A 72,089-nucleotide genomic window follows, 5' to 3' on the forward strand; every position below is an offset into this window, starting at 1 on the left:
CTACATGTTTATATATGTCTTTTTGCTTTTGAGTGTTTTATGACTATTAAATGACTGATGAACAGCATTTCATTCATTTATTTTAAAAACACCTCAAAATATTTGTCCTCCTGACAGACATGGTGAATTGGGATGCTTTGGCATATGAATCACAAATTGCTTCTATTAAACGACTGCAGTTTATAACCCTGCTCTTTCAGGGAACTTTATTTATTTATTTTTTTCCTGATGGAATCAGCAGGAAAACAAAACAAAACAAAACAAAAAGAGTAGGTATTTATATCCAAACTAACACTGAGAAGTCAGGTAGTTCTGCTATCTTCCACTATATTTCTGTTGCTACATAAGCCAGCTATCTTATTGTGCTGCTCTGCATGTTTCTTTATATTTCATTGTATATCCAATTGTCATTAAGCGATAACAATTGAATGTGAAAGATTGCAACTACAGTAAAAAGTGCCATGATCTACTTTCTAACAGCACTGTTTCCACAAAGTTCACTGCAGATTGAAACATTAAAAAATAGTTATTAAAAACAAAGAAAGAAGCAGTATTAATGTGGAGTTTCTGGATTCTATAGAAAGGGAGCTCTAAAGCAAACGTATGGAAATGTGTAAATAAAATTCCTTTTTTTGTTCAAAGGTTGAATCACAAAATGTCATGAGAAAAATTCTACCCTTAACATCTTCATTTTTAGAAATTAAAAAAGGGGTAGATTCAAAATATTAAAAAAAAAAAAAGCAAATGCTTGGTTCTCTCAGAAAAAAGTGAAGAAAATGAAGAAATGCAAAGTATTATATATAGCACAAAACCAAATAAAATTAAGTATTTTCTAAATTCAGCAATGTTAGCCTTACTCTCCAGAGGTTACAGCATTCAATTACAGTGCAGTATAAAAAAAAGACATACCTTCTCCAATCAGTTTTAAATAGCAATTGCAACTATTTCTGTTAGAAACTGGTTGAAACTGTTCTGCTTTTTGAGCCACGTAGGGCCTAAAAAGGTCTCCAAGTATTCACATTCTTCCCTGATCATGATTGAGTGTTTGACTACAGCGTCATTTTGTTTCTTTTTCTGGCTTGGACAACACCAGCAAAACCATTTCTAATTAGATGACTGCACAACTGACTGAATCTGGGGTTAAATTTTCTTTTCTGTTTTTAATAAATAATAATAACTTTAAAAAAAAAAATTAAAAATGGACTGTTCAGTTCCATGATAGGTTTTGGTACAGCAGATCCCAAATATGAAACATGTCTGACTGATGACGTAGGTGTTTATCTCTGGACTGACTACTTTTATCTTTAGGCCACTGTTATTGTCTTCTCATTCCATTTATGCTCAATTTAGATCACCCTTCTTCTGCAATTTCTGTATATTAGCTGGGGACCATGAGCATGTGGGGCTCAGGATTCAGGTAAGTTAATTACGTGAATTAAAATTAGCTGAGTAATGGCAAAGATCCTCATCGCAATGAAGAAAATTTCCAGTGGGCTGTGATGTCTCTCGGTAAGATCTACTCTTAAACCCCAAAATCTTAGAGATAGTTCTGATGAGGTACAAAAATAGACAGTAGGGGAATGAGTACATTTGGTGAAATTCTACTTCGTTAACGCCACCAGGAATTTACTCAGTGGCTTTAGTGAATGAGAAAATTCACTCACTTGATAAAACGAAGTGAACGAACAGCCTCCTTATTTTTTGTAGTACTGTATTTTTATTACATCGTTTTCAAGATTTTAAGAAACTGTTTAATGACACCCAGCTTTCAAAAGCCTCTTGGAGTGTAAGCTTCTCAGGAACAGAACAGAACAGAATAGAACAGCATGGAATGGAACAGGACAGGACAGGACAGGATAGGATAGGATAGGATAGGATAGGATAGGATAGGATAGGATAGGATAGGATAGGATAGGATAAGATAGGATAGGATAGGATAACAAATTGTTCCAGTTGAGAGGGTCTTGCAAAGATCATTGAGCTCAACTGTCAGAGTACTTCAGTGCTAAGCCAAATTAAAAAGCTAAAAAGAGGACGTATGCTTCGACATTAATGTTTCTTTTGGTCCGTGCAGCTTTCTCTGCAAGTTTTCCTTTTCAAAAGCCTCCTGTCACCATCCAGCCATGCTTCTCCAGGACCCTGGGAGGAACCCCCATTTTCGGCATGTTCTGAAAGCAGCAGCTAATGGATATGGGGAGGAGAGGAGGGTGTTTATTTCAACAGTGGCTAGCTTCCCAGTTGAAGAACCAAATTACTCAACTCCCCATGCTGAATTTATGCCTGCAAATACAGTAAATGCACACCAGCAACTGCCCCAGAACAGTCCCAGGGCTTTGACCAGCAGCACCTGTTGGATCAGGGTCTGCTATTGGGTAACCCCACTGTACTACAAAGGGACGGTATTTTGGTGGGTACATTCAATTCTTGCTGGTATTAGTCATAGCCTCTGTGACTCATCGCTCTGGCTCACAAAGTAAAAGCAGATTTACCCTTTATAGGGTTTGGCAGTTGGCAGATGATTGTTTCGCCTCTGTGAATCAGGCTTTTATTTATTTAGAGTGTAATCAAGAAGGAACTGTCTGTTTTGTGACCTTCTACGCCAGTGAAAGGGAACAAAGGATTTCTCTTTATTATTATTATTTTTTGGCATCACGCAGTTAAGAGAACAATGCAAAACTATGATAAAGGGTCATTCTCTGGTTGGCTGCCTGCTTGGGTTGTAGCTGTGCGTTGCATTATCCCTGTTAGTCTGAAGAACTCTTTTGTTTTATAGTAGAAATAACTATTTAAATAAAAGTAAAAGTAGGCTTTGTATGCTTTAGAATTCATCAGGACAAAGTACTCCCTACTAGCAGATACCTGGATAACTGCATAACATACATAAAGTTCCTCAACTAATCCTGCTAAGCTCCTGCTGGACAAAAAACTAATGAGAGAGTTTTGCAACATGACTGGCTATTGGATGGAGTTCATCCTGCTGGATTTCAGAGTCTCATACAAATCCCAGAGAAAAATAATCAGGCAGCAGGCAGGGACTGTGGTAAAGCAGCTCAAGGACAGCAATTGGGACAAAATGCCTAAAATGCATCTAGAGATTGCCCAGTGATAGAGCTGAAACAAGTTATAAAAACATAATAAGTATCCAGAAACAATCCAGAAATAAGTTATCACTTATCCAGATAAGGAGAAAACATTGTTTGGAAAGTTCATGTTTTACCTTAACTTTGCATTTTGTTTAAAGAAAATGGCTTCATCGGTGTGAAGAGCAGTAATTCACTCCTCGCTCCTGGCACTCCGTAGGCATTTCACTGAGACCTGTAAATGATCTGCAATATGTTCAGGGAATGCCAACAAGCATTATTCATCACTACAGCTGCATTTGCTGCATAGCTTTCAAAGACAGTTATTTCAAAATATTTTTTCCCTTCAGTGTTTAACTAGAGTATGTTTCCAAATGTGATGAGAAACCTCGGTGCTCAGTGATCCTAAGCTAAACAACAGCAAAGTCAAAAAGGGGTCTTTTTTCATCCTTATTTTAAGAAACTTTCATTAAAGTTCCCTAAATTGAACAAACTTAAAGCAGGTCTGGGACTGGCTAGTTGCATGTGAGCCACCAGGTGATCACTGGGTGGTAGAGCTCAGAGCATTGCACCCATGAGGGAAGGGTTTCTTGTCCTGACTGCATTTCTGTATGGCCACATTGCAAAGATCATGAATGTGTTCTTTTAATAAGGTTGTCAGTTGAGAAGAAAAAATTGGAAAAACTCTAGAATGTTGAGTTACTTACATGAGAAGCTATTTTATAGAGTATCCCAAGCTTCTTTTAAATCAATACTTTCTAGCATAGGAGAAGGCCTCATCTTCGAGATAGGGAAAAATCTCCATCAGGTGTAAATAATGTATGACTGCTTGATCAGTTTAGAGTGGATGATATCCAAGCAAGACAAGTTTCCATGTTCCCACTGTTTCTACAAAGATTTTGATACTCTTAACAGTTTGAGACTGTTTTCCAGCAAAAAGTGTTCTTAGCTTAGTATGCCTGTCAATGAATTACATCAAATGATCAAGGGATACTGCAGTTTCTTCTACCCCAGGAACAATTAGGACAGGTTAAAGGACCACTGGTGAGAAATAGTTTCTCTGTCAGACAATGAGGTAGTGATCTACAAAGATCTCTTTCACCTCTCTATTTTTACTAATACAGGAAAGATGAAATGACAAAACGGTAACTGTGGATCTAGACTTAAGATGAAACTTAAGAGAAGTTCAGTTCTATTTCTGCTGAAGCCAAAGGGAGATCTCTGAATTGGTCCCAATTCATACTCAGCTCTATAGGTTTTTGTTGTTGCTGTTGTTGGTTTTCATGCACTCAAGAATGTACATAGAGCATGTTCCCAAACTCTTCACTGTGAGTCTGATAATAAAACTTCACACCACTGAGATCATATTTTAGTGCAGCTTCAGCTGAAATACTCCCAAAGAAAATGTTACTGAATTTCATAATGTGTTCTATGACTTTCCTGTTGCAAGTAAAATGATCATGAACATAAATAGGTCAAGGAGAAAATTACTTAAGAGACACTTAACTGTACTTTGATCTTCTGCTTTCTTTTCCTCAGCAGCATAATGCCCCCGAGACCAGCAGCTGTCTACATGATGCAATACAATTGTACTTGGTAATGGTTGCCTGTTGTGATGAGCACAGTGCAGACATAGCAACTGAAGTTAATAGAACCCTGATTTTATTATGATTCTCAAGATGTTTGTTGTTCTTCGTATAGCACTTTTTCCTGTTTTCTTGTGATAGTCAGGAGCCTCAATTACTGCTTAATAAGAAAATATTCCAATTTGCTCAACTGTGCAGAAAAGCCATCAGAGTTTAAAACCAGACACAGGATAAAAAGAAGGCATGAGTTGCTTTTTTTTTTTCCTGATCTCTTAGTGTCACAGTTTTAAAGCCAACCTCAAAGTGCATTTGGGCTTGCTCTGGGTTTGTGGGACTAAGAAAAAAGCAGACCCTATCTGAGACAAAGTGTTCTGACTACATATACAAGATAAAGAGTAGGGGAAATAAGCTGCTGTTAAGAAGATGGAAATTAAATGCAGAGTGATAAAACTGCCCCTTCTTCCAACACACGGCTGTGTGGGCAGTGCCCAAGGCAGCACAGAGGCATCCTTGAGATCCAGGAGCTGACCCTAGCTGCTGCACATGGAGCGGACACAAAAGCTGAATCAGCAGCAAAGCAAAGTACTTTCTTAAAAAAGTCACTGTGAAAAATCGCAGTGAGCTGTCACTGCTGTCAATATTATTGCCTCTAGGTGTAGAGAGGTAGGAGGAACAACTCTTACTCTTTGCACATTATCTCCTCTTGATCACTGCTTGACACGGAACACAAAAAGCAAAAGTTTACACAACGTTATGGAGGAACTGGAAGACTCCGTGTGTAAGAAGGCAGTGAATGTTACCAAATACAAGCAAAACAAAGCTCTAGTTCAACACCACACTTATATTTTTCTAATGTCAATAAATTGATTTTTTTAAAACGATTCAAGGATGAAAATGCATTTCAGTGAACTACCTTCTGTTTTCCTGGTTCACACATCTTTCTTAGACTGACTTTGAAGCTGTTGGATTCAATGTTTTTGGGTTTTTTTGTTTGTTTTTTTTTTTGTTTGTTTTTTGTGACCTACAACAGCTGTGCCAAAGCTGTAATGTTGTGAGTGACTTATTTGTAGCGGGTTAAGGTCTAATCCATCAGCTGTTGGAAGATCACTTGGATGTTATGCAGCTTTTGGGGCTACCAAGAACTTTCTAAAGAACTTCCCTGAATCCATTGGCCCTACAAACATACTGTTCTGCACATTTCTACCCATGAATCCATTGGCCCTACAAACATACTGTTCTGCACATTTCTACCCACGAGACATCTGTGAGATGATCCACAAGTCTGCCTGGTTATGGAATGGGCCAAATGCCTCCTTAGCAAGGGTGGGCTGCACCACAGTGGAAAATCTTTTCTCCTCGGTATGCCCTTGATAGTTCTACAATCTAAGAAATGGGTTTCTACAAATAAACAACATCTGTGTGTTATCAGTATTATCCATCTTCAAGATGGAACACATTCATCTGAGCAGAGCCTGAAAGCCCTCCCAGGAATATTTTAAATTCATTTCTTAGGAAAGCAAACAGATACTTATGCCCAGCCCTATATCCTGCTCAGACTCCTACATTCAGAAGGAGATCCACTGAACTCTCTGGTTCCTTACAGACAAGCTACAGCGCAGGGCTATTAGCCACCTTTAATTATTAGTACGCTGTAGGGTTTTTTGACGCATATACTTTGATTTTATCACTTCTTCTAAGTGAGAAATTTCAGTTTAGGTTGGCATTTTAAAGAATGAATTAAAATGATCAGAAGGTTTTAAATACATAAATGCCAAGTATCCATGTAAACTCAAGTCAGATATCTAAATGATCAGAGGAGATCCCATGAAAACAAATGTGCACCAGTAGATTTGTCTCGAGCACATTGCTGTGTGATTTGAAGGAAGACCTGAAGCTGATGTGAGAAGTAAAACAAAACACATTATAATCCTGTATTTAGGAGAAATATGTGTGCATTTCAATGACTCACGAAAAAGTATTCCAAATTAGGAAAATTATCTTACTTTTACCACAGATTAAAAGTTTATTTGTGTTTAGGGAAAACATGAGAAAGAAAAGGTGAATGGCATTTCAATTTTCAGTCCTGATTCAGCAGAAAGAAATCTATGATTAAAAATGCTGGAGGATGCAAATCGGTTGCTTTCCTGGAATGTCAGGCAGGTGTTACTTATACAAGTAACTAATCCTGTGTGAATTATTCCTTCAGCGGGTGAACTTGTGGATTCACATAATTTAATAAAACTACTGCAATATAATTATATTTCAGAAAACAAAAACAGCAAAAAACAAAGGGAACTGTAGTAAATAGGAAAGTCTTACCTTCTCTCCACCACTCCAAATCCAGTTCATTGGTGAAATAGTCAGAAGTTCTTCTGGTTCCCAGTTCCAACTTCTTTTGCCTTCACGATGGTAAGATGTCATGAGCTATCCACTACTGGTAGTGACTGCTCCATGTGTTCTCCTATTCTGTTGCAAATGCAAAGGAAAATGAGTTTATAAAAAAAATCCTCCATGAGACTGGCTGAGATGCATGTTTAGTGACACAGAATCACAGAATTGAAGAGGCTGGAAGGAACTCCAAGAGCTTAATCGTGTCCAACACCTCTTCAATAGGTTGCACAGCTAGGCATCCAGATGGGTATATCTCCATAGGAGACTGCATAAACTCTCTGGACAACCTGTTCCAGGGCTCCATCACCCTTACGGTAAAGAAGTTCTTCTGTGTGTTTGTACAGAACTTCCTGTGTTCTAAGTTTTAGGCCATTAGTCCTTGTCCTATCGCTACACACTGCAGTTCAGCTGATGGGCAGTTAAGAAGTACTCACTTGCTCAGGAAAGCACCTACTGCTAAACTGCCTGAACTGGTATTTTACCACATTAAAAAAGGTGTTGTTTCAAGGTTGTGATAAAAGTTTTAATCTATTAGTACTACATGGAATTAAAATATAGCCATGAATCAAGTGACATTTTACATCTTCTATCCACATTCTATCCACTCATATCAGTTTCTTATGATTAATATGCAAACAGCTTTCTGCATCTTCCTTTCAGTACTGAGTGTTCTTCCAGAGAAAAAATAAATTAGATATATCAGTTTTTTTTCTGATTTTTACCACTCGGAAGTTCTAAAGACCACACAAGGAGGCTTTTGGCAAGTGTGAAATATGGAGTTTTCCACAATAGTGCGTGGTTGCTTTTCTGAGAATCTCGAGCTTCAGTTATGACCAACAGCTTGTGGAAACACTTTTAGACATGAGAAGTGAAGTGCTGAGCAAATTATCCATTTTAGATGGAGATTCCACATCTAGATAAGAGTTCCACTCCCAGCATGCAATCACCTCTCCCTGACAGAATTCTTTCCATCAGACAAAGAGATACAAATTTACTTTCTTTTTTTTTTATCACTATGGGTGTGATAAAAATCCACAGATACAGTAATAGATAGCAAGAAAAGAATTAACTTCTTTGTTAAATTTTGGTAAGCAAGTGTACGCATTTGTACGTTGTGTTTGTGTAATAAGTAAATTAGGAGACAGATAATTTTTATTTTGTCATTCTATTTACATGTGGTAACAGAGATATGCAGGTTTCAGCTTTGTATTAAAATCATATCAGTGTTTTGAGCTTGTAAGATTTAATGTTTTAAAGGTAATTCTCAAAGGATGTACAGTAAATATGAAATTGGTATAAATTCTGCAGAAATGAACAGACTGCTAACCTGAACTACTTTGACTCTCTGCAAATCAGGTGTCCACTCTAAGGTACAGGTCTGCCATCAGGAGAGGGTGAGGAGAGGAACATGCTCCATTCGTTCAGAAATAAGGGCGAAAATAGCGTCATGGAATCAGCCTTATAGATGCTGACCTCCCCTCGTTAGCACCAGGTGGAGCTTTAATGACCAGCTTCAGCCCGACAGCTTCCTTTCAGATGGCTTAGAATATGTAACATGAACCTGCAAGTGTCTATTTTCACCCAATACAGCAAAGCTTCTAATAGCAAGCATAAATGGAAGAAAAGTGCCATAAATATTTCTAAGTGTTTTGCTGGAGCAGGGCCAGAGTGCTCATCTGTTTGTAGGATCAAGCACTGAATCTTTAATGGCATTTAGCACTTGAAATCACTATTGATATCATTGCTCTAATGTGCTGTTGCAGCTCTGAAATGTGAAGGCCAGACCTGAGCATATTTCTTTTTCACCCATCCGTGCTGCTCTCTTTAGCATAAGGAAGTGAAGGTGTAGAAGAAGAGCTCACGTTTGGCTGAACGCTGAGCACCTGAAAGTGATTTTGAATAGGGTCCTTCTCACAAAGACAGGAATGTTAAGAGCACAGACACGGAAGTGGAAACAGATTTCATATACAACTACTACATTTTCTTAATGGTCTACCAAGCCCCTGCCAGGCATTTACCTTCGGTGCAATTCAGGACATATGAGTTTAGAAGTCCAAATTTCCTCTGCAGTCCATCGGAAGAGACACTCAAAAGGCCAGTGGGAACATCCAAGCTAGCTGCCCATAATCTCCTGCTTTACCCATTTTGCTATTTAATTGCAGTATTAATGCGTGGTTGTTTCCTGGCAAGCTATAAAGTACACATGGAAAAAATATGATATTGCAAGAACACAGAGCACCTTTTTGAGTCCATTAAATTCTCCCTGTAAACCGGTAAAAACTGCTTTCACTGAAGTTTTCTGTTTAAGCAGCACAAAATGTGTTGTTTTTTTTTTTAATGCTGTCCTAAACATGCTTTTTCACAGCAATCTAGATAAATGGCCTATAAAAATGATGTTGCATTTTGCATCTGAGATGCTAAGCTTTATTTGGGCACACATCAGAAAGATAAAATAGAAGCAACTTAACAATGTTACGCCTTGGCTTTGAACGTGGGGAACATAGCATGTTATCATTCTGCCAAAACAAACATGTTGCATTTGTGACAAATTTCCAGAAAAATAAATTTAGACTCATTAGCCACCCAGCTTTGTTTCCAAAATGACCTGAAAGAGTAGAATACTTTTCTCATCTACATTACTGTTGTTTTAGGCCAAGCAGAGATTGGCTTAAGTAGCTCTGTTCTGACTTTCATTAAACTATTTGACTTATTATGAATCTAGTCCAAACAAAGGAAAGAAAACATTCCAGCCAGCATTACAAACTGACTTATATGCAGCTTTTATAGAACAGAACTTTACGTTTGCACTGCTGACTCCAGTTGCCACAGCGTTTGGCAATTCTGCTTGTCCGGGAAGACTCACAGTTTGACAAGCTCCACTGCAAACAGCTCCACTCTGAGAACAGTCTCACCTAAGGCAGAGGCCTACCACTTTACTCTCCTATCTATTGTGGGAAGTGAAATCTGCTTATGGTGGCAGGTGCTGACAAGTAGCACCAGCAAAAGAGAAATCTGTTGTGGGATGGATCAATTACTACCCTTCTACCACTTTCTTGCCAAAAGGGAAAGGGAAATTAGCACCTTGATCTATTCATTGGTGTGAAGCACTCTTTATTAGTTTGTTTAGGAGAGCTTTTACTGATACATGAAATGTGGATGTTGGTATTTCTGTAAACCCCTGGCTGTTTTGCAGATCCATCAGTTTTATAGCCTACTCCAGTATGCAGAGGGCTGAGCTCAGACCTGCACGGACACTCTGATTGAAACAGCAAAGGAGAGGCACTGCAGTTATCTGCAGAATCCTTCCACCACTTCAGTTCTGGCATTATTAGCAAACATATCATAAAGGACATGTCAACGAAGACCTACCTGTTTGTGGTACACTTTCCTTAGTGAGCCCTGCAAACAGCTCTGGTCCTGTGGAGGTACACAAGCCCATGTGGCCTCTTGCAGCAGCATGAGGGTTTTAGTCCACTCTCAGCACTGAAATGAATAATTTGCATCAATACATGTTTGCAGATGGCCAGGTCTGATTTCTGTGCTGCCCCTTTTGAATGTTGTTTTTTTAAGGATCAGTATTAACAGTAGCAGAGATTATGGCATTGGTTTGGTGTAAAAGAATGACATTTCAACAAAAAGTATGCCTCCATCTTTCTTGTGCACTTCATTCCCGTGACAGCAATTTCTGGATGGGATTACTCAGATTGGCTGTAGCTTCTTTTATGTCTGACAGCCCTGTCCCCACTGATGTGAGGTGAAGGATGTGTGGTAGATAATGGGGTAGGGCTGTGACATTCCTCAAAGGCTTCTAATTCCTGTTCTGTTAGAGAACTCTCTAGGGGACCCTTCTCTCAGAGCTCCCTCTTCCTGTTACCTCAGCTGATGGGACCAAGGCCTGTGTAACACCACGTATTACAGGCTCCTTTCAGATGGGAGGCTTAAATTACACATCCTATTCCATTCCCACAGACTTGTGTCAGTGGGAACATGTTCTTACTGATCTGAAAGTTGAAGAACTTGTGAGTTAAACCTTTTCCTGTGCCATCGAGGTCTCCCACCTGCTAAATAGCCTCTGAATTATTAGTAGTGATGGTGTTGCCATAGCAAAAAAATATTTAGAAGCAAGCAATCTTAAGAAGACCATTTTGGATAGTTTTAGAACAATGGATTTTGTGGTTTTTATTTTAATTTAAAATATTGTCACCTAGTAAGTAAATAAATAGTTGGAGTTAATATGAAGTTCTAGCTCAGTCGACTGAACTAAGCAGTGAAAGTTACCAGCAGTGTTGTCATTGGAGTATTTCTGAAATGTAAGAAGCTGTACCTTGAGCCAAGAGCCATAGCTCAGAAACTGTGAGGCTGGAGATGATGAGAGCAACAAGGCCCATGTGCAATGGGCAGATGATGTTAGTCATGAAAACCTGCACAAATTGAATGAAACTGGAATGTCAGTGCAGACAGACACCTGGAGCAGAACTTCCACCACTTCCCACCTGCAAACTGTCTTGAAGTTTTCAGTTGACTCTGGAAGATTCCATCCTGATTTGAAAAAAGGAAAGTGCAGAATTAGAGAAGCTAGTGGTGTTCTACAAGTGGTTAGCAGTGCAAAGAAGAAAACTTATCTCCAGAATGACACCTTGAGACTTCTGGTTCTGTACGAATGGCCAATGGGCAAGGGAAGAGCCACCGATGTAATCTTATCTGGACTTCAGTAAGACCTTTGACACAAAACCCCACAACATCCTTCTCTGTAAATTGGAAAGATATGGATTTGATGGGTGCATTGTTCAATGGATGAAGGACCGGATGGAAGATAGAATCCAGAGAGAGGTGGTCAATGGCTCCATGTCCAGATCTGTGATGAGTGGTGTCCCACAGGGGTCGGTGCTGGGACCAACACTCTTTAATGTTTTCATCAGTGACATCAACAGTAGGGTTGAGTGCACTCTTAGCAACTTTACTGATGACATCAAGCTGTGGGATGTGGTTGATATACCAGAGGGACGGGATGCCATCCAGAGAGACCTAGATAGGCTTGAGCAGTGGGCCCAGGTGAGCCTCACAAGGTTCAACAAATCCATGTGCAAGGTCTTGCAACTGGATCAAGGCAACATCCACTATCAATACAAGCTGGGGGATGAAACTGAGCGCAGCTTTGATGAAAAAGAACTGGGGTAATAGTGGATGGGAAGCTGGACATGAGCCAGCAATGTGCCCTTGCAGCCCAGTAAGCCAACCATATCCTAGGCTCCCAGCAGGGCAAGGGAGGTATTCTTGCCCCTTTAGTCTGTGCTAGTGAGGCCTCATCTGGAATACCCCCATCCAGATGTAGAGTCATCAGTACAAGTAAGACAAGGACCTGTTGGAGCACGTCCAGAGAAGGGCCACAGAAATAATACAGGTGATGGAACATTTCTCCTGCAAGAACAGGCTGAGAGAGCTGGGGCTGTTCAGCCTGGAGAAGAGAAGGCTATGGGGACACCTGAGAACAGCCTTTCAGTATCTAAAAGGGAGCTACAGAAAAGAAGGGTACAAACTTTTTAGCAGGGTCTGTGGTGATAGAGCAAGGGGAAATGGCTTCAAGTTTGAAGAGGGGAGATTTTGGTTAGAAGTAAGGAAAAAGTCTTATGCAGTAGGAGTGGTGAGGCACTGGAACGGGTTGCCCAGAGATGTGGTGGATGCCCCATCCCTGGAAAGTTTTGTAACTAGCAGTGGAATTCAGCATGGTATTACTATCCTTCCTCAAAAGTTCCTTATTCTAATGAAGCTAATTAACTAATGAGCCAAAGAATGCAAAATGCCTGATGTTCAGAATTTCCCACCTTCTGTGGGCTTCACATTTAATACTGCAAAATTACTTTTCTGACTTAAGTGAAGCCAGCAAAAATTCACAGAGTTTGATTTTACAATTTTGTTCTTTTTCCCCTCCATTTCTTCTGCCATAAGTAACGTCATTAACAAAAGAGCATCTCCTCCAAAACACAACACTGCCAGTATACTGCGCCTTTCCTTTCTCGGTGGAAACAAACCCACAGGGCAGGGTGTCAGGGTTGGGGCAGGCTTGCATGCGGCGCAGCTGTGGAACAGCGTGTGCCATCCACGTCAGGTCAGATGCACATCGTGCCATTGCGCTGGAGGCAAAGTGGCAAAGGTTTACATTAAGAGCAGGACTGAGTCTGGGACAGCGAGTGCATCAAGTATGAGAATAATGCTTCTTTCTTTAGCCATCTCCAGGCTCCACCCCATTTCTCAAAATTGCTGAACTATTTACAAATGTTTAAGAGAACCTCTGTGTTATTAGAGGAATGTTTACACTGCCACGCGTTTCCAATGCAGGCAGAGCTACACAATCAAGGCCCACCCCAAAGACAAGAGCTGCACTATAAGATCAAAATATGCGCTGGTTCTTCTCTCCACTACCATACAAGGCAGCTCTGCATTCCTGCTGGTAACCTTTTATTACCTCCTCAGTTTTCCAGATCACTGCCAGATTTCTTGAACTTCATGGAATGATTACAGCCTTCGTAAATGTAAACTTCAGAGTTTGCTTGGCAGTTTTGTATGGGAATGTCAAAATGAAGAAAATAAAAAGGTTTTCAGCAAAGACCACTAGGAGATTTTGCACAGTAATGGCTGCAGTTACTACAATTTATAGTCCAATAAACCTCCCCAGCTAGAGAGAACCCAGTCTCAAAATGCCACTGTGATGTTGCTATTATGCCCATCCCACGGGGGATGCTAGCTGAGGAACAGTATGCCAAAGGAATTTAGGCAATGTCCCACTGCATTCAGAACAGGGATGGAATGAGATGTCAAATGTTTCTGCTTTCTAGTCACAGCCTGCAGTCTACTAAACTGAATGCCTTTAGAGAGGAAGAAAGTATTACACAAAAAGGATCCCAGCTTGTATTAGCACGTTATGTCTGAGTTAGATTGGACCAGGAGCACACTTGCTTGTCATAAATAGGAAATTTGTAAAGGTTTTTGTGAACAATTCAGCACATAAAAAAAATGAAGTGATGCAAGTCAACAAAAGCTTAAAAGCATATGAATGCATTTCATATACAGAATTTTCTAATTGAAAACATGCACTGAATTCCTGGAGTGAGAGAGATGCTGCCTGTGTTCTGCCCACGGTGTTCTGGCTTCCTATTCTGGGAGGTTATTAAAATGCTTCCTAAGAACAGAGGAACTGTTTGCTGATTTTATTCTTACTGATTAATGCTAATTTCTGTCCTGAAGACACTTCCAAAACTGTTTGTTAAAAAATGCCTCCCCTCCCAGCTTGTTTAAACTGAAACTTTCAAACTATGTCTTTTTTTTCTTCATGTTTTCTTTGACAAAGACCACTGTCCAACTGAGACAATCCTCTCTCAGGAGCTTTTATTGAGTCCAATTCCTAGGCAACACAATTCATTTGTTTGTACCTGGGGACTCCATAAATATTTCAGTACCTGAATCTCAGCTGCCAGAACATCTCACTTCCAGGTCCAGCATTTGAAATATGGATAAAGATAGCAACAAATCAGAATGCTGAGCAGAGATTCACTCCACGCAAACACACCGGTAGGAAACACTGAACACTGGCTTTTTCAGTCCATTCTGAAACTACCAGCATCAGATTGAAATGGGTGCAAACAAACCAACTTGCTAAGAGCCTTTCAGAAAGGCTCCTCAGACAGACAGAGGTTTATGTGGGTGCTTCTTTCATGTGTGAAAGAGTGCCCGTGAGAGTGACAGGGATACAGAGGAGCCTCCTGTAACCTCAGCAAAATTGGGCACAGAGGGAGGGCTCCAATGCTTATCAAGTTCCTAGAAGTTTTCTGTAACTTGTAAAACAAGATTTGTCTGCTAACGCTGAGCCTCAACCTCTGGAAGACCAGAGAAAATCCACATGGACAAATAATAATGAATTCTCCTATCATGGGAAATGCTTAAGTCAGAGCTGATGTGTTGAACAGCAGGGAAACCTCAGACCGAAGTTCTCTCCCACATGGATTCTCTGCTGTTTAATGAGATGCAGAGATGGGTACAAGCCATAAAGATGTTTCCAGCCAGATGCTCTGAAATCTATAAGGATTAAACTGTTAATATAATACAGTTTGTTAATTAGTACAGATTTTTAATTAATCACAAAACTCTCAGAAGCTAAGTTACTTTGGTTCAGGCACCTGGAAATGCTTCTCGTGAGCCCTAGGATCCAGCTGCTACTTTGTACTGCAAGCTTTGAGATTCATTAGGATGACACAAAGGAGAAGTGAAGGAAGAGGAAGAAATCGGGAAAGGGTGGCAGGAGACCTGTGTGGATGAGCAAGGAGCTCGTGCACAAACTCAAAGGAAAGAAGAAGGCCCATGAAATGTGGAAAAAGGGTCTGACTACTTGGGAAGAATACAGGAATGTTGTCAGGGTCTGCAGGGATGTGACAAGGAAGGCTAAAGCCCGCCTGGAATTAAATCTGGCAAAGGGGATAAAGGATAATAAAAAAGGTTTTTTCAAGTACATTAACAGTAAAAGGAAGACTAGGGAGAATGTGGCTCCCCTGCTAAGTGACGGGGGTGTTCTGGTAACGGGGGATGCTGAGAAGGCGGAGATACTGAATGCCTTCTTTGCTTCTGTCTTCAGTGAAAAAGCTCCCCCTCGGGAATCTGAGACCCTGGAGATTAGTGAGAGGATCTGGGGAATGGAAGACCCCCCTTCTGTCAGGGAAGAGGTGGTCCGGGAGCGCCTAGGCAACATCAATGTTCAGAAATCCATGGGACCCGATGGGATTCATCCACGGGTGCTGAAGGAGCTGGCAGAGGTGATTGCTGAACCGCTTTCTGTCATCTTTGAGAAGTCTTGGAAGACGGGGAAGGTGCCTGAAGACTGGAAGATAGCCAACATCACCCCGGTCTTCAAAAAAGGCAAGAAGGAAGACCCAGGCAATTATAGGCCAGTCAGCCTCATCTCTGTCCCTGGAAAGGTGATGGAACAGCTTGTACTGGATGTCATCTCCAGACAACTGGAAGAAGGGGAGGTTATCAGGAGTAGTCAGCATGGGTTCACAAGGGGGAGGTCGTGCTTGACCAACCTGGTAGCCTTCTATGATGTTGTCTCTGGCTGGGTGGATAGGGGGAGAGCAGTGGATGTAGTCTACCTTGATTTCAGCAAGGCATTTGATACTGTCCCCCATGATGTCCTTATAACAAAGCTGAGGAAGTGTGGGATAGATGAGTGGACAGTGAGGTGGGTTGAGAACTGGCTGACTGGCAGAGCACAGAGGGTCGTTGTTGGTGGTGCAGAGTCCGGTTGGAGGCCTGTAACCAGCGGTGTTCCTCAGGGGTCTGTGCTGGGTCCGGTCTTGTTCAACATCTTCATCAATGACCTTGATGAGGGGATAATGGCCACCCTCAGCAAGTTTGCCGATGATACGAAGTTGGGAGGATTGGCTGACACGCCTGAAGGCTGTGTTGCCATTCAGCAAGACGTGGATAGGCTGGAGAGCTGGGCAGAAAAAAACCGGATGAGGTTTAACAAAAGCAAGTGTAGAGTCTTGCATCTGGGGAGGAATAATTCCATGCACCAGTATAGGTTGGGGGATGAGCTGCTGGAGGGGAGCTCTGCAGAAAGGGACCTGGGTGTCCTGGTGGATGACAGGTTGGCCATGAGCCAGCAGTGTGCCCTTGTGGCCAAGAGGGCCAATGGCATCCTGGGGTGCATTAAAAAGAGCGTGGCCAGCAGGTCAAAGGAGGTGATCCTCCCCCTCTACTCTGCCCTGGTAAGGCCTCATCTGGAGTACTGCGTCCAGTTCTGGGCTCCCCAGTACAAAAAAGACAGGGATCTCTTGGAAAGAGTCCAGCGGAGGGCCACAAAGATGGTGAAGGGCCTGGAGCATCTCCCCTATGAAGAAAGGCTGAGTGAACTGGGTCTGTTCAGCCTTGAGAAAAGGAGACTGAGAGGGGACCTGATCCAGGTCTATAAATATCTAAGGTGTGGGGGGCAGAATGGCGAGGCCGGACTCTTTTCAGTGGTGAGTGGAGACAGGACAAGGGGAAACGGCTAGAAACTGCAGCATAGGAAGTTCCGCACAAACATGCGCAAGAACTTCTTTACAGTGAGGGTGACGGAGCACTGGAACAGGCTGCCCAGGGAGGTGGTGGAGTCTCCTTCTCTGGAGATGTTCAAGACCTGCCTGGATGCCTACTTGTGCTACCTGGTGTAGGGAACCTGCTTTGGCAGGGGGGTTGGACTCGATGATCTCTGGAGGTCCCTTCCAACCCCTACAACTCTGTGATTCTGTGATTCTGTGATAAAGGTGCTCTGGATTAATTCTGATGCAATAGAAAGGCAGAAAACCGAAGAATGTGAAGCAAGGAACGTCAGTGATGCTGTTTAAATGCTGCAGGTGGAAATCAGAGACCATGCATTTAGCAAGCAGCTTACAGTAATTGAGGTGTGAAGTGAGCAGGAGAGGGCATCAAGAGGACAGGCGGTGAGGAAAGGTCGGACCACTCCGTGCTACTAATGCCGACAACATGGCTGACAGCATATCTAAAGTCAAATTGCTTACAACTATATATTGATCAATAGATGTGCCCTGTTCAAATTTTAAAGAAACAGAACGGCAAAATGTCTGTAATGTGATCGTGGACTCATGTTCCATGCTGAAGTTTGGAGTCTGAGGTTAATTTTATGGCACTTCCCAAAAAGCGGCTCTGAGGAACCTGCTCAGCAGCAGAGCACAGGATGGCAACAGGAGGCTTGTTGGGTGGATTTTCTGGGTGGATTTTCACACAAGTGGGCATCAATGTCTTCTTCAATTTCCCAAAAGCTAAGGGCATCCAATGGTTATACCAAATGTTCACCAAGTAGTAAAAATTTACTCCAGTAAAATAACAGCAAAAGAGTTATATGCCTTTTACAGGACCAATCTCAGGCTATCACAGAATCACAGAATGGCTTGGGTTGGAAGGATCATCAAGTTCCCTGCCACAAGCAGGGCCACCAACCTCCATATCTAGTACTAGACCAGCCTGTTCCAGCACCTCACTTGCCCTTGACATCCAATCTAAACCATCCTTCCTTGAGCTTAAAACTATTTCTCCTTGTCCTACCACCCTTGAAATATTGAGCTGCTTAAGGCCCTGTCCTGTTACGATCACAGACTCACCCATCCCAACAATGGCTGCAATTTAATTCTTTAATCTCATGGCCTGTTCTGGTTATAGCTATCCCGCATCACAAAAAGGTACCCACCAGGTGCCATTTCTGCCTCTGACTGAGGTCACTTCACAGAATCACAGAATCACAGAATTGTAGGGGTTGGAAGGGACCTCCAGAGATCATCGAGTCCAACCCCCCTGCCAAAGCAGGTTCCCTACAGTAGGTCGCACAGGTAGGCATCCAGGCAGGTCTTGAACATCTCCAGAGAAGGAGACTCCACCACCTCCCTGGGCAGCCTGTTCCAGTGCTCCGTCACCTCACTGTAAAGAAGTTCTTGCGCATGTTTGTGCGGAACTTCCTATGCTGCAGTTTCTAGCCGTTTCCCCTTGTCCTGTCTCCACTCACCACTGAAAAGAGTCCGGCCTCGCCATTCTGCCCCCCACACCTTAGATATTTATAGACCTGGATCAGGTCCCCTCTCAGCCTCCTTTTCTCAAGGCTGAACAGACCCAGTTCACTCAGCCTTTCTTCATAGGGGAGATGCTCCAGGCCCTTCACCATCTTTGTGGCCCTCCGCTGGACTCTTTCCAAGAGATCCCTGTCTTTTTTGTACTGGGGAGCCCAGAACTGGACGCAGTACTCCAGATGAGGCCTTACCAGGGCAGAGTAGAGGGGGAGGATCACCTCCTTTGACCTGCTGGCCACGCTCTTTTTAATGCACCCCAGGATGCCATTGGCCCTCTTGGCCACAAGGGCACACTGCTGGCTCATGGCCAACCTGTCATCCACCAGGACACCCAGGTCCCTTTCTGCAGAGCTCCCCTCCAGCAGCTCATCCCCCAACCTATACTGGTGCATGGAATTATTCCTCCCCAGATGCAAGACTCTACACTTGCTTTTGTTAAACCTCATCCGGTTTTTTTCTGCCCAGCTCTCCAGCCTATCCACGTCTTGCTGAATGGCAACACAGCCTTCAGGCGTGTCAGCCAATCCTCCCAACTTCGTATCATCGGCAAACTTGCTGAGGGTGGCCATTATCCCCTCATCAAGGTCATTGATGAAGATGTTGAACAAGACCGGACCCAGCACAGACCCCTGAGGAACACCGCTGGTTACAGGCCTCCAACCGGACTCTGCACCACCAACAACGACCCTCTGTGCTCTGCCAGTCAGCCAGTTCTCAACCCACCTCACTGTCCACTCATCTATCCCACACTTCCTCAGCTTTGTTATAAGGACGTCGTGGGGGACAGTATCAAATGCCTTGCTGAAATCAAGGTAGAATGATTCAGTGTTAACTCCCGCTGCTTTTCTCACTGTTTCTTCCCTTTCCCCACACTAACCATGGCTGTCCTAAAATCCCTTGCACATTCTCCTCCTATCCAAATTTACAGCCGTGCTGTTTTCCATTCCCACCCGGACTCCTGGTGTCAAGGCCCCCTCCTCCCTTTCCCTCCCCTCATCTGATTGCTTCCTTAAAGCAATATCTCAGAGTATCTCTCCTTTTTTTTCCAGCTCAGCACCTCCCACGGCCATGCCTCGTCCCCCTGAGCTCAGTGCAGCACAGTCGGCACCTGCTGGGTGACTGCAGAATGCCATGAGGCTGCCGCCAGCCTTTCTCATACCATAAACTCAAAGACCAGGGCTTGATGCTCATAAACAGCTCGTCGAGGGCAACCAACAAATGCTTCCAATATTTTAGCAAGATGGTGCTTTTTTAAAAAATAAAGTTTAATAAATATATGAAGCTCAACTAGAGTGCACCTCATGAACTGGATACAACAGTGCTAGGCCAGAAGCCAAATCTGAACAATGCTAGGCTTAATCTATAGCAAATACCTCTTCTTATTTGGGAAGAGGAAGTGAGGGAAACTCCAATCTGTTGCTTTTTGTTGTGGTTGCTCACAGCAACAAGCAGCCCCAGCACTGTGCTCTGGTGGTGGCACAGCACAGCAGGTACTGCTTTTGGTGCTCCCTGGGGTGCAAAGTAAGTCACCCACCTCGTGTCTTATGGTTTAAACAGGGAACAGAGAGGGTGGCAGTCTGCAGTCTGAGCCTCCTAGCTCACATGATTTTGGACTGAACTCTTTCGTCCTTCATTTTGTTAACTGGGAAAAGACATTGAACACACAAACATATTATTTTCAGAACTTTGACTATTTTTTTTTTCTCTCTGTTTTGCCTGGATTGCTGATAATCCCCACTTCTAGGATCTCTGTGGTAGTATACTTCATTTTAAGCCTTATAGTGAATTAGTAAACTGAATTGAGTGAGTAAAGACCAACTAAGAAGACATTGGTCTATAGGCATTTTTGGCCTTAACCCTTTGGAGCAGTAGGGTAGGAGATGCAGTATGTGAAATTGGCTGATTGGTTCCAGCCTCTGTAAGTGTAGAGTCTCCAACCTGATACTGTCAGCAAGCAGCTATCTGCAGGATTGCTCTGAAGGAAACCACTGAACCTCACTGCGCCTGACCTTGCTGCTGATTGCTAATGACACAGTGGTATGATTTTAGTAGTGCAAAAGGATTTCAGCTAACATGCAAAACCAGCCTAAGTTTCATCTGTAGAAGAAGTTAAGACACGCTTAATTCCAAGGCCCGACCTCCAACAGCTGTTGTGAAGAGGGCTGCACTGAGATGGCACCACGGGTCAATAATGGGGAACATCCCCCAAAAAGCATGAGGCCAAATTTGGAGTTAAAAAGCTTGGGGACAGTCTAGAATCCACATTTCCCATTTCTATCAGCAACTGCCTCACTCGCCCAGCACCACCAGCGAAGGTGAACACACCCGCCTTGTTTCACCCAGAAAACTATGATCAAAATAACATGGGTATACAGGATGCAGGCCTTACAGCAGCAACTCGATTGAGTTCCTGTCAATTCAAGGATAAAATAGCGCACTCTACTGTCTTACCACATGAAGAGATGTTAAGATCTAGCAAATTTCCTGCTGGTCCACAGAGATGATCAAAAAGGCTGAACAATCACTCCTACAAAGAAAGGTTGAGACAGTTGGGCTTGTTCAGCCTGCAAAAAAAATGCTCCAGAGAGACTTAAATGCACCCTTTCAGTACTTAAAAGAAGCTCGTAAACAGGAGATAAACCAATTTTTTATATATGCAGGTAGTTATAGGACAAGGGGGAACTGTTTTAAACTGAATGAGGGAAGGCTTAGATATGAGCAAGAAACATGTTACTGTGAGGGTGGTGAGGCACTGGCACAAGCTGTCCAGAGAAGCTGTAGATGCCCCATTCCTGGATGTGCCCAAGAGCAGGATGGAGGGAGCCCTTGGCAGAGATGTTGGAATTAAGTAGTATTTAAGGTCCCTTCTGACCCAAGCTCTTCCATAATTCTATGAAAGCTAACGGCATCCGTATTCCAAGATACCATCCTGTGCAAAACAGACTCATCACTGACTTTTCCTCATTGCATAGTAAAAAATGGTTTACCTGGACTTCATATAATTAGCATTTTTGTAGCTGTGAGCCACAAACAATAAGGGAAACCCTGTTTTTTTTTATACTAACACTTTCTTCATTCGGACTGTAAAGACTCCAATTAAAGCACTAACATTTGGAAAGCCATAAGCAAGTTTTACTACATATAGACGTTCAATAAAAGGTTAAAACTTACATTTGCTAAACTCTTCTTCCACATCTACATCTCATAAAGAGCAGCAGGATCTAGACATGCTCAGACAGCCACTCCACTGCTTCCCTAAAGAGACTGTACAGGTAGACTTGGTTAGTTCAGTGACAGAATGATCTCCTTGATGCCCCCTACTGCTTGACTTGAGTCAGTCAAAATATCCCAAGTGGCTGTCAATCAACCGGGATAAAGAACTATGTCTCTTAGGTCACTCAGCAGTTTGAAAAAGACACCTTGAAGAGAACCTTCCCAATGCATCATTCATATTCTTTGACAGAAACGTATATTTTTGCTATAACAATCAGTAATGGCTCTACTGAAACTGCTGTCCATAGATCCTGCTTTATGTCAATATTAACAAGCTCTATTCCTACTCCAAACCCTTTATTAACCATTAAAAAGTGCATTCACTACTCTGTAGGACAGACACAGCTGCTGTATTCTCCTCTGCGGAAAACATGTCCAACGTGTCATGTAAGGCTACTCAGAATTATTAATCTATGCTAGAATAGACAAGAAATTATGAGTATTAATGGAACAGGCACTGAAAGAAATATACTTAGGTACCTTCAGATACATGTTATATTATTCACTTTATATGCATAGACACTTGCTGCAAGGTTGCATATAGTGGTGTATGGTTATCCAGATATGAGACAAAAATAGCAAGAAAAAAAAAAGGGTTGGGATGTTGTTTGAAACTATCAAAGAATAATTTTTGTGTTACTGATTTGGTCGTATCTCATACGTTGCTTACCTCCCAGTCCTCTGTTTAATTCCTATTAAGCTGTTCTATTGCACACAAACCTACTTGTTCTTCACAGCAATTTGCTACAACACAGCTCCACTCTGAAATTCTCTGGCAGTGGTATGGCAAATAAAGCTGCCTAAGGGCCTCTTCAGGCTGTCTCTTGCGTACAATTAACTGCTCCTGAAAGAAGCATTAGTTATAATGAGCATTTGTAAGGCTTTCTTACCAGCTAGGGATCTACTTTTAAGGGTGAAACTTCAACGTTGACATCTGGAGTTAAAAAGTTTTTTATAAGCCAAGTATCTACTTCTATTCTGACAGTATGCAAAAACTTCAAGTTTCTGTTCTTAGCTTACAAAGATAAATAGATTTCTCCATGACAAAATAGCCAAAAAAATACAAGAGGAAAAGTAAAGAGGACACACAACTGCCAGTGTTATCATATAAATGACAGAATGAACCTTCCATGCCTGTCTTCAATAGAGGCTTTCAGCTTCTATTAGAAGTGTTACCCATGCGAACATGTTCTTTCCCTCTCCCTTAGAAAAACTATTTAGTGCTCCTAATCATCCTGTGGTCACACAGTGATATCTTAGTCTCACCTCTATCATCTGTACATTACACTTGAGCTACCTATAACACGATTCTTTCCCACTGTCCATGGACACAGATTAAACTTTGGCTACCCCATAGCAGAAACACCTAGATGCATCAGGTTCCAGAGAAAAGAACTAGGAGGGAGTAGGTAAGGGATCAAGCTTTAGAAAAGGCTAGTGAAGGGCAGAAGGCTCACGTGCTTCAGGAGAGGCATGGAAAAAGCCAGTCCCAAAAGATGTTACTGTTCAAATGTTTGGTTCAACAACAGTTTCCTCAACAACTCTGTCCTGAGGGAGTGAGTAAGTACTGAGGTAATGCCTGCTCACCCTCTTAAGTGAAGGTTGCACAGCAGTAAAAGTTTCATCAACAACACTGCACGGAACAGGCCTCAAAGTGAGAAGCGCTTGCGTTAATGATAGTCTTACCAATCACAGTAAAGAGAAATAGAGCTGTTACAGAAGGTGGCCAGGGAGGGAAAAGGAAATTGCCCAACAGCTTTTTACAAGAAGTTATTCACAAAGGTCAGCTACGGCTTCTAGAATAGATGTTAGCAAGTGGGTGAAGACAGAAGCACCCAAGACAAGTAAAAGCCAAACACTTTTAATCATTTAATGATACCTTATTTTCCCCTAAGGGATGGCAGCCTCACAGGCATGTCCAGATATAGATAAAGGAACAGTAAAACAGAAAAAAGAAAACATGGAAACTTTCTTTTTTTGAGACATCCAGGTTTCCCTTAGTCTAAAACTGCAAGTTTGGCAAGCATACAGACCCATTGGTAGGAGCTGAAATTCTTTTTGGTTCATTCAGAAGATCCCTGAGGAGGGCCATACATACTTCCAGAATCTGGATCTAAGGTTTGCACCTCCATTTAGACAACATACAAAGTACAGATGTCACACTACTGTCTTATTTGTTGTCCAGGAAGCTCAAGTCTGAATTCAGTATTTTTCCTATCACTTGAAATATAACTGAACTGTAGCTTTCAGTAATATCATCATGTGAATAAGTGAATGTGAACAAAACTTAGTGGTGTGAATTTACTTCTTCACAAACTTTTGAAGTTATGTATTTGTTTGAAGAAGACCCATCCTTTTTCACTAGTGAGTCCCTCAACAATACTGCATATGACAGTAAGCACCTGACAATGTCACAGGCCTCAATTTTTGCTAGAAATAATGCCAAAGCTAAAGAGATGTTTAGGGATATTTCCGTTCCTCTGTCTCCCTCTAAAAGAGGGAATTCAGCAAGAATAGAATCAGAGGACAATTTAAGTGAGCAATACCAATGTTTATTTGTAAGTGTTACAACATCCATCATCATAAAACTTAAAGCTGAACATAAAACTTGCATAGTTTGGTGAGGTTTTTTTGAGGTTAAAGATGATCCATTCCGTCTTAGGCATAGAAATAGCTAACAAGTTTCACTGCAGATCTATAATCCTTAAGGGAAGGAAAAGACAACAAACACCACAGGAATCCATTTATTCGGCTTATCTAGTAAGCAAAGGTAATACTTAGGGGTGAACTTTTTATTCAAAAACTGGAAGCCTTCTAGTTGAGTCTTCTTTCTGCTTTGGTTAAGAACACACAGTTCAAAAGCCTAAGTACAAACCTTTTGCAGTGTGACTTACTTGGAAAAGCATATGGTACCCCTGAGCCGTGTTCCTCTGACAGAAGGCACAATATGCAATAAGAACATTCATGAGAAGCAGAAGCCAGATCCACAAATTGTAGTGGATTTGTATTTTTTAATTTGGGTAGGATGTCCCCTTAGATTTTTCTCCACCAACATCCCTCCTCTCCAAAACAAACAAACAAAAGCAACCACAAAGCCAAACCAAACTCACAAAAAATAGAAGCAAAAGAAACCCTTGCAAAGTAACTTCAATACTCATAAAATGAAAACTTCTGCACATGAAAAGTAGTAAGAAGAAACATGAGATAAACCATTTTTTCAGTGGTGCAGATACTTTACAAACTAGATGTGAGAGTAGTTTCGATTTCTCAACAACCCATGTGTCAACCAGGAGCAAAAAAACTTACATGCAGCTTTAAAAAAACAAAAAACACTTCATTCTCCCTGCCCACTTGAGGGTCTAGTGAACAAAACTGTATATGGCAGTAAAGCTGATCATCTTGTCTAAAGTGCTTGATGAAAGCAGGGAAACAGACATAAATAACTTGTCAAAATGAAAGTGGAAAAGCTACTTGATTGTATAAGAAAAAAAATGGAGCACATTCACATTCTCTTCTTCCACTACAAAGAACACAGTGAAAAGATCCTTCATAGTGAAGAGTTCCCTTGAAGCGTATAGAGTTCATAACATACTTTTTCCTACAGTTCTGGGATATGAAGACACTTGATGTAAGACTCATAAACAAAATCCCAAAGAATAAAACATTACAGCTAAGGAATCAAGATTACAGAACACAAATTAGTCATTAAAAAAAAAAAATCTTTGGGAAAATGCTAGTTAGTACTTTCCATAACCTTAAATGCCACAATTCTACGTATTTTACAGTAGAAATGCAAGAGCCTTTGGAACAGAGCAATGCTTAGTTTTGTGCGCGTCATTCCTTAAGACATCATCTTCTTCTTACATTCCACTGAGCAAAAAACCATCCCTTCCACTGGCATAAACTTCTGGCCAATTAAACACTTGCTGCAACAGGAACACAAGAAACACTCCTGTGTAGCATGCCAATTGAAGTTGTTGTAGGTTACACGCTGAACCTCTGGATCTATAGCATTATGACAGCCTTGGCAGATCTATTAGGAAAAGAGGCAAACACAAAGAAATTACTTAAATGAAGAAGGAACATCCTCTCTACAATCCCAACAAAAGCTCACATTCTTAGATGTTCTCAAAGAATACTGACAAGTGTCAAAAGAAGCCTATGAAATAAACTTTCAGGTTTTGACTTTTCCTTCATTTTATAAGTAGAGTTTCTGACCAAAATTCAGCTGAGGAAATAATAAAAATGTGCATGTGAAGTCAGATTAACTTGAGACAATTTTGATGATTCCCAATGCACAAATCAGGATATGAGCTTGTTATCAATATGTACCTGTGCATTATTACAAAGATCAGTTACAAGTATATTTTCCTGTGCATTGGTAGGATAAGGGTGTGCTAAGGAATTAAGGGTTACTAGAAAGTAACTTCTTTCTTTCAAAGAAGCTTAGATGATCAGCTTGGACCTACACACGTACTCAGTTTACACTCTTCAGATACTCCCACCCTGGGAAAAAGGTAAGAGTTCCATACTCTTCAATTTCCCTTCCTTCACAACACCAACATGTCAGTGAGGGTCTTACCGCAGCATGTTTCTTCACATAGCATGGTCTGCAGACTGGCTTGTCATTCACCATGACATAGATTTCTCCAGCCAAAACACAATCACAGTCAAAACAGCAGAAGTGTTTCAGATGCCAGTTTTGACCTTCTGCTTGAGTATATTCATTACTGAATATTAGCTATGAGGAAAACACACAAACATTTAATATTAAACTATTTGAATAGTACTTCCTGACGATATTTTGCAATTTGTTAGGAACTGCTGGTATTCCACACCTTCAAATTACTTCATCAATAATGGAACTATTTACTTGTATCACTATTTTGCAAAGTCTCCATTTCCATTAAGAAACAATAAGATGCCAAAGACATCAGACAGGCTGTTCTCTCTACACTGCTTAAGACGTAATTTAGCGAGGTGCTCCCCCTAGCGTCCTTCCTGAAGAAGCAACTGCATAACTGAAGACTTCTTCATAGAACAGTTTACACTTTATTATACGCGTATCCTACTCTCCTGTGAACTGCACAAACCGCCACCAAATCCAAAACAAACTATGGAACCTCCTGAATGTGAAACGTCCACATACATCTCAGTTCTCTGCAATTACGATCAGCTAAAACTAACGAACAGATGTCATATCTCTGCATTGAAATATTTTACTATGATTATATTAACTTTTTGGGATCACAAACTTGTGCATTAAAACAAAGTTCGGGCTATTTCCTACCTCATCACATCCAGCACAGCGGGGCTTTTCGCTATCACAGTAATGTCTTCCGCAGTACAGGTTGCCATTCTTCCAGAAATAGATCATGTCTACTAGGAGCTCGCTGCAGGTACAACAGACAAAACAAGCTGGGTGCCACAATTTGTCATATCCTGCACGTTCTGCATAGACAGCTGGGTCACCTTCTTTCATGTTCAGCTTGCAGCGATAGCAGGACTGGAAAGAGGTTTTACAGATTAAATAAGTCTTTGAAGAAGAATGTTTATAGCAGTTACATATTACATAAACATTTATTTAAACCCACCTGCCCGTAATGAAACTACAGTATTAATTTTCATCTAGTATCAGATACAGTGACATATCACAGAACAACAACTGCCACACCAAGCAATTCCAGATACATATTATACTGACAGCTTTAATGCTACTTAAATGGATTACTGCATTTTGCAGTATTCATGTTTCTTGAACTACCGTCCAATACTTCGAAAAATCCAACAGGCAAAACTCATGTTATGTTCTGTGAGCATCACATACTCAAGAATAAGGAGCCTCCATCAAACCAGCTAGACTAAGACCAGTATACTAACAAAAATATGGCTGAGTATTTACAGATTGTGAGGGAAAAGTCACCTGTCGCTTGCAAAATCCCAAATCCCCAGCCTTGACAGCTAAGAGAAAAAGCAAAGTCCTTCTTTATTAAATGGAAAACTTAGTGTTCTGCTAAATATCCAGTTCTCTGTTACTCATCTTTTAATTGTGGCAAAATAGATTTTAACAACAAAAAACTCATGAAGACAACTATTATAGGTAGACTTACATTAGTAGTGGGGATCTGACTTTACTTTTTAAAATCAGATTTAAAAAAACCTGTTTCTTCAGAGAAACTGAATTTCTACCCCGCAGTTACAGAAATATACACTTTCAGGCTCTGTCTGAATCACTACATACAAGAGAATTTAGAGAATGAAAACTCAGAACTGATGGGCAGGAACAAATAGGAACAACCCTTTTTGTTGAGCTGTTACAAGGTGGAAATTAGATGTCAAAGGGGAAAAAAAAATCCATTTATGAAAAAAAGCTACTCAAAACAGCAGTTACATGGCTTAGTTTGCTGGAGATAGGAGGAAGAGGTGTTACTTTATTATTTCTTAGTTTTACTTAGTTTTCAGTGCAATTTGACAATTGGACAACTTTGATTCTTTCCTAGGGAAAATAGTTGACCACAGTTAAACTAAAATTAAACTAAAGCCTTCAAGAAGGGAAAAGTGTAGCAGTCAGTCTGTAAGATTATACAGCCTCTTCATTATTTGATAGAAGCCATCCTGACACAGAATATATCCAAGCTAACGTTTTTTGTTATGAACATAAGTATCTTGGAAGCTTTTTGCACCAGCGTGCTAAATACTGTCAGGAACTAGGAGTTCTGAGTAGACATTAACAATGTTTTCCAATTTCTCCTCTTTCATTCCCTCCCCAGATGTCCACAATTTCAAATGAACAAACATGTTCATTGAGTTAAAATGACCAAAGAGAACACTCACATGGAAGACTACCTTCTTGTTTTATCTTTTCTTTCTTATACTTACATACTGAGATGCCTTCTGATCTGTTGACTTGTTCTCCATTGCTCCTACAGCAGCTGAGGTGCTTCTGTCCCCACTGTTCACGTTATTCTTGTCAGTAGCTTTAGCTTCCAGCTCACCAGGGAGCTTCACATCTCCTACACCAAGTGCTTCATTTTTGTACTTCTTCACAAATTGTTCCATCTGTTTAACTTCATTGGGGGATAGCTCATGGCATTTTGAAGGATCCTGGTCGTGAGCAGGCAGCTGCTTAGCCAACTGCTTCTTCCTGTACTGAGCGCCTTCCGAGCCAGCAACAGGCTGTTTCTCCTTTGGTAGCATCTGCATATACTGTCTAGCCTAAATCAGGCAGAATTAGATATCAGATGCCGTTTCTATTACAGACCTATCCTTTTAAGCAAACAAGTGATTAAAATCATCTCTACTGTTGCTAGCGACAGGCAAACTTGTCAAAAACAAGGTTCTTCTCATAAACATTAATGTCCTGAAGCACAGTAGACAGAGAAAAAAAATACAGCAGAAACATTAATTAGCTTCTTCCCAGAGTAAGAGACAGGCTCCCTTTTGAGCTATTTATGACATATAGAGTACACAGACTTATTACTTTTCAGAGTAAACAACGATTGCTTTACACAACACCTTGCCTCTTCAAAACTGTTTAGAACTATGGATCACCAGTACAGCTTTAAGAAGTACAAGCTGGAATAGCTTCCCCGAGCCACACTGCCCATTGCAGACCTAGTTCTAGGGGGAAAAAAAGCTCTTGCTTTAATAAAGAAAGGACAAGTGCAAAAATGAAAATGCTAACTGAATATTAAGTAATGGTCAGTTTAGCTGCATGAGGTTTGATTCATTCACTAAGAAAGGTTATTTAGAGAGGCAAGTCAGAAATAACACAATTCCAGCAAGGATTACACAGCACTACAGTACAGTAAATTAACAACAAAAGGTTGAAAAGCAAAGCAGAAATCCTCAGAAGGCTATCTACTATCCCATCTACTTGAGCTGCAAACATACTGAACGAGAGCTCTTCTGAGATGTCAACACTGAACTTGCTCTTACCAAATAGAGTAAAAGACATATGCAAGTCTGGGTGTTCCCCTTAGCTTTAAACTGTGACAATAAATCATATTGTGTGCATTTGTGGTTATGCGATTCTAAACACACACTTTGCACATTTTTCAAAGCTTATTGAAGAAGGTAGATTAGAGAAATTGCACTTTAGGGATGCAAGAGTTAAGAGTTACCTGCTATTAAAACAAAAAGTCAATCTCATTTCCTCAATTCTCAAGAAGTTCCACAGAAACACATAAATTTCTGCAAGACTGCACAGGCAAGACTCACTAAAAACATCCACCATAATTTTAGTTTTAGAAGAAAGGAAGGAAGAAAAGTTTATGTACATTCAGAAGACTAACAAGAGGCAGATTTGTTGCTCTGCTAAACCACGCTTTATATCTCATCAACTCTTGCCTTGAATATGAAGGAAAAAGAGGGTCTGACTTACAAGTGTCTGATTCTGAACAGGAGGAGCCCACTCATAGGTCACAGTGTTGATGGATATGTTCTTCTTGGCTGGCACTGGATTAGTCAGTATCATTACGTTACGTTTATACATGGGAATGCCATCATTTTTCAGCTTTGCAATAAGAGTTGTATATTTTGTATCTTCAAAGAGTTTCCCCACTTTCCTGTCTTCTTCATTGCTTGTGAGGACATCGTGCTCTTCCTGGCCACATTTGCAGTTGCGGCATATTTTTCTGAAATTCATGGGAACACCAAAGAATTATAGTCTCAGCTGCAACCTACACCTCCCCTTAGCAGCATGCATAGCAACAACATCAGCAGGAACTCAAAACCTTTGATTAGGTCAGATATAAGTTTTCCTGAAATTTGTCAAATATCTTTGGAGGATATTCTTTATTCTATCATTTACTCACTGAGATTAGGATCGATGTATAATACCATACTGTGAATGTATTAATGCATTAATGTGGTTGGCTGCTGTGTCATTCCTTCAGTTACATCACTACATATATATATATCCACAATTACCTACCTATCAGGTTTATTGTGAGTAGTCACATATGACCTACGCCTCAAACACATCAATATGATCCCCAGCAATTATTTATTTGCACCTTATTTTTTTTCAGGTCCTCTTTGCATACTGAAAATTACACACACTACTATTTCTCCATTTGCATGATATACGGTTACCACAGGGTTACTATCAACTGGAAACAAGTATTTCTTAGTAAGAAAAATAAATACACAGAGAACTGAACATGGTGCAAGTTCAGCATTTGAAACAGAAGGTGAAAGAAGAGTGACTTGCTTATATGGAGAAAGTATTTCTGACATCTCTGAACAAAGTCAGAGGTACTCTGGTACATGCTGTACAGAGAATTTTCACAGATAGCAGCCTTAAAAGGTAGAAGGTTTCACTTAGTCAGACAGATGGAAGTGTTCTTTCACTTACAATAAAATACATTTGAATTCCTTTGATGAAGGCACATTAGATAGCAATTTATTACATTAAGCATAACTAAACAGTTCACTTTTAATAAGCAGAACCTTGGATTAGCTGCTCTGATTCACTATTTAGTAATGGCGTTCCCAGAGCTTCCTTTGAGCACAGTATAAGGAAATTTGTGAAGTTGGATGTTAACTAATGGGTCACCTTATATATGAAGAGAACAGATCAACTTCCTGGATGTCTCTTGAAAATGGACAAAAACAAACAACATTTTACCCAATTATTTACTCTTTACATAGTGAATAACATAAGACTGCTATCTATAAACCACTTCTCAACCCTTCTTACTAGAAACCATGGAAGTCTCACAGTGTTTGGCAACTTGCTGTCTGAAGCCTTGAAGACAAGATAAGTACCTTATCATCAAGGCATGTAATGAGCACGTATTTGTAATGAGCCATGACTACAGAAAACCCAGTAGGTATTGGAAAAGGGAGGAAGAGGAAGGCATGCCTATATGGTCAGGTGAACTGATGCACAGTCATTCTCAAAATTGTAGACTATATTATAAGTATACTCTATGATCATTTTAATGTGTGATGGATGCAGTCCTGGTCATCTGATAAAACAGCAGCCATAGTTTCCTGAGTTATAAATCCCACTCCAAACAAAAACGGTCAATTTTGCTACATGTAGCACAGAAGATCCTATTTTTGAAGGTTTAGTTCATTATTACATCAGTGATGAACAGAGTTCTACGACCCATAGTGCACACACAACTCGAACAACAGTTTACCAGACATTTTCTTCATTTTTTCCACTTACACCTTTAGCAATAAGCAGTGTGTTGCAGTCTTGTTTCTTGATGGTATGTGCTCTGACAGCACAGGTGGCTGAACAGACACCTCCAGGTAAACTGCACACTCAGCAAGTGTAACGTAGTCTTGCTGTCCAGAACTATTCTGATTACAAAACAGAACTCGTTGAGAACAATTCACGTGCTTGTCTTGGCTGTGTGATCACAATGGTAGCACGGCAGTTTCTCTAGTTTTCCCTACTCCACACCACCTTCATCCACAGTGGCATAGCACTGACAGCCTGCAAAGATCAGAGCTATCTCCAACAAGCTCTGGAGGAATTTTTCCCCCTGGATTTTTACAGGTGTTGGAAGAACCACAAGGGTTTTGCTCATATGGCATATTTACTTTCTATTGGAGTTCTGAGATCCTGTTTCTGTTCCCAGTTAGGAGAATACCATGACTTAAATGCTTTTATCTTCATTGAAGAACTAGCATGACTCACTAGTTTCAGTATTCTTGAGAGATTTTGTATAATCTTGATAAACAGATGAACAAACCCATACAAAAAATGAAAATACATAATTTACCTTCAGGTTCTTCCTGGCTCCCACTGTGAAAACTCACATTAAACTAGCATAGCTTAAACTTGAATTGAGAAGAAAAAGCATTATCTTTATGCTTACTGAACTTGCTCCTCTTCACGCTTACTCTTATCAAGAAATTGACTGTGAACATTTCATCCTAATGTTATCTCCTCACTCTTTGAAGGAACCAACGAATCACCCCTTGTCCTACGGGCAGTTTGCAAGAAGCTGTTTGTAAATGTGATTGTTCTGGATTAGAACTTGTGGATAAGTCTCCAAATGCAGGAACAAATAATCCAGGAAGAGCATCCTGACTCATAACTGCTGTCAGCCTATTATAGTAAGTTACAGGAAAATCCCCGAGGCTGCTGCCATCTCCCCTGCTCCCCAAGGCTCCACTGAATCTCTGCCACGCAGACATTTGTACACTGCTAAAAGCCAAAGAAGGTTTCCTGTTCAGATTAATAATCTCTTTTCTCGATTAATTCTTAGCCCTAAATGTCAACTTGATATCTTTTAAATATACAAGTCTTAGCACAAAGTACTGCTTACAATTCAGTCATACTTTCTCCCTCTAAGATGCCATATCAGAGTCTTGATCATCTGTCTCTCGTGTTCCCTTTGCCTACGATAGAGCTATCTTTCTTAAGTGACCATGTCACATTACCTTGAACCCTTCATTACACTTCACAGGTCTGTCTGATAACTGACAATTTTTTTTCCAGTTTCAATGTTAAAGCAAGGATCTCACGTGCTGGATTAGCTGGTTGCTTTTTTATACAGACTTACATTTATCTCTCATGACCCTACTTAGAAGACAAGCAGCAAGACCATTCTCTTCAATTATTCTGTCAATGGATGAGAACAGAATAAGCATAGGAAAAGAAAATATATTTTTTTCTTTAACTTGAGGGCATTCAGCAGAATCTCTATTAAATGTTATGTTAGAGGTTCCTGAGAGCTGTGGACACAAACAGGACTTAAGTGAAGGACAGAAGTGTTCCCCAGTCCAATTCTAGCAACTTGGGAAGCTCCCCCTTCTCCAAAACATGGCATGTAAGGAGGAAGCTTAAGAGTTGTGGAATTAGAAGTGATATCATTGTACAATACAGATTTAGTGGACTACGTCTTGCTTCCAGGTGTTGGGTGTGTAGAAAGGAAAATAGATTCCATATTCTCTCCTTGTCTCCTAGGCCCATGAATTCCCATGTCATAGCTTTCTACGACCTACAAGTCTCCTTTTACAGAAGGAAGCATCACTCATCCTCCTGCTATTTTAGTGTACAGAGAAGAACAATAATTCAGATCATGACCCTGTCTATGCTGGCTTTGAAGCATCAGAAAGAAGAATTTACAAGCCCAGATAAACTATCAACAAGCACCTGGCAAGTCTTGAGGCTTGTTCTCCACACAAAAACAAACTCAACTCTTTTGGTTCTTTCTTCTGTAATGTTTTCCTGCTATTAATACAGCTGCAGTAATTGTAAACGCAGTTAGTACTGTGCCTCAGTTCTCACCTGAATCCTTGGTATCAGAGGATGTTAAAACAAGTTCCCTCTGTCTTCCAGGGGTCGTATCTGTGCCAAGAAGCCAGTTGCTCATAATTGTCAGTCCCAAGCTTAAGATTGTTGTCTCCAGAAGCTTTAACATTTTGGCAATTATCACTTCCCAGTGCATAACTAATACATCAGAGCCTTCCTTCCCACTTGTAAGATCGGATTTCTGTTTCACATCTCCCTCTAGTGGGAAATACATTCCCAAAGAACAAATACATATAGGTATATACATAACCAGTATCAGGATGTTTATTTATTTATTTATTAACAGCTAGTTTGCCATCATAGTTTTGTAGAGGAATTTTGCAGTCTGGAAGAATTACTACATCTGAACCCTGCTTTTGTTTTTGCTGAATCTGGATGGAAATGTAATTCTGAAGACAATTTTAAAAGTAAAGTTATTAGCACACAGATAAAGCAGGTAGTTTTTTTTTTTTAAACCATTGCAGACTGCAACTTCATTGTATTGACTCACAGGCAGGCCATAACACTGAGGCTTTAAGAATTTCTACATTTGGGAAGCAGTTTTACAAAGAGTTTTGTTTATATCTGCTTAATTACCACCCCAAATTAACAGTTTTGCATCTGCAGAGTGAGCCCACCTGTTGTGCCAAGAACTCTTACACAAAGCTTAAAGACTTCAAGTTGCCACCTCAGAAGATACATTTGCCAAACACCAACAGCACAGAGAAAGATGGTGTAAGAAGCTCTGCGTAAAACATTGCTACTAGATTGGCATATTTGGATGTTTTTTTGGTGCACTCTCCAGTTTGACCTGCCAAAGGCAGCACTGATGCTCTCCTGTGCAGAAGCAGAGAAATTGCACCTAGTTCTTATGGGTACACAGTTTTCACATGCAGATGAGAGAACTACACAGTCTACTGAAGCACTTTAGCTCCATCCACCAGAGGGCAGAGTCACCCTGACACCAAAGCAATGTACAGCCCACGTGCAGCACTGCTGCTGTCTCAGCTGCTGCATTATGTCTGGATGGCATGGAGTTAACTTGACTTAGAGTGCCCCTCTAAGTCTATGCTTAGGTGCTGTGTTTTGGATTCGTGACTAAAAATATTGTTGATAGCACTTACTTTTGCTGAGCAGTGCATGCATTTTATTTCACACACTGTCTCTCCCTTGCAAGTAAGGTAGGAGAGGACAGTTGACTCCAGTTGGCCAGAGGGATATTCCATACCATACAAAATCATACTTAGTAAAAACAATGGGTGTAGCAAATGAAAGTAGTCTTCTGATTTCCAGAGTAGCCATTGCTCACACACTGTTTAGGGATCATGGGCAATGGTGAGTGACTGCCTTGCATCAGTTGCTTCCCCTCTGCACCTTTCCTGCACCTATTGAACTGACTTCATCTTGGCCCACAAGCATTTTCACTTCAGTTTTTTGTCTTCTTTCCCCAACTCCAATGTGAAGGAAACTGCAAAGGAGCAGCTGGACTGGGGTCAACCCACCACAGAAGTTCTTTCCAAACCGAACACCCATCTTTTGAAGATGCATAAAAGATAAAATTAGGTGACAAAATTTAAACCAACTTTGATAGCTGATGTAATGAAGATAATATTCTATTCATTTCTGCTAGCATGTATTGATTTAAAATAGAATTTCAGATTAAGAATAACATGGCTAAGTTGTTCTGGTTTGATGGGGATAAAGTCAATTTTCTTCATAGAAGCTAGTATGATGTTTTCTGGATTCAGGATGAGAAGAATGCAAATAACACATTGATGCTTTATCTGTTGCTGAACTGTCTTTGCACAGAGCCAAGGACTTTTCAGTTTCTCATGCTGCCCTGCCAGCAATGGGGCTGAGGGTGCACAAGGAGCTAGGAAGGAATAGATCCAGGACAGCTGACCTGAAGAGATCAAAGGGATATTCCACACCATGTAGCATCAAGCAGAAGTATAAAACTGGGGATGGATGGACAGGGGAGTCAGGATGTAGCCAGCAGAACAAAAGTAAAACAGTAAGTATTCAGACAGGTGAACAAACACTCAGAATCCATCCATCCATTCCTCTTTCTGTTCCAGTGATAAACTCCTGCAAATACCATGCAAAATGTACTACTCAATTTTTCCTTTAAGAACTTATACAACTAATTTCAGACTTCATATTCACATCCCCCCCTGTGTCCAGAAGCAGATCTTGTGGAGAAAAAGCTATATTCCAACCTGTTCTAGAATTGCCTTAATTGCCAACATTTCATCTCTTAATATGTCACATTTGTCTGACACCCAGAGGAGGTATTTTTCTTGGCCACCTTGCTGCTTGGACTATCCTGTATCTTTTCAACTCTCAAATTATAACTTCAATCCAAACTAAACAGACACTGTGTTCACATCGTCTTACTTGCTCTTTAAAGCACTGCCATCTACAGGTTCTCTTTAGGAGACAGCGTCCTGACGAGCTGTTTATTTAGAACCCACCACGATGAGCCATAACTGCAGGAGCAGCACAGTAAAAGAAGTATTAAAGAAAAGCACACACAAAAAAACTTTATATAAACACCCACAAGCAGCTACATTCCAACTTGGCAAATATGCTTATTTATGCATTGCTTCAGACGCTTCTTTTTATCCTTAATTTTTTTTGAATAGGTTAGGAAATCGGTCTCAGCAGTGGGAACTAAGAATAAGAGAGGACAAAAAGAAGAAATTATTCGGTTTCATCTTCTTTTTTCCTCCCAACATATAATTTCACTACCAAGCAGGCCCTAAAAAGTCTTTCTCTTGAGTAGTAAGAAACATAATTTTCCTGTAAGCACAGAAACAATATATTTACTCCTGCAAGACTTGTGTTCAGTTTCATTGAATCACCTATACACATTAACTGCTCTGTCACCTGTACATGAGCCTTCCCAGAGTCTTCTCATAAATTGTTTCTTATGTCTTTAGGTACCAAATTTATCTGCCAGCGTATTACCATTCCTTGCTTCAGGTTGTTATTTGTAAGTTGCTTCCATAGTTACATATTGCAGATATATAACTGAGTTATAACCTCATCAATTTATACTAAGTTTGTGCTGTGGGCTGCCTGGTAATTTTCTAAACCATGTCACAGCTGCACTCAAGTACTCTGAGATAGACGCAATATCTCTTAGGCCTTATCTGAACCTGATACCACTCTAGCTGAGTTGTATAAAGACCAGAATTAAAACCCATCATGAAATCCTATCACAGGCACAGTTATGATTGTAGCTAAATAGCTGGGGAAAGGCTTTAGTTAGGTTACCTGTGCTAGTGCTACTATCAGTCATTTACATTTATCCTTTGCAGGCTTTTCCCTTCAAGAGGTTTTTTATTATTTATTTTTATTTTTAATATCAGAATCTCTGAGCTACTACTTACAGTTCAGCCAGTATGAGCTGTGAACTGAGCTATTTGTTAAGGTTTCAGTAACCCAAAGAAGGGAATAGGATGTTTCTGTGAAAGTAACAGCAAACAAAGTAACTGACCTCTCAGTGGTCTATTTGCTGCAACTATCATCAGTCCTCACTAGTTCAGGAGTGGCGAATGGTTCAAGGCAAAGAAATATCTAACTTTTTTGTTGAAACGTTATACTGCTCCCTCTTCATAGATGTACACAAAGTTTCAGCTTCTTTTCAACAGAGATAATTTTACCTAAAATCTCAGATCAAAGCTAAGGTATTTGATCAGAAGTTGAGAAAGCATTTTATTACTGAGATGAAGCACTCTTAGAGTACAAATAAAGATGTTTTCAAATCTACTTCAACCATTTATTAAACTGTGAATGTTTTGAAGTGAATTCCTCAATAGAAGTAGTACCATGGACTTTAGTGCAAATAAAACGTATACTCATACACAATTACCTACTTAGTTGTTGCAGTGCTGCTGAGAAACTGAACATGAACACAGGATCTTTAAAGCATCTGAAGAATTTAATGGAAAAAGAGAAGAAAAAGCCCAGTACTTGCACATTTACACGTAAGTGTCAAGGTGTGTTGAGTCACTTACCTCCAGAAATGAAGCTCGAATCCTTCACACTTATCTTTGCATTTTAAGCAGGGGGCACCAAATCCTTGTTCATGGCCCAAGCCCATCTGTTTAAAGATCAAGAAGAAAACCATTGTCAGCAGAACTACGCCGCATGAATGATCTAACTGCTTCCTTTATTACATACAACCACAACTAAAACAGAACATTCAGCATTTGACTAAGCCAACATCAGGACAGTGTTTTAGCTTCCAGTTACCCTGTCTTTGTATTTAGAGAAGTGACGCTGTCTGTGACAAACCTGTTTGTAGGACTGATCTAGCAGCAGAAAGCCTTAACCAAAACCAAGTTTTTTTTTGTTTTTTTTTTTTTTTTTTTTTTTTTTTTTTAGTTTGTTTTTGTGTATGTAACATGTCTCCCCAAACAGATCATACTGCAGATTTCAAAGGGGCAAGCAGACCTTACAGCTGTTTGTAGCTGTGAAACCACAGCGCGAACCTGTAAAACCTCAAGACCAAGCTAAAAGGTATTTAATCCAGCTGTCAGGACAAAGTGATCTGCAGTGTATGACTTGACAAAATACAGAAGATCAAGAAATAAACAGACTCTACTTTGATATCAATAGCGTGAGCATCAGATAGAAATAAAGAAAACATTTAAGTGATTAGCATAATATTTTCGAAACTACTCTGACAGTGATGGAGACCAGAACATACCTTTTATAATTGTGTTTCAGCTGAATTAATACCAGCTTACTTTCCAAGGAGAAAGACAAACAGCAGTTAGTGAGAACAACGACCATAAACGATACAGTGTTTCACTATGAAATAAATAAAAGGACACACAATCAATTTATAACACAGAAGTAATTTGAGAGAATACAAAAACCAGAGCACTAACAGAGGCCAAATATTCACACAGTATATCGATGTATTGGCACATTAAAGTGGATAGTGAGCAGCACCTGAAAGTTTGAGGTGAGAAACAGACATCAAGCAACATAACTTATGCATCTAAATAATATACTAAATTTCAGATGCCTCATTCCAGCTCACTAAACCTTTGGGAATCACCACTGTTAAATAAACTGTGGTCAAGCTGAGTGCACAGGCTGCTGCCCAGGCAGAGGGTAACTCATGCCCATACTCCCACCCACTGCTCCCAGGCACATGAGGAACACCACCAGCAGGCTGTGAGCATATTCTTCAAGAGGGAAAGTAGTCACACTTCTGTCTAAAGCGAAGGAACATATTACTTGCAAGCCATTTACTCAAGAAAGCACATGAAAAAATGCCACAGCTACTATTTCAATCATTTTATATTTGAAGGAGCACTGTCTTCATAGCAGTAAGATAACCATGAGAAAACTACAAGCCTTCCAGCAAATTATTATTTGGGAAGAAGTTGCACTTTAGCAGCTATCCAGCTACTGCTTGCAAGTGCAAGGACAAAAAGAGAAATGTGAAATTATTTATTTCTTTCATGTAGAAGGAAAAGAATACAAGCCAGTGATGATCATATTTACATCATATATACACTTAATGGCTCAAGAAGTTCACACAGTAGATGAGCTAACCTGAAGCCAGATCAGTAGACCCCTAAAACAAACATAGCTTGAGAAAAGTGCCCACAGGAACATAGTGAGGTTCAAGAGGTCCAAGTGCAAGGTGCTGTACTTGGGTTGGAGACAAGAAAAAAGAAGAGAAGGCTATGGGGAAACCTCATTGCAGCCTTCTAGTGCTTGAGAAGGGGCTTATCAACAGTAGGGAGACCAACTGTTCATGCAGTCTGACGGGCATAAGACAAGGGGGAACAGTTTCAAACTAAGAGAGGAAAGATTTAGGTTAAGTGTTAGGCAGAAATTATTTACTCAGGGGGTAGTGAGGCCTTGGCACAGCTGCTCAGAGATGTTGTGGATGCACCATCCCTGCAGGCACTCAAGGCCAGGTTGGACAGGGCCCTGGGCAGCCTTGATTCAGAGGCTGACAACTCTGCCCATGGCAGAGCAGTTGGAACTAGATGATCTTTAAAGTCCTTTCTAATCCAAGCAATTCTATGGGTTTACGGTAACTTTAAAGATGAAATAGTTATTTTTTCATCAACTATATATGTATTTTTTGGTCTATATAGGATACCTATAGAACAAAGAGTTGGCTTTGACATTCTCTAACAAAGAAACTAAAACAACATAATTGTTGCTGTTTTATTTTCATTATAGCTTTTTTTTTCTTCCTTTTTTAAAGAAACATCCTTGAGGAGTGCTTGATTTGAAGCGTGCTTGCAATTGCCCCTCAAGAATGCAAAGAAAATAACTCATTCTCTTCAGTTGCTACTCCAAACCAGCAATACTTTCTTATGCTTGAGCTCTTACCTCCTCAATTTTTTTTTTTTTTAATTTTATTTTTTAAAGGGAGAGGGCAGAATAAGAATAATGACCACTTTATTGCAGTGTTATAAGGCACAGAAACCTAGGATCACTAGTGTATGAAGAGCATTTCAAGAATTCCCAAAACACAACCAAATACAAGCAAAAGAAAGAATGGTTCTCACAAGCAAATACGCTATTCCCAAACCTCCTAACACTGAAGGGTCTTTCAGGCTAAAAACAGGTAGAGATAATTTGTTGAGCAGCACAAGATTCTTCTCCTTATGAGCTCCACTCAAAACACACTCCCTATCCCAACTGAATTGACAGCAACCAGATAGCCTACTTGCACCATCATCACTCTCAACACTGATTTCTTCAGTGACGTAGGATTTTACATTCCCTCCCCAATAAAATAAAGCACATCAAGGATACATTTATGCAACTTTAGGCAAATAAACTGAATTAGTAAATAAGACAGGGTTGTTCTGATACACATTCTTCAGTTGGCTGTAAGAGAGAAGAATGGTCTCGTTCATGTGGCCTGGTCATCTTATAGATGTTTAGCTTGAAAATAACAGGCACACTCAGAACTGAATCTATTCAGATGCTATTCCACTTTCACTCTCAGCCTCTGCCTTTGTTCTGAGTGAGAAACTAGGTAACCACATGCCCCAAATACTAAGGATAAAAAGTAGCATTTGCAGACACAGCGTTTGCAGACACAGAGTCTGGCTGCATCTAACAGCATATGCCAAATACAGTGCCGTAACAGGATCTGTTTCAGTGGTAAGGAAGCATCAGTCCCAGAAGTGAGCGTTGCTTTCCAGTTGCTGATTCTGCTGTAACTCAGGAAAGCACCTAAAATGCAGTGTACTTCATTTCTGCTGCTTGCCTATGTTTATTCCCCAGACCTTTCTACAGACACAACTGGTGCTGAGACAGAGCACCCAGCAATGCAGTGAGCTGAGCACACACTAGAAGGGGAATGTGCATCTGAGTACAGGATAGAATCAATTTTCCCCATAAATGGAGTCATGGGAGAAGTGGCCCAGATAGGTCAACTGAAATTCTGCCAGAAAGAGATTTCTGTGTGCCTACTGCCATTAATTTTCATTTTACAGCAAAAGCTATCTAAACCCATCTGGTATGACTAACGCAGCCAATATGGATTTAAATAGCCTGAGTATGGAAAATGATATAAATATGACTGAGATCATGATTAAATAGTTCAAGGGTAAAGAATTTTAAATGGCTGCAGCAAAGTGAGAATTACTGGAGTTTGCCCTCCCTCCGTTCATGCTGGAATCCAGTATGAAAAGATGGCTAACTTTAGAAGAGCCACTTGTAGAAGCATATTGTTGTCTTAAAAAAATCTAAATGGTCCAGTTTGAATGTCTGATAGCTTGCCTGGATGATAAAAGAAACATTGCAGTTACTATAAATCAGTCTAAGCCTGGATTAGAACAAGTGCTTATGATAAACTTCATTGAAAATGACCAAGAATTAAAGTCCAAGAGATCCTCCTTCCAATCCTATTAAGTTAAGCATTTCCCGGAGAGTTTGCGTTGCTTCTTTTTAAAATGGTAATTTCATAATTTGTATTTATGTATATGTAATAAATTTCAAAGAGCTTAGGCCAATAATACCTCCTGATATGGGATGCTACAGAATAATCATAGACACAAGCACATCACAATGAAATGGTAGTTGGCCAGTTTAAGCCTGTGGACTGATACAAATCAAAATACATTTCACCAGCTATGGTTTCTCCTATGTGGTAAAATACTGATACGTCTGTATAATAAATTTGTTTCTATTTTGAATGAACTGTGCCACAGTGCTGGCAAAAAAAAAAAAAAAAAAAAATAGTGATGGAGAATTATCTTCTGGTAGTTAGAAGAATGTAATGCTACAAAACCTCAAGATTACTGTTGATAACCACAAGGGAAAAAAAAGAGCCCTAAGAAATCTTGAATAAATTAAAATGAAATCTCACAGCAGTAATTTTCAAAGCTTGCTTTTAATGATGACAGATGATTTAAAGTTGAAAGGACTCTCTGGATGTTGTCCAGCTACTAGAAAGAACAGGTGCAGCTAAATCAGATTTGGCAGAGACCTTGTCCATTTTGCACATTCAACAACCTACTACAGTGCTGGACCACAGACAGGAATTAATCTGTCTGATCAGAATTTCACACTGTGCATCTTCTGTCTACTGCCTCATATTATAAACACATGATGACTAGAGTCCAATTTTTTCTTCTCTATTTCCTCCCACTAATTAGTTAGCTACAAAAAGTACCAAGAAACTGGAAGCCTTCATTTCTGTAATTATTATTTAACAGTCAACATACCCATGACAAATACAGCCCTCAAAAAACACTAGCTGCACAGAAATTCTTGCCTTCTAAAAGAGGAACCACTGAGCTGCAATGATAAGTAGTTAAGAGAGGAAGCTGTTAAAAAAAAAAAAAAAAAAAAAAAGAGAAGCTCAGCTTGGTATTTCTCCCACAAGGTTTCTTGTATGTCCTGTGAGCGTCACCAAAAGAGCAAGCTAAAGGCCCTTCCTCTCCGCATGAAGGGACTCCTGCATCACCTGGCAGGTGATCCAATACATATTTCAGCTTGCCAAGTATAGTGTGACACAATACCCATACCTAGCCTCTGCTGAATAGAAATAATTCCACTGCTGGAGACCTACCTGAATTTGAAAGGTTGGATGAGAAAGCCGTCAGTGTTGCTGCAGTACTTGAATGGAACCCTGCACAGGGTTAAGGAATTTTCACTGTTCTTTCGTAGATCTTTCTCCTGTGTCCCTCAACATTCCAAGAACAGAAACAATTTCTGCTAAAGCCATTCCTGAGTTCACTGTAACATACCAGGGCTCCTCTGGTCTGAAGATTACTGGGCTATTAACTCATTCGGATATTAGTGGGGAACAAAACAAAACACACAACAGAAAAAAAAAAAAAAGTACAGCATAACAGATGATGTCTTTAACAGATTCTAATGTAGTATAGAAACTTCCAGAAAAAGTCAAGGTCAAAGCCAAGCATGGGGGTGGGAAGGAAAGAGAACAAAACTGCTTTAAGAAGAAATTGTATGTGCTGCGCATGCTTTATTGCTGAGACCTGATCTTGTGTTACTGAATTCTATACATACAGGTGACTTCTCTGGTTGGGAAACAAACTGGAATTTGAAATAGATTAAAGCACTTAATGAATTCTTAAAAAAAAAAGTTTATTTCTTGTAATTCCAGAACGGAGCAGGAAAAAAAACACAAACATATTTATATCCAGGCTCCCTCATAAGGCTTCTATGAACACTGTATGAGAACAGAGAAAGATCTCCAGTGAAGAGAAATACTGCATAGATCATCCTATACTTGTTATTTAATGTACCTAATTTTAATTCTGTCTAAATCTGTTGTGGCTTTTCTTTAAGCATGCATTTAGACCTAGGGAAAAGTTGACAAGGATTAAGAAGCAGAAACTCTTGTAAGAAAGAATATTTGCACAGGAAGAGGGATGCCAAAAAGTGCCTGCATCCAAGAAAGATATTTGAAAGAAATCTGAACAGGACAAACATAAGGATAAATCAAGGAACTACAGCAGATTATGACAGCACACAAGTACTAGGAATTTATTTTATTGTGATGTCTTCACTAAATATCAAACAGCTATGAATATAAATATTTAAGGCACTACTACAGTCTGCTGTCAAAAGACTAACGGGTATTAAAGACCTCAGCACAAGTGGAGTTTTTGCCCCCCACAAAGTCCTGTACGGTGCTAACAACGTTTCAGTGCGATTGACACACACTGTAACACTGTCTCTAAAAACACTACACTACAGTAGGGTTTATAGCGGAGCACCATCCACAGGGTTTATAGTATCAACCATCACCCAATGCTGCCAAGGCAAACTAAGAGTTGCTGCCCTTTCTCTGTTGCTTTTCCTGGAAGGCTTGGGCTTACATGTATAGGTCACCAGGAAAAGCTAATCCAACACAAGAACTCAAGTAAGCACTGCCTCTTACTTCCAGTTTTATAGTTGAGTGGCTTACGACAACGTGTATAACAAGAACTGTTGAGCCTTTTCAAGCTGCCCACAAAGAACTTATGGTAGGTAGACAGCTTTGCTGTTATCACGCACATGGACAAGTGCAATGGAGTACCAGGATTACTTTACAGGCATTCTATGGTTTGCACCATGGGCAGCACTAAGTGTGCTAAAGCCCAAAGGAATCCCAGACACACCTTCTCTTCCACAAGAGCCCCTGTGACCAAGCAAGGGCCTTTCATTTGACAACCTGCAGGCCACAGGCCAGCCAACTTTCCTAAAGATTAATCAAAGTTATTTCAAGTCTATCAAGTCCACTTCCACCCAACAACCCGTTTTAAAAGAGACATTCAAAAGATAGATCCGCCATTTTGCTTAGGACGATCAAAGATTATCGATAATATTATTATCAATAATCATCCAAGAAGTGAGGTATTCATTTTCATGATACATGTGTCTTTTACCTTTAAAACTGTGCTTTTACTCTGCATCTTCTAATATGTTTTTTAGACCTGCAAGTTCACATACTTACTAGAATCTTTAGTCTTGCAGGAAAATGGGTTTTATTGTTTTTTTTCCTCCTCTCTTTTCCCTCCCTGGGCCCAAGCTAATGCATTCACAAGCAGCAGCTAGATAGCCTTAGACTAAAAGCAAGGCACAAAGAGGGAGGAAGACAATAACAGACCAGATGCACACAGAGCAGTGCCTGAAGCACAGTTACATCTAACTAATGACATTGAATGGGTGCAACAGATACCATCTTATTCTTTTAACCACATCTAAAACCCAAAATAACAAGCACGTAAGCTTTCTGCGTTCATAGCCCTGCTCTCCAGAACCTAGAAGAGCCTCACTAACTCTTCATGGCAGCAGCAGATGTATGCACATAATATAATATATACACAGTTATGGATGTGATTTGTGTATCTATTCCAAGTATATCTTGCTGTATCTGTTATAATTCATGATGTATATTTTACAGCTACCTCACACCACTTGGAAGCTTTGCATTTGCTAGGATGAAATCACCGATTTGCAGAACTTATTCACTCATGTGAAAGGAATGCAATGCATTTTCAGCTATTTCTACCAAGAAAGTTTCGCTCCTGATGGTGACTCACTAATTGCCATTGTTATCATTTTACCTAGAAGAAAGAAAATGTTCCTTTTTTTTCCCCAGGAACACATGCAGGAAAAGCCCTTTATGACTTTAATGACAGAAGGTCATAACAAAAAAACAAGTCATTGATTAATACTCTGTTTACAGTTATGCCAGCTGAAGAAAGTTTTACCTAATCTCAGAAGTTATGCACCTCTACACTACTTCCTTGGCTTACTACCCAGGCACGTCATTATATTTTATGGTCAAATACCCAGGGAATACTTTCACCACAGAAGAAAAAAAAAAAAGTTTAATTTAGTGTTGCTTTCTTTGTGAACCTGATATCCACAAATGACAAGAAAAGGAATAAATGTGAAAGGCATTCCAGGCAACAAATCATATCTGTACAATATTCTCACTCCTCTCCCCACAAAGTTTGAAGGTAAAGAAAAACCTAAAAAAACCAACCAAACAAAAAAACCACTAAAACAAGTGCACAAAAAAACACCAAGAACACAACAGAATACACTTCATTTATTTGTTAAAGAAACTTAACCAGTTCTTCTCACATCTTCATACTTGTTTTTGTATTTCTTGCAGCCAAATCAATCTTATTTGTGTGAATCTTGAATTTTCTTGATTTCAACATACATAAGAAAAACAAACAAGAATAACCCCACCTCTCCTATCACGGGTTTCCACAGCAGTAACACCAAAACAAACAGTAACGAGTGATGTAAGCAGGAAGCATAGCCCAACAAACATGACTAAATCATGCTAAAGGATGAGAAAGTTGACTTTGCTCCTAAGTGAATAGTGGATAAAGTATTCTTACCAGAGAGCAGTACAGTTGTTAAATTCATGATGTCTACAGATTTGTGTTTTCTTCCCACTATAACAGAACAAACCAAGCCTCATGCACACTGAAAATCATGCAGACACTCCACACTTGAGACCTCTTCCCCCAAACTCCTCTGCCCTCTTCCCAGCACAAAGTTCCTTTTACAAAGCAAGTATTATTCTGTGAAAGCTTATACAGAACAGCCTCAATGCTAGCCACTTATTCTCCCTAACAGAACACGAGACCATGCTGCCAGCAGGACTGTACAAAACATGCCTGCTGCCTACTGATTCATTTTAAGAAGATCACTGGGGTGAAAATACAGGGATGAAATCAGGACTGTCTGTTCTAACAGTCTCTAATAAAGCATTAAATATCCATTTTTCCTATTCTCCCCAAAGTAAAATTCAAGAACACAAGGCATATTGCATTTGGAAGAATTTAGTGATCTGTTTGTTCCACAAGTACTCTTCAAGCTAGAGTTACATTTCTCAGGATTCATCTCTGTACAAGCATTGTATACAAAACGAGCTGTCTTCACAGTCCTCAAATGCAACAGTAAATCTACCTCCTTCTAAGAAAGATGGGAAAAAAAGTACAGTTAGCCTTTATAGAGGTAAGGAAGTGAGAGTATAACAGTAAGGAATTGGACTTACTGCTTGCACTGTTAAAAAACAGTGAGAAAACTTGAGCTCAAGCAATTGTGTCCTTCGATTCACCACAGCAGAACACATAAGAAATGTATGGTATACAGGGCTGCTGTCTTGCTCTTACTAAACAGCAGAAATATGACCTATTAATTGAAAGAATGGGTCTGAAAATGCAGTGGATGAGGCAGCAGCTCTTCCTGCAGAAGGACAGGTAGATTGCTTCAGTCATAATAGCCTTCTACTAGAGAGAAAGCAACTCCTGGGAGATGAACTATCCTAGGATTATTAAGTTTTGAAGAATAAAAAAATATATATCTGATGTGAACACTGAAAACAGACTTTCCTGAGCCATTTGCAAGCCTGTTTTTTTGTACAAAACTCCCGGATATAAAAAGCACTATTCATATATCTACCTGTGTTCTTCTCCAGTACATTAACAGCCCCTTGAAAGCCACTTGCAGTTGTCCAAAGAGCCAGCATCTATGTTCATAAGTGAAGAATGGACTCTAGAACTCCTGACACTTTGAGAAATCTTAGGAATGCCACATTGGAAACTTTTTTTTTTTTTTTTTTTTTTTAAAGCAGCAGAAAATGAGTCTCATTTTATTATCCCATTTTAAGTTAACGACTGCAGGAGGGCAAAGAAGTTGTTCTACACAATCTGTTGGTGGTCTGAAACTCCATACTGAACTCACTTCCCTCTTCTCTACCCCTCTACTCTAATTTGGGGGTTACAGAATAGCCAATTTTTAAACTCAGATTTTTGAGTTTAGAAGAGTAGCAGAGCAGCAACCTAACTGGTAACAGCGTGGCAACTCCCGCCTCCTTGCTTCAATCTTGAAGTATTTCCAATCCACCAGGCAGGTCCAGTTGCTCAGTAGTTTGTGCTTATTTAGGGCTCAATGAATGGTATAAATTAATACACAATAAGAATTCTGCACACAGATTTTGTTAAAGATGACACTTCCGTCCAAGGTGCAGGATAGAGAAAACAGAAGCGAGGACAGCAACCTACTGCAGGTGACAAAGAATTCTGATGGGACCATCTCCACAAAGACATATTTCTCTCAAAGCACTTCAAGGGCCTTCATAAACTTGCCCGAAAGCTTCCCAGAATACTCTCTCATCTTCCAAGAAAGGAAGAAAATTTAGGGAAACAGGTCTCAAATAGGAATTAGAAGACCTAGGTTAAAGATACTGCATAGTTGAAGTGAACTATTATTCATACATTCCTTCCAGTGCACAAAATCTGAAGAAGCACTGATTAAGTAAATAACAGGAGGTCAAAAAAGAAAGAATTTATTACAGGACATACCATTATGATAACAAAGCTTCCCCATTCATCCTGGCTCTAACTTATAACCGTTCTCCTGGAAAAGGGATCTCAACTAAACCATAAGAGGGAAAGAGCATGATAAGGAAAGGAGGGAAATAGAAGAGGTTTTCTGAGCATATATGTAGAAGAAATTCACAAAGTGTGAAGCTCTTTATTAGTACTGCTAAAAGATACTGTATGACGTAGAGCTTAACAGAACAGAAAATACAAATTAATTCCTACAAACAGCTTTCTCGGTTTCTGCTGTTGCACCAGCTATCACATCTGTTTGGCTGGATTCTGAAAAGCCTTCAGGAATTTTTGAAGTGGATGAAAAAGAAGGGTGAAACATGACTAAACAAAATTAAGAGGAGACAAACTTACAGTATGTATAGATGTCCAACAATTACATTACAAGTCAAAGCATATGTTCAGCTGCTACAAGCTTCTCCAATCCAAAACTCCAACAGTAGAATCTCATCAATGCTTCATAGCACATACTTATTCTCCTTTCAGACAGAGAAGTTCTGAGAAGGAACGCTGTATTTCCCACATTAGTGTTACTGGAGTTACAACAATTTCCAGTGAAGAAACTCGGTCGTGTCACCACACAGAGAAAGCTGTAACTCAAGGGTAACCTGCTTCAGTGGAATTCAGTCCTGAGTGGACTGATAGCCTTGAATGCTGTACAGCTACTTTGGCATCTGAGCCAGTTCCTAGCTTGTAATTTGAAAAAGTTTGAGTGTGTACACATACATACATACATATATATGCACGTGCACTTTAAAACAAGTTACTACACTTCAGTGTAACAACTCAGAAACACAAATCACCCACATCTGTAAACCATGGATCTCTAAAGTGTTCTCATACAAGTTTTCTACTTCCGCAGTACCTGCTCTGAGACTACTTGATGAAGTTCTTACAAACAGAGCTGCCATGTAAGCGTGGCATGTAATTCACAACAGCACAAGAAGTGAGGATGAGGGGTGCATCCGGCAGGAGCTCAGTCCTACACACGTAGTTTCAAACAGCAAGTTGCAGAAGGGGATCCAAACAACCAGGTTGCTTACCAGTTTCTGTAACTTACCATTCACTGCCTGCCCACCTACCTTCCTCCACCAGGAGGGAATCCCGTTCAAGAGCTGATGGGCAGCACGACTCTAAAGCGCCAGTCACATCAGCGCTCAGTTAGCTCGCAGTGCTCGGATAAACACTCTAAATAGCGTACGTAGGCTTCGCACACGCAGGGACCTCACACCTGGGCTCGGCCACCGGGAGGACGCACGCGATTTCACACTGTAGGTGGTAACGCCCACAGGACAGGGGCCGCGCGCTGCCCCAGCCTCACCTCTTTCCCTTCCCCTTCCCCTCTCCCCACAGACGGAGCGGGGCAGTGCCGCCCCAGGCGCTGGGAGCCGCTTCGAGCGGCAGGTAACCGAGCGGGCAGCGCCAGACCTCACCTTTTTCACTTTACTTTCCAAGTCCATGCCGGACACAAAGCTCGGGACGCAGCTCGAAGCGGCAAACAGCTCCTGGCCGGTGACTCGGCGCTGATGCGAGGCGGCTGAGGCGCGGGCGCTGCACTGAGCCGAAAGCTCCGGCGCCGCCCTTCGCGCTCCGCCGCGGCGCTCAAACTTCCGCTGTCTCCTGCGGCTGTGGCCACAGCCGAACAAAGGCGGCGTGGCAGCCAATCCACGCCCGCCCCCCCCCGGTCCCGCGCTGTTAGCCAATCGCCGCCCCGCGCTCCTGGCCCGGCGGTCACCGCTCGCGGGAGGCGCGGGTCGCGGGGGGGGGGGGGCGTGTGCTGGCGCGGCCGTGCTTCCCGTAGAGGGGTAGAACTGAATAAACCCGGGAATTGAAGGAATCGCTGATGGGAGGAGGCGAAAGCGGGCCTCGCCTGCCCCCACACGCGCCGTGCCTCCCAGACGCCGCCGTGCCTGCAGGGTCCCGCGTCCCACCTCGCTGCTGCAGCCCGGCCTTCGTAACGCACCGCCGGGGCTGAGCCGTCTGAGCTGCCCCAGGAGCCCGGGCTGGGGCCATGTGCTGGCCGGCAGCCCAGGCGGGCCCGCAGCGCTGTGTAGAGCTGCTCGGGTGCTCTCTCACCGCTGCCAGGAAATGGCGATATTCTCCTACGTGGATTGGATTCCACCTGGAGCGACTGGAGAGAGCTTGGACTGATCTCATGGTGTGTTATCATGCTGCTTTATAGGAGTGTCTGTTGTTTAGTCACGAAGCTGAGCAACATCGCTTTTCTTCTGTTGGCTGTGGATGAATATTGTGATATAAAACTTGGACTTCGATCCCAGCCTTCACGTTCCCATATGTGTGATCAGTCATGGAAGGTGACCGATAGTGTAAAATGTATTTTATGTATAATGTATATTTAATATGGAGTGTCAGAGTGATTTAACATCTGCAAGATCGGTTACTTACATAAATAAAGACCTTTTGATCTTTGGAAAGAATAGCAAACATTGATGGTCTTAGTGAATAATTTAGTAGATCACTTGGTCACTCGTTTGAAGAGATTAATCTTCTCTCTCCACACATACCAATTGTTTCCATGCCTTAGGGTTTTACTATTTCAGTATTTCATATTTTTGTTGTTTTTTCATTACTTGTTGAGAGGTGACTGCAACAAAGGGAAAATGAGTCTGTGTCTCTTTGCTGTCTGTTAATAGGTAAAAGGAAGATTCTGTTTGACTTTTCTGCTGGAGCAGGTGTCATGATGCATGTATTTCTACCATAGAATACATGAAACAAACTTTGACCAGGAAATTCACTAAAAAAAATGAGAGGATGTCTCAGTGTTGTATCAGAAATACTGCAGCCAGCAGGACCAAGAAGGTGAATGTCCCCCTATGCTCAGCTCTGGTGAGGCCTCGCCTTGAATACTGTGTTCAGTATTGGGCCATATTCATTACAAGGAAGACATTGAGGTCCTGGGGCATGTCCAGAGAAGGACAATGAAGTTGTGAAGGGTCTGAAACATTGGGATTATGAGAAGTGGCTGAGGGAGCTGAGATTGTTCAGGCTGGAGAGGAGGAAGCTTAGGGGTGACCTCATCGCTCTCTACAACTAATAGAGGTTTTAGTAAAGTGGGGGTTGGTTTTTTCTTCCCCAGTGACAGTGATAGAATGAGAGATAATGGCCTCAGATTGCACCAGGGGAGGTTCACAGAATCACAGAATCACAAAAACACCACGGTTGGAAAAGACCTACAAGATCATTCAGTCCAACCATCCACCTATCACCAATAGTTCTCACTAAACCATATTCCTCAATGCAACATCCAAACGTTCCTTGAACACCTCCAGGGTTGGTGACTCTACCTACCCTGAGCAGCCCATTCCAGTACTTGACCACTCTTTCAGAGAAGTAGTGTTTGCTAATGTCCAGCCTAAATCTCCCCTGGCGCAGCTTGAAGCCATTCCCTCTAGTTCTGTCACCAGTTACATGAGAGAAGAGGCCAAGCCCCAGCTCACTACAACCTCCCTTCAGGTAGTTACAGAGGGCAATCAGGTCTCCCCTGAGCCTCCTCTTCTCCAGACTGAACAATCCCAGCTCCTTCAGCCGCTCCTCGTAAGGCCTGTGCTCCAGACCCCTCACCAGCTTTGTTGCCCTTCTTTGAACCCAGTCCAGGGCCTCACTGTGTTTCTTGCAGTGAGGAGCCCAAAACTGGACACAGTACTAGAGGTGTGGCCTCACCAGAGCTGAGTACAGGGGGACAATCACTGCCCTGTTCCTGCTAGCAGCGCCGTTCCTGATGCAACACAGGATGCCATTGGCCTTCTTGGCCACCTGGGCACTGCTGGCTCATGTTCAGGTTGGATAGAAGGAAAATCTCTGAAAGAGTGGTGCTGTATTGGAACAGGCTGCCCAGAAAGGTAATGGAGTCACAGTCCCTGGATGTGTTCAACAAACACGGAGAGGCGGCACTGGGGAACATGGTTTATTGGACATGATGGTGATGGGCTGATGATTGAACTAGATAATCTTAGTGGTCTTTTCCAACCTTACTGATTCGATGATTCTAAGCTGTAACACTGAAAAAAAATAGAGGACCATCAGGTAATACTGTTGTGGTCAGTGTGTTTCTGCTCAGAAGAGGTGGAAAGGAGCTGTTGTGTAAATTTTCTTTGAAATTTTGTTTTTCATTTCTTGCTCTCATTCTGTACGTGCATGTGTGTGTGTATTTATGGTTCCTTCCTGCTATTTTGGTGGGTGAAAAGCAAGTTAAAATGCCTGAAATACTGGTATGCCTGCAACCAATATTTTTTGAATGGCATCCATACTCAACTTCTTCAGACAAAGATCAAAGGGCTGAACAGGAGGTCATGTCTGTGCAATGAATGCAGTCATGGATGATCTCATGTAACAGTGAAAAATGCCAATAATTACAAAGACAGTCTCAGGACCTTTGTGCTAAGCAGACGAATGAAAATCACACAGTCTTCATTATATATTTTTCATAAGGGAATAAATGTTGAGCCATATTTTCACTGAGGGAAGCTAAAAAAGTAAAATAAAATTTTGTATAATTTAATTGTATTTTTTTTAATTCTTATCTCCCTGGGAATGATAGCATAATTAAAGCTTAATTATGACATTTTTCATCTTCATTTTCTTTTTCCTACTAAGCTATGACTCTTCAGAGTTTATAATAACTTCTTTCAGTTGCCATGGTTAAGATTTGTGCATAATTCAATTGTGTAATTTAGTGCCACAATCTAGTAAACTTGCAACAACCCTTCTTTCTAAGAATTTATGTATGAAGCCTATAAATTCTTACATGTAATGGAAAATGCAGATGGTAATGCAAGCCTTCTCTTTTGCAGACCAGCAGAGTATAGTCGGCACACACTTCCTCTGAGACCTGGATCAATAACAAATACATTATGACATTCAAACTCTTTCCTGTATTTTCTACCACTTTAATTGATCTGGCAGAGCTAACTTCCTATTCTGTGAATGTGATCCTGTATGGCTTTTTTCCCCAAAGGATTCCGAGGTTGTGGGACACACAGCATTGAAGTGAGACAAGGTTCATAATAATTCTACCATATACCATAATTCTACCATTATTATATCTACAATAATTCTACCATTCTACCATACCCCCGCTTTGGGGAACACAGTGTAAGAGGAGTGGACAATCTGAATGATTGTCTTCCTGGTTTTGTGATTTTGGTTGCAGATACCATAAGGATGAATGCATTTTGAATAACAATATATCTCCAAACATTAGATAGGTGAACTACATAGATGATGTATGAGTCTGTCTTTGAATGAGAGGAAGGATGATATCATAAAATCTTAGCAATGCTGACTGCATGTTTCTAGGAAAGCTGTTATTTAATAAACAGTTCTTTTGTTTAAATCATGAAGCAAATATATCAGAGTAGCTTCCAGCTAAATTCTGGCTGCAGTATTTACTCAGTGTGTCATACTTTATTATTAATGACACTGTATTTTTAAGAATTTTTTGTAAGTATAATCGCAAGTGTAATATAAATATTGGAGTCTGTCTTGCTTCAGGTTGGTTTAATACACTAATTTAGTTTTCAAAAAACATTTCAGCTTGAGAAAGGAATAACATTTGCCTTTTTGTATGCATCTGAATAAAACAAGGGATTTTTATGTAGAATGTCTTGGGGTAGGTCCAATAAAAGAAAACAAAAAATAAAAAATAAAAAAAAATAGAATGAAACTTGAGTGTCTAAGTCAAAAATTTCATATCTTACTGTTCTCCTACTATCTGCTTCCCAGCTAAGCATATTCTTAGTTTTCCATTTCACGTTAATTGTTTTACATCTGCCTACCTGGATTTGAGATTCTCTGAATATTAATATTGATTGTATTACTTACTTGATACCTGTCATACTCGGTCTGTTTGAGGACTGGAGACTAAAGTTTGTTATATTTAACTTGTTAAAGAGGGTTAATCTTTTAAAACGTGCATGAAAGAAAGACTCTCGAAAATACAGTAACAGCTATTTTCCTGTTTTGTAAAAAATAGTAAGGAAAGTCTCTGTCCTGCTCTCTCTTTAATGCCCTAACGGATAGTCAACTTGTCTTCAAGTTGTAATACGAAGTTGTAACTTCTCAACCTGTTTCAAACTGCAGATTTCATTTGTTGGGATCGTGGCCTAACTAACAGACTTTGGCTACATGGTTGGGCAAAATGTGACATAGATGTAGATGAGGAAGTAGTTCCATCACACAGAAGATATTCACTGAATTAGTGAAAAGTACTGTGTTTCTCTTAGTGGGTATGCAGTTGTAAGACCTAAGGTAACCAAACATTGAGAAATCCTATAGAACTAGTTCTACAGGAGAGGAGAACTTAATATCCACAGAACCCTCAAGACAGGCTACAGTCATGCTCTTTCTTGTTTTCCCGGTCTGTCCCTGTGATTCTTGAAACAGTGGCAATGCAAAATGTTGTCAGTGTGCTATAGCTTCATGACTGTGGCACTTACTGGAAAAATCAAAGCTTTCTTTAATAAGAAGAGGAATTTGATCCTGTGTCTTCCACCTCGTGGACAGGTATTAAAGATAGTAAGAGAAAGGGAGGAAGGAAAATAAAACTTCTTCTAAAAGGAAAGAATAAGCTGTAGTTTATTCTTTGAAATAACTGAGTTTAAATGAGGTGGTTACAGACTCTATTTTGCTACAGGCAGACATTTTCTAGAAGGTATGGGTAATTCAGGTAAGTTCACAAGCAGCTACTTGCTGACTGTGGTTCCTTTCTTGCTCATTGTGCTTTATGGCTTTGAATCTGTTTCTGATTATGGAATGGCTCCATGAATTCTATGTATTGTAGGTACCCTAGCATGGAAACTAGGCATTATAGAGCATACCTTTTAGACTTCTCAGTCCTCTACTGCATAAAAATTAGGAATTAATTAGTAGAGAATGGAGCTAGGTCTTTAATCTACTTCTGCTCTTTAATCTTAGTAAAAAAATCAGTAGTTACAAACATGCCAACCTGAAGAACTCGCATTAATAAATCTCTAAGTAAATTTACTTAAACAAACAAAAAAACGCAGCAACTTGCTCAAAATCTATTGCAAATTATATTACAAATACAGTACAAATATGGTGTCAGAAAAATACTAAGTAAGGCCAGAGATATACTTCTTGTTCTTTGAAAAGATTATTGTACATAAAGTTTCCATAAATATTTAATTCATGGAAAAAGGAGGTACTGGCAAAACTCAAACATTAGAAGGGAGTATACAAAAGTTGGAAACAGATATTCTAGGAGGAATATGGAGACACTCTCCAAGTATTCAAAGATGTATTTACAAAAGCTAAATTCTGCCTGGAGTTGAACCTGACAAGAGATGTCAAAAGCAACAAGAAGAACTTCGTACAAAAGTAGCAAAAGGAAGGCTAGGGAAAATACGGACCCACAACTAATGGGGCAGGGGTCCTGGTTACACAGTACATGCAAAAGGCTAAGATTCTGGATCTCACCTTTGCCTCAGTCTTTATTGAGAAATGGAAATTGGAAATTCCAGGGCCTGGAAACCAGAGTAGATATACTATTAGTGGCAGGGATCTGTTCAAGGAATACTAAAGGAAACTGAATATAAATAAGCCCACTTATTTAGAGACCCACAAACGCTGAGGGAAATGGCAGATGTCAATTACAGGGCTACTCTCGATAATCTTTGATCAGTCATGGCAATTGAGAGAGATGCCTGAAAACTGGAGGAAACCAAATGTCACTGAAAACTGGCTGAACACTCTAGTGCTCTTTGAACGCTGTATGTTCTTTGGCAGATCTTTCATCATACATGGAGGAGTTAGTGATCCACTTAACAGTTAACCTAAGTATGCCCAGATCCACTCTGTGCTGTGCTGTTCTGCACATACAGAAGTGTGGCCTTCAATGCTACACTGCTTGGGGCCCACAGCATCTAAAAGAATGGAAGATTGTCTATGTTATTCTCTTCTTATAGCGTTGGCCATAATAAATATTATTTTATTATTTATAAATCAGATTTTTAAATCATACTTTACAAAATCAGAGTGCCTTTCTGACTGAGATCATAATGGACCAGTATCTCCAGTTGCAAAATAGGCCCAAAGAGTGGGGATAAGTGGAATTAAGTTTAGTTGGAGACCAATAACTAGAAGAGAGCCCCAGGGATCAGTACTGAGTCTAATCCTGTTCAGCATCTTCAGAATTTTACTTTGATTTTGATCAGATATCTAGACACCTATGTTTTCCATCTAAAGAGAGAGCTAGATTTTTTGATGTTTGTCTAACAGTTACATTGACTCTAAGTAAGTCAATTACATTAAGCTTTTTTAGTTGTTAAAAATTGTCAAGGATCTCTTAATATACAACAGAAAAACTTGGAAATTAGAATTAGGCAGTAATTTTCTGCTAAAAAAAATTCCCTGCAAGAACAGGCAAGTTATCTGAAATCAAATCTCGCTGCAGGAATGGAATTTCTGATCACAATGAGAGCACACAGGAAAAAGATTTCCATCTTACTTACAAGTAAGGTATTTAAATGAATTACAGAAGACCAATATCTGATCCTGATCTTCTTGGCTCACACTAAAAGAATGTAACCATGGTGAATGCTTTGACTACGGGGATAGTTAGTTCAGTAAAGGGCAAAGGATGTTTCTGTCACATTTCTCACTTTGAACATTCTTAGTTTCATTTCAGTGCAGTGCAAGAAAAAATGTTGATCTTTCTCTTTTTTTTCCTTCTCTCTCTTTCTCTCTCTCTCTCTCTCTCTCTCTCTCTCTCAAAAAAAAAAAAAAAAAAAAAAAAGAGGGGAAATAATTTCCTGTACAGCTTCTCTGCACTCCTCTACTAACAAAATGATATTACGAGTACTTGTTTGGCTCCCTTCCCGTGTTGTAGAGCTCCAGTAAGCATTCTGCACGTTCTCAGATTTTCCATTAGTAAAAATTTACATAAAGATTGTATATCATGTCTAAGAAGGGATAACATAACTACCAGATGGATAGAAGAAACATAGTGATTCTTGCTGTAATGTATATTTAATAGCTTCAACATAAGCTTGCAGAGATGATCTCTAATGCTATTGAAAGCAAGTAGTTATGGTATATGACATCATGCTTTTATGGCTAAAAATGCCAAGGAACATTAATAGGTAATAGAATTCTTTATGTATCTGTTCATAATTACAGATGCTTATGACACTTGCCAACCACATCTCAGAAAAGCAAGCTCGTCTTGGAGAGCAGACGCTGCACATCAGCTTTTCTGCACACCCAACTCCTTTTATAGCTATACAAAAACCTTCAGGCTTGTCTCAGCAGAAATTTTTCTCTCAAGTGGATGGAGGCAGCCATTAGGGTCATATACCTCCAAGCTGTCACTTTAATAGATCAGATACTCTTGCTTTTTTAGTCACTGATCAAAACTACTTTTAGAATAAGAAAAGAGGTGCTTGTTTGAGATCTTACCCATTTGAGACCTTACACTGTAACTTGCAGCTTGTTGACAAATTTGTCTCACTAAGATATATGTATAGCTTCTAATGATATGTATATTGTACAGTTAGAAAATTAAAAATTAGTACAATGATCTATACTTACAGCAAGTAAACTCTCTCCTTCGGCTTTCTGCTTCTCTGTTTTTGCCTGTCCTAGAATGTTCTCTGAAGGACTCTAATCCTTCTGATGTATGGTAATATGTTTGCTATATGTCTAGCACTTGCTGCTTCTGTTTAAGTATAAGTTTAGGCTGTAATCTCGTTGATAAGAATGCCAGTTAAGATTCGTAATTAGTCAGTAGAGAGCACTTTCTTATGTTTGTGCTTTCATTTAAATTGAAAATATGTCATTTTCATCTGCAGCAGCTGTGGAGTCTATCACATGCAATTCTCTTGGCCTTTGTATTCTGAAGTTTGATCTGGAAGACTTTGGTGCAAAAGTGTTCTAGTTCTCAGATGGAAAGCGTTACTGAGGAGGTCTGGTCTGCAGAAATGGTACTCAAAAAAGTTTGTCACAAGAACAAATCAAGAATCAAAGCAAACTGCATTTTCAGCAAATGAGAAGTAATTTTAAAAGTTTACAGGAGACTTGGATTGTTTTCTTGTGAGAAAGAGAGTAGAAAGACATGAGTACAGTCACAACCTTCTGCTGCTTAAATGTACTTACTATGTCTAGCCCTTCTTAGGTCTTGTTCTAGAAGTAGTTTGGCCATGTGTTTGGCTTTATTGCCTTAGATAATTCAGCTGGTGTATCAGTTTACATACAAATAACAAATGTTTCGGGGAGAATTTTTTTTTTTCCTATGCTTACAAAGATAATTCAGTAACTGAGGAGCAGTTAGAGGAGAAATGATCCTATCTGACAACCAATTCTCATTAAAGCAGCAGTTTGGTTTCCTCTCTCTTCCCACCACACTGCCCTTTGTGAAGTCTCATGACCTTGGTGCTTCATTGATGTCTCAGGTAGCCATTTCAACTCAGTAATGCAGGAAAAATATATTCACTTTTTGATTAATAAGTTTACCATCAGCTTAGTGAGCTGAATTGGGTGTGAAAATCAAATGCCAGGAGGGTGCAAGGAGAGGGGCAGGATGCTGTGGCTGTGAGCAGAGTTCTCATGGTGTAACTCAGTGAGAAGTCATTGCAGAAACAGAAGTGGTAGCACTCTTAAATACAGCATGAGGCAGCTTTATGATAAAACAAAGTTCAAAATGAGATGAGGAGTTTGGCATAGAATCATAGAATGGCTTAGGTTGGAAGGGACCCCAAGGATCATCAAGCTCCAACCCCCTGCCAAAGGCAGGACCACCAACCTCCAGATCTGGTACTAGACCAGGCTGCCCAGGGCCCCATTCAACCTGGTCTTGAACACCTCCATCACTCTCTCTGTAAAGAATTTCCCCCAATATCTACACTAAACCTTCCCTCCATGAGCTTAAAACCATTCCTCCTTGTCTTTTCACTATCTACCCGAGTAAAAAGTTGATTCCCCTCCTGTTTATAATCTCCTTTTAAATACTGACGATAGGACAGACAGAAGAAAGTATGAGTGGCTGGTGGTTGTTCTGGAGACACTATAGAATTTGCTTCAGCCATGTTGTATCACTGGGGAACTGGCTGTTGTACATACCATAAAGCAAGAAATAAATCTGTTTTCAATTCTTCATTGCCCATATGCTGCATTTCTTCTTTTCTGTATGCATCAGGAATGAAAAATTGCAGCAGAATTTCTGACATCTGTTTTACATGTGCATCAGCTGTATTCCTTTACTGGTAAAAAAACAAAGGATCCACAAGACATTACTAAAAAGAAACAGTGTAAACAATATTGTTCATCAGCTTAGAACTTCTAATATATTTTCATTTTTTGTCCTGTTTTCTTTTACCCCTTGCAGCTCGGTTATATGGTTTACATCTTCCTCCCACTCCCTTATATGGAGTGAATGAAGTCTTAGTTTACCTTTTCCTTCCGTGTTTTGCCTTCCTTTCTCAAAAAGGTATTTTAATATGACTTGATATCATCTTGTATTTATCTGTTACTAAGTGAGTATACACAAAAAGTAACACAGGGAAAGAAGTCAGCAGTCAGTGTGCCCATGCACACATCTATTTCTAAATGCTTTTTCTTTCCTTTCCTTTCTGTACTCACTTTTCCATCAACAACAAAGTATAATACCAAGTTCCTGGTACAGAGTCTATTTTCAATTTCTTGTAACTTTGTCAAACATTAACTTTGCCATACTTGAGATGAATGGTTCCCCTCCCCACACCCTTCCCAGGTTATATTTTTTTTTATTTGTTTATTGTTTCTTTTTTGTTTGATTGTCTTGTGAAGGTGGAACAATAGGGGATGAAAAGTTGTTTTATTGTAAATACCAGATAATTTCCTAAAACATGAGTTGTGGAGAATATTTTGCCATCATTTGTTAGCATTAAAAAATTCTCCCTGTTTAACTGGGAATTTTATCAGTAGGTAGAGACTCACTTTAGAGGCATTTTGTATAGAAGTTAATGGCTATATGGAGCAAGCAAGTAAAATGGATAAAGTGATCTCTTGGATACTGTTGTGGCGAGTACTACATTTAAATGTAGAAGTATGAGAGATCCTTGTCAAGTATTTTGTCTTTTTATACTGACTCTCACTCAAAAATCCTTTAACCTATAAAGAATAATTCTGTCTCACAAAGGATGTGCTTAAAATACTCTGTACTGAGCAGAACAGCTCTGATTATTTATTTATTTTTAGATACCTCCTTTTTTGTGCAAAATCCATTCCGTGAAGGACCAACCTGTGCTTCTGGATGATTATTCATTCTATTCAGCGTAGGATAGATGCTTGTGTGGCCACGTTCAGAACATACAAACTAGGCCCAAAAAATTTTGTAATTTTTGGCATTTTTATTATGCACAAATTGTAATCTTTTTGGAAGAATGTATACCCTTCTTCACTGGTTTTGTGACTGTCCCCTCTAAAATAGTTGCTTTATCTGTCCCCCTCCCTTTTTCTTTTTAGTAGATGGGTTTTTTTTTACTTAACTAAACCTGTTTTTCAAGTTCAGCCCGTTGCAATCAGTTGAAATAAAATTATATTTTTGCAATGCATCGGACTGTAAGGTTGATGTTTCTAATGTTTTCAATGAATAATTTTTTTTTTTTTTTTTTTTTTTTTTTTTTTTTCAGAAGATAAGTCTGAATTGTCTTTTTTGTGCTTAGTAAAGATGAATTTGGACATATAATATTTTGAAATATTTTGTCACAATTTGGTAGCTCAGTTTGAATCTTGTCAGTACCACGTACCTCAGCAATCACTCATCTTGGTTTAAAGAAATTAAAGTGGTTGTATGACTCCAAACAATATATTGGAGATAAAATTTTCAGTAAAACCTTCAGCTATTGTTCCTTAAATCTTACCAGCTTTCCTTTTCAAAAGTCTGCTGTTTCTTTGTTTCACCACTCATGTGTAAAATGAGCAAAATGACTCTTACTTAAGCCCACAAAACATTTGAAAAAAAATCACTCAAGAATACACGAGCTTTATATGTAATAAAGTGGTAACTTTGTGAGTACCCATGCATGGTTCTAATAGAAACTCAGTTCCAATATTTCACAAGTTCATTGTGTTAGGTAAATCAAATAACAAATATCTGTTTATTTCTTCTGAACTAGTTTATCTTTCCTGTTGAGCGGGTGCCTAGCACTTGAGATTTTGATCCTCCAGGATTATTAGCAAGTATTATTGTTGTCAGCATTCTTTGAATCATGTGGCCAGCTACATCAAATGACAAATTGCAGACTTTGTTTGACAAGTACTGCTGTGCTTTTAAAGGTTTGCTCAGCCCTACAAATAAAGATTCCGCTCTTCCTGGCAGAAGATTGCTGCATTTGCTTTTGAATTCAATTTGCAATTCAAATCCTGTCTTCAAAACAGGATTATCAAACATCAAGTTTAAGCAGGATAACTAAAACATCTTAATGCAAGTTGGCAGTCACTTATCACACATTATTTAGCAGTTCTAAAAAATCACAGTGTTGTCACTGTAATTAGAAGCCTCTTTATATTGTACTACGTAAGTAGCTTGTTAATCTGAAATGTAAGTTATTAATAGCAGGGCCTTAATTACTATAATTATGCTAAAAGTATTCTTATTGTGAAGTCTGCTGTACTTGCTTTTATAGATTTTTATATATTTGGTTTATCACTATAAAATGCCAGTGATTTTGATTTTGCCTTCAGGTGTAATTATGATTTAAACTGTAAAGCCTGTTTTAGTATAGTATAGCATGAATCTACATTCTATTTTGAAATTAATATGTAGCTAAAGATGAAAAGTAATCCACTGTCCCCAACACATCCACAGATGTAATAATTTCATCACAGAAGGCATTTGGCACTGGATTTGTTTACCACTGTGTACTTTTGGTATAACCCTGTTGGCTATTCCCAATGGCATTCTTTGCCTTCTTTTGCCCAGAAATTGCTTCTAAAAAGATATGTTCCATTATTTTCCCAGGGACTTAGTTGTGGCTGACCAGATTGTTGTTCTGCAGATCAACAAGGTTTTATAAGGAATGTAACATTTATCTTAATCTACTCATCAAAACCTCCTCTGATTTCTATAGCCTTTCAGATACGGTGTGGAGAAACCTCACAGAGCTTTGGCAAGCAATCAAGTGCATACCATCTGATCTCACAGATTTGTATGGTTCAATATTTCTTGTCTCAGTTACCTTCTCTGCTGATAGTTCTTTTCTGTCTCTGAGCAGAAAGACTGGAGAGACGTTGTGGTGAAGACTGAGGCAAAACTTAGTTGTGTATCTGTTTAGTCAAACTGATCTCTTGATACATCTACTCATTTTTCTGAGTATCACAATAGACTTTTCCTGCACTTGGAGGCTTGTCCTTGAGTACTGTTACAGTAAGAGGTTGTTCCTGACATCCTCCAGATGTCTCTTTAAGTTTTGCTCCTTCAGTGAATGTCAGGGAATAAATTTTCCTCATTAAGAGGCAGATTTTGTGATCTAGAGACTTCCTCAAGTTGCTTATAAAGTCATTTGCTTCTCACTTCAGTTAGATGATATGTAACACTCTCACTATAGTGCCCTGCTCCATGGTCTGCCTTCTGACCCTGACCCATGAGCCTTCACACAGTCTGCCTCTTGTTCCAGAGAGGAACTCCACACATTCAAACCGTTCCTTCATGTAAAGAGCAACTCACCCCTCGTTTTCTCACCTCCTTCTCCTCTGCCAGTCTTTTGTCAGAGCGTGTATCCATATGTCAGTGTGGTCCCACCTTTCAAGTTATCCCCCATTTATCAATTGTTCCAGTGGTGTTGAGTTCTGCATCTGCATGTGGAGACACAGAATCGAACATCATTGTAACAGCTTCCAAGCTCTGTGACACTGTGTACAAGTGGGAATTCTTTTGATGTCTTTGATACTTCCTGTGGGCTTTCTTGTTCCTAGTGCCCTGTCCCATGTACTAAAAACCGCTAACCTCTGTTTCCTCACTTAACTGCACGCTCTTATCATCACCTTTCTGAGGTGCACTGCCAAACTGGCCACCTTTTCCAAATGGATTCCAACTCTTGTTAGCAGTCCTTATTCCTAAGACAGAGACTCAGTGTTGTCAGAAGTACCCTTTCTGTATGGGATTGTAAAGATGAGCTCTATAGACATCTTTGGAAATAACCAGAAGACAATAGTCTGAAGAGACAAGAAGCGGATGCTGAGAAGTAGTGTATGAAGGTCTTCTAAGAACTCCACAGACCGTTGATCTTTTTGAATTCACAAAAACTTACAAACTCTGAGCATTTAGAGTTTCCTGAACCTATACTTATCAGGACATATACGTATCAGTGGATCATGTAACTCAGACCACACCCAAGAAGTGATGGCAGCTCCAGACAGATAAATACTGCAGGATTACATTTAGAGTTGATGAAACAAAGGACTGTTGGAGAGACTATTCTCAACACCCACACAGAAACCACTGATGCATTAATCCTCTGCTTCTGAGTAAGCAGCTGAGGTCGGCCTTTTGACTGTTACTCTAAATGGTAATTGTGTAGGAGTATCTGAGTGAACTGTGTGAGGGAAATGCACTGTATGAATAATCACCAAACAGTTTAATTAATGAAAGGCACTCTAATAAATTTTGGCTGTGACCTGTTTCTTCCGTTGACTAGATCCCCTACCAGGCAAAAGGGAATTTACAACATGGTCATAAAAATAAAAGTACTATTTGTGACACCAGCCCCACAGCCAGCTGGTAACTCGGAGGATGTTCACTCCTACCAACCCTTTCCTATTGACCTGTAAGACTGAGGAAAATGCCCCCTGGGTTCCCTTGTCCTTCACCTTTGTCTCTTGACATCTGCAATTGCTTTTTCTTTGCTCCACATCTCCCTTGGGATTTGAATGGGTGGTTGCTGAGAAATAATAGTCTGAGGGCATCACGCTCCCCATCAGACTCTCCAAAAGGTGCTGGATCAGGTCCACAGTATGATGCAAAACTCTCATGACAGCAACTCCATGGGAATCTGCGACCATTACCATCCACCATTTTCTCTTGGTGTAAATGCACATTTCACCCTCCAGTGATCTGTGCAATCATAATTATCACAAAAGTATAAAAGCAGATGGTAGGGGAGCTTACAACTTCTTGTACTCCCTCTGAAGACAGATACTGTTGTCCCTCACTATTAAGGAATAGCTTTTCTTCGTTGATACTTAGATATGTAGGAGTTAAATGCATGAGTCAGAGCTAATCACTCTATGCTCACTTTATATTGTATGGAAAGAAATGGGTAGTACTAGTGGGTGATTCATTTGGCTTACTTAGATGTCAGTCTTGGGATGACATGATTCATCCTTTGGAGACGTTCTTTGGATTTTCTTTTATCTTTCATATCTAGTTAATCACACCCTTGGCAATCACTTCTAGCTCTGGTGAGCGTTTGCATCCTTGAGGCCACTTTAGTTCAGCTCCTTTTCATAGAATCACAGAATAGCTGACCATGGAAGAACTTCTGATCATACATGAGAGCCAAACAATGGTGGCAGGAGAACTGCATAGATGAACATTTTAACTGGGAGTAAGCATGAAATCATGTTCCAAGAAATGCTGCTTAGTTTGGTGTCAGATATTTTTAGGCATTCAACTTTATCTTAGTAACTTCTCATGAAATGCAAAATTATTTGCAGAAACTCAGAAGAAAGGAACATTAAAAGCTTGTTTGAAGATAGAAATCCAACCAAATAGTTCAACCACATTGCTCATAGGACCCCAAAACATTCTGAGTATCAGCTCAGTAGTATTCTTTTTTTAGATGTGGGCAAAATGCGGAGGAGGTTCCATGTCATGCTGATGATTTTGGCTTCTTTGCCTCTTTCTCTACTTTGTCCTGCTTAACCCTTCCCCCTGCCATGTTTTATAATAGTAAGGGATTGAACTAGCATTTGACTTTTACAAAGTTTTATTACTATCATTTCAAGCAGAGAACCAAATAAAAAAATGAGCATCAGTTAGACATTTGGAGGTCCTTGGTCTCCAGCTCTTCCCAGCTTCTCAATTTAAGCAATTTTCAGCTTCATCAGCTTCAGCCTCATCTCTCACTTTTCCTTCCTTTTGAAAGCCACAGACTCATTTTCAGTCAAGCACTGCCGCTTTGAGCTTCCCCTCCCTCTTCAGTTTGAGCTTGGTGTTTGCACCTAACCCCACACCTATGCCCACTTGCAGCGTTTTGCCACCTCTGCTGTAAAAGGACACCAACCATTTCAGTTAAAATTATGTAGTAACAAAATCCTCAAGAAGCTTGATTTTCCTAGGGGCTTAGCTTGTGTTAACAAACTTGAAATGATTACAGATCAGAGGGAGAAAAGAGAGAGGTATGAGGAAATTGCTGCTGTAAGAAATAGCAATATGAGTGGACTGTGTTTTCCATTGCCCAAGATGGCAATCTTCAGAGTTGTGCCAAGGTTGTAGGGAACTGAATGCTTGGCCTCTCATAGAGGTACACTCACACAAGGCTATGAACCAGATGGAGTCACCATGACTCTGGATGTGATCTGTCCTCTGTGGCACTGACCTCAAGAGTTGGTGCCACGTACCTTCAGGCCTAAGCCCACAGAACCCCAGTGGGCTCATTAGGCTTCCTTCAAGGCCTGTTTATCCTAGTAATTGCATGACATCAGACAATTTATTTCTGCCATTGATTCAAATATCTTAAGTAAATACTGAATGAAGATGTCTTCCCATGCCTAGATTTTATTCAGTGCATAAATATTATGTACTGGATATATAAAACATTTCAGAATTAGACCACTGTATTATTTATGGTTTCATTAAACATTCCAAAAATATGCTTGTGTTAGAGCAGGCATGTATTCCAACTGCCTGAAGAATGACTCTTTGTTACACAGAGAAGACATTTTACTACTCATTTTGCTTTGCCCCAAGAGGTAGAGTTAGTTCAGCTCTTGAATTAAGTCCAAAAAAGAAAGTACACTGCAAACTAAAGGTCACAGTTCTTCCAAGTGAAAGCTCTGCTGATAAATCTTCTCGACTAAAACAGCTCAATTTTCAGACAAGTTTAGCTCACATGAGATATCATATTCATTTAATGAGCAGATGTTAGACTTGTTTCTTTTTTTCTTTTTTTTTTTTTCCTCCTCTTGATTTAAAGTAATGTGCAGTCGTTAATACTGGTGAATTTATCATAGCAACATAATATATGATTTTATGGAACCAGGAGAGAATGAAAACAGATGGCTTACAGTAATACATGAAATGCAGATAAAATGAATGTAATATTTGAAGGTCAGGGGAATGTATTGATGGGATATTTCTATATCAGCATAGTGCCCACTGACACTTTTAGTCTAAGCTTACGAAATGCAACACTTGCTAATTGTCTGTGGAAGCAGGAATAGGGAAAAAGATGCTTTCTGAACTGTGTAATAACTGAACTAGGACAGGCCTAAAGGAAACACCTGCAAGGAAAGTAGGAAGCAACACATTCAACCCTCCTCCCTCCTTCACAGGCACGGAAAATGTGCCATTTGTTATGTTTGTAGCTGTTACTTCCACAGAGCGTAAGACAGTGTGGTATAGTTCAGATCCAGTTCAGAATCCAAAGGCAGCTGCCTTCCCATTGCAGATTTTCTGAAGTTGCTCATTTCCTCAGCTTGATGATGGGCTAATAACACCAAAATGTGCATCTTCCTTCTTGCTATGTTTCACTAACTGCAAAGTTTTGGCATAGCTTGATTTGCAAAATTTTGGGCTGAGATAAAGACAATAAAAATCATCTGTGTTTGAAAATCAAGGGTTGTTGTCAACAACTCTGTGTCCAGGTGGAGGCCACTCACAAGAGGTGTCACTCAGGGGTCTGCCTTGGAACTGGTGTTCTTCAACATTTTTATCAATGACACAGACAGTGGGACTGGGTGTATCCTCTGCAAGTTTGCTGATATCACCAAGCTGAGTGATGCAATTGGCACAGTGGAGGAGAGGGATGCCATCCAGACCGACCTGGACAAACTCAAAAAGTGGGCTCATGAAAATCAAATAAGGTTTAACAAGGCCAAGTGCATGGTGTTTTATTTCAGTTGAAGCAATCCCAGGTATGAGTACAGACTAGCAGAAAAACTCATGAAGACAGCCTTGCAGAGAAGGATTTGAGGATCTTGATGGATGAAAAGCTGGACATGAGCCAGCAGTGTGTGTTTGCAGCCCAGAAGGCAATGTGCGGTGCTGCATCAAAAGTGGACTGGCTTGTAGGGTGAGGGTGGTGATTGTCTTCCTTTACTCTGCCCTCTTGAGGCTGCATCTGTAATACTGTGTCCAAGCAGGGGGCCGGCAGTACAAGAGAGATGTGGAATTGTTAGAGTCCAGAGCAGGGACAAGAAGATGATCAGAGGGCACCTCTCCTATGAAGAAAGACTGAGGGAGTTGGGCTTGTTCATTTTGGAGAAGGCTTTGGGAAACTTCACTGCAGTCTTCCACTACTTGAAAGGAGCTTTCTAGCAAGAGGGGGACCAACTTCTTTCACAGTCTTACAGTGATAGGACAAGGGGGAATGGCTTTAAATTAAAAGAGATTTAGGTATTTTAAGTAATTTAATACTCAGAGAGTAATGAGGTGCTAGAACAGGTGGTCCAGAGAGGTTGTGAATGCCCCATCCCTGGAGACATTCATGACCAGGTTAGGAGGATGTCCTGGGCAGCCTTGTGTAGTGGGTGTAGCCCTGTCTGTGGCATGGGATTGTAAATAGATGATCTTTAAAATCCCTTTCAACCTAAGATTTCTATGATTCTATGATTGTATGAAGTTAGGTGAGAGAGTAAGCAAGAGCTTCTATATACGGACTCCAGTAATGTATTTAGACATGTGTATGCTATGAACACAATTAAAATGACCACTATCTGTGCTTAACTGTGACTTTTTAATTTGTTTGTTTGTTTTAGTGTGGCTTTTTGCACCATGGGTCCCATAAGCTAGCTTTTCTATAGATTCAATAGGCATGTTATTTTCTGCTTTTACAGAACTCTGAAATATAGATTCAGTGAATAAAATCTTTTGCAAAATACTGCATTAAATGTACATGTGCCAGAGATGCACATGCAGAGTAGCCTTGTCTGGGATTTCTGCCTGATCAGTGTGCCTTGACGTCTTTGATGGAAGTACAGTACCACCTACTTTGCCTGGACATGTTTTTGGTGCAGAGAGATTACACATATCTGGAGAAACCCAAGTCTGCAGTAACTTGTTTCCAGCATCAGGCACAAAGGATAGGACTTGTAGATTGGACTATTACAGACTTGTCATCGCCACAGATAATATATTGCAGCACTAACATTACAGAAATAATGATTATGTTTTATGTACATTATAGCTGCTTCTTTTTTGATTGTGAATCTCTCTAGTGCACAGATGGAACAATTTCTTAGCAATAAATGTGACTATGAAAAATAACATATTTTTCATGCTTTCTGTATGTTCATTTTGTTGAAACTGAGTATTAACGTTACTGAGCTTGGAGCTCAGCAGCATTACTAGGAGAAGGGGATTTTATCACACTGAGCGTTTGAATAAGCCATGTTGTTGGTTTTGCTCATACAAAAGCCAGATCAGCTGATTGGTAATGAAAAGAAATTACCAGTCAGCTCATAGTGTGACACATTTTGTCCTTTCATTATATTAGACATATTTTTTTCTTCCCGAGGATCTATGTAAATTGACATTTGGCCTTTATAAAAGCATCTGATATTCCTAAGAAAGAATAATGTGTTTTTTTTTTTTTTTTAATTAGACAAATTAATATGCTGTTGGTACATAAAAACTTTTTGAGTCAGTTGGACAATGGAGGGAACCTACTGGAGCTTCTGAGAAAACACCAACTTTGTGCAAAAGAGAACTGAGCACCAATTCTAAACTCCTGCTAAGAAGGAATTTGCTGCCACCTCATGGTTTTGTGAAGTATTTTTCTCCTACAAACTTAATATGAATGATTCTTAAAACTAATCCTAAAAATAATCTTTTCCTTAATGTGCAGATGATCCTGTGGACCCTCACCCATCCCTAGACTGAATTTTTATTTTAATTTTTATTGCATTTTCAAAAAGACCTTGTCTTATTTTTTTCATTATTTAACTGTCTCATTTGGTTCTTTAAATGTAAATACTCTCGTTAAACATTAATTCCTCAGAACACATAGCTATATTTTATTAATTGTATCTTATCTGTAGTTTTGATTACAGTATTCTTTATTAATTATTTCATGAAAATTCTTTTAAGACCTTAAATTAGTATTCATAAAACTCCATTAACAAATTGGATAACAGACATTTAACACGCTGCATGCTATTAATATCTGAAGGGATTTTTTTCAATGTCTACTGAATATACTGAATATACCAATCTTGCTGCATGCTGTGTAAAACTTTTTGCATCTTAGAAGTAAATACTCAAATAACAGTAGATTTCTTCACCCTTTAGCATCTCAGTCAGTGACCTGTCCAGCTGGAACTGTAAGCCAAACAATCTGAGACTTAAAATACTGAGCTTCTTAAGTAAAAGGAAGGAAAGATCAACTACAGGCAGAATGCCTCTGGTTGCCTATTTCTTGTATTTCTATAAGCATAATTCTCAGACAATTAAAAATAATTACATGGTGTTGTTTGGAACAGTTATGAGGAATAGTGGATGTGAAGGGGGGAAAGATTTTACGTTATATGGTAATTTCTTGCATTAAAAAGTCCCGTGTTGCCTTAGAATAAAACCAGATACTTTGGACAATTTTCAGAAAAAGAGGTTCAAGAATGGTACATATGCCACTAGGCAGCATATTCACCTCATAAGGGAAAGAAACCCTGCTTCTATCAGCATGCACAATTGCTCACGCAAACTGAACTTCTGAAGAATAGACTAGCTGTATTGTCCAGTAGCTTCTCGGATTTATCTCTCACTTATAGCATAAGAAAGCTGGAAAGGAATGCAGAACTGCTTCTCCTTTATTATAGTTCACACTTTTCCTCTGTCTGAAGATTCCACAGAAGTTGAAATTGGGAACTGACTGAAATTAAATACCTTTTTCATTTCTGCAAAAATGGATTCTTCAGTGAGTCAGCAGTTATGTTAGATTATTTTTGTTGAAAAGTTGTCAGATTTACTTTCAAACAGCCTGTGACACAGACATTTCTGCAAATCTGAAAGAAAATAGATAAATTGGGTTTCAAATATTGAACTTCAGACAACCAGTAATTTCCTATGTGTAACTTTCACTTAAACTTTGGTATTCTACTTTCTCTCCTGCAATGGCTCAATAGTACGCATCTCATAATCATTGTGTGGGTCAGAATTTTGACAAAATAATTCTGAAAGGGATATAAGCAAATAAGAACATGCAAACATTTGATTTTCCTACGTTAATAATTCTGGCGTGTGAATGTTCCCTCTAGTGGCTGACTGGGATTTAGAAATGGAAGCTGGTGGTGCTCGCTTGGACCAATGTGAACCGAAGCAGTGGTTTGTTCTGAAATCTCTTCCAATTCCTAAAACATAATTCTTTGAACCCAGAATTCCAGGCTGGATCCTGCTATTTTCAGTGAGGAGCATTTTAACTTTTTTCATCCTGACAGCAGGCTGTGCCTCTTGAGGACAATGGTATTGAGAAGCAGCTCTAGTTGCTATATCTAGGGCAAAGCTGCCAAATTCTGCCTGTGTTAGGTGTACCTTTAAAGCATCCAGAGAGATGAAAGGATTGTGGACCCCACTCTAGGTTCAGAAATATATTATTTTGTCTGACACTCCTTCAGTGTTTTTTCTGCATGTCTTTACCTGGACATTCAAGCGCAGTGGGTGGATAGTTTGTATTCAACTATTCAATTGTGTGAATTTCATGAATCAGTATGCTTGGGGAATTTTGTAGTATGCTTGTCATATGATAAGCCTGATGAATACAATTACAAGCCAGAACAAGACAACATGTCTCAGTGTAACTCTCATTCCAACAGTCTTTCCTTTTGACCTTAAAGGAGTAGTTATGCTTCCTGTTCTGAAGTGAGTTGTAGCTACTTACCACAAATTAAAAAATAGCTTTTTGATTGTGACATAATTTATCCTTTGCCATAAAAAATTTCCTTATTAATACATGACCAAAGATAGAATTGCCCGAATAAACAATGAGTAATTCTTCCCATAGAGCTTGGTTCCTTCTTTTTCTAGGCTTGTATAACTTGCGTGTTCAGATAGCACGCATCCAAGGGAGGTCTTGTACAGGGGGAAGTATACATGGCCATCCTTTTTAATAAGAAGCATTTATGGGACTGGACTACTTATACTGGGCACTGAATAAGTTTCTTTGCTGAGATTATGTTCTCATCTATAAAGGAGAAAATATGACAATGAATGCATAAGGCAAGCATATAGCCATTGGAGAGTGGTACATGCTACGGGCATGCTAAGTGTTGCAGGTTGTACTTCTGCATCTCTTTATTCCCTGATTAGAGAATCAGCAGGATGAGCTGAGTGAGTGCCTATGCTAGGTTCCATTCTA

The 72,089-nt window shown here is 40.0% G+C and overlaps 1 protein-coding gene across 2 annotated transcripts; it reads right to left on the reverse strand.

Annotated features, from left to right (window-relative positions):
• Positions 1-24,469: 24,469 nt before the first annotated feature.
• On the reverse strand, positions 24,470-50,158 carry TES (testin LIM domain protein). 2 transcript variants are annotated; one of them, XM_042872910.1, is made up of 7 exons: positions 50,001-50,158; positions 38,221-38,306; positions 30,323-30,575; positions 28,819-29,154; positions 27,230-27,445; positions 26,522-26,680; positions 24,470-25,972 (listed from the first exon to the last, which is right to left on the reverse strand). In XM_042872910.1, exons 1-7 carry the CDS (start codon positions 50,025-50,027, stop codon positions 25,781-25,783), a joined length of 1,269 nt encoding a protein of 422 aa, XP_042728844.1. In that variant the 5' UTR covers positions 50,028-50,158; the 3' UTR covers positions 24,470-25,780. The 2 variants fall into 2 exon arrangements, with proteins under 2 accessions (XP_042728844.1, XP_042728845.1); XM_042872911.1 differs by lacking the exon at positions 50,001-50,158 and adding an exon at positions 46,567-46,625.
• Positions 50,159-72,089: the final 21,931 nt, after the last annotated feature.

Source organism: Lagopus leucura, unplaced genomic scaffold, assembly GCF_019238085.1.
Source record: "Lagopus leucura isolate 7727_CA_CO unplaced genomic scaffold, USGS_WTPT01 Super-Scaffold_100008, whole genome shotgun sequence".
NCBI classification, from domain to species: Eukaryota; Metazoa; Chordata; class Aves; order Galliformes; family Phasianidae; genus Lagopus; species Lagopus leucura.

What these genes read in the sequence shown, in the direction of transcription:
- TES (XM_042872910.1), bottom strand. Translation starts at nt 50,027, where the DNA reads ATGGACTTGGAAAGTAAAGTGAAAAAG. An exon ending in TGGAAAGTAAAGTGAAAAAG is followed by an intron (nt 38,307 to 50,000) that starts GTGAGGTCTGGC and finishes ATCTTTAAACAG; the next exon opens with ATGGGCTTGGGCCATGAACA. An exon ending in ATGTGAAGAAACATGCTGCG is followed by an intron (nt 25,973 to 26,521) that starts GTAAGACCCTCA and finishes TTTTCCTAATAG; the next exon opens with ATCTGCCAAGGCTGTCATAA.